Source organism: Hyperolius riggenbachi, chromosome 1 (assembly GCF_040937935.1).
Source record: "Hyperolius riggenbachi isolate aHypRig1 chromosome 1, aHypRig1.pri, whole genome shotgun sequence".
Lineage (NCBI taxonomy): Eukaryota > Metazoa > Chordata > Amphibia > Anura > Hyperoliidae > Hyperolius > Hyperolius riggenbachi.
In genome coordinates, this window is record NC_090646.1 from 454,693,236 (window position 1) to 454,765,324 (window position 72,089).

Sequence of the window (72,089 nt, forward strand, 5' to 3'; positions counted from 1 at the left end):
ATGTCAGGACTCAGGAGCATGTACTCACATGCATGCAGGCCAGGGTCACAGGGACATCGGATTCTCCAGCTTCCTGTTGTTGCCAGTGAAGGCTGCACTGCATCTCCCCATGTTAGCTAAGGTGTCCCATTCAGCTGAGCACTCTCCCCTTCCCCCCTGCTTTGCTGTCTGGAGTCCTCAGAGGGGAGGGGAGAAGGAACTAACAGCTGCCGTGTGATCCTGGTCTCTGCACAGCAGGAAGTTCTCCGAGGCAGGCCACGCTGTTGGCTGAGCTGCAGGCTGTGTGTTAGCTGCCTCTGCCTGCTGGGCTCTTGTGCCAGCGAGTCCAACCCGGCCATTGAACCTGCCCATGCTTTTAGCCTTCTGCAAATGCCCCATCAATGCGCCCGCTGCCCGACCTGCTATGATTTATTCCAACCCCGACTGTACTCTCCTCCACACTTCACACTAGTAGACAAACACTAGCAGCTCTGTTACATGGCATGGGGTAGCCAGACTCAATCTGTCCGCAGCTGCCTGCTACTCTGGTGCAAGGTCGGTGTACGGCTGTGGACAGATCAGGTTTGGCTGCCTCATGCTATGTAAGTTTGTAACAGAGCTGCCCCAGTAGCTTCTACAATGCCTGCGCCATGGATTTTTGTACATGGTACCGCTACCCTCCGACTGAGAGCTAAGCAGTGACTCCCCACAGATCAGCTGTTTCAATCATCAGCCTGTGTGGCCGCCCCGGCTTGTATCCCAGTGCCGCTCCTTCCCGCTCGCTAACCTGCCCGTACAATGTAAACACAGATCCTCCTCCATAAGGTTGCTGTAGCTTGCAGGGCTGCTCAGATTCAAACAAATAGTGGCAGATAAATAGCGGTGTTTCCTTCATCAGATCGATCAGAGAGTTCCCAGACGCGCCATGTAATTCAAATACAGGAAGTGACATCACTCACTTCCTGTACATGGCGCGTCACTGGGAACTCTTTGATCGATCTGATGAAGGAAACACTGCTATTTATCTGCCACTATTTGCTTGAATCCGAGCAGCCCTGCAAGCTACAGCCACCTTATGGAGGAGGATCTGTGTTTACATTGTACGGGCAGGTTAGCGAGCGGGAAGGAGCGGCACTGGGATACAAGCCGGGGCGGCCACACAGGCTGATGATTGAAACATCTGATCTCTGTCAGCTGCAACAGCGCCCCAGCCAGGCTGCCGCCCTAGGCCTTAGCCTTTGTGGCCTGCCCGCAAATCCGGCCCTGCCTGTTGTTTGTCTGCTCCATTGCTATCCTTCCTGTCTCCTGAGTTGTACTGCTGTCAGCACCACAAGGTCTGCAACTCGGCTGAGTCCCAGACTGCTGTGTATGTGTTTTTCTGTCATGTGTACCCCATATTGCGCTCCCGTGACAGGAGTGTTCTGTGCATGCACAGTTCATTAATACTGACACTGCATTTATTCAGAAATGTTCCCAGTAACACAATGAAGGAGGCGTGCGACCAGGAAGAGTGCAAGCCCATCTGGAGTTTGGACTTTATAACGTACTATCGAGGGGACTGGAAGGCTATCAAGGGAGAAAATGGGCTACAAGGGGCTGGAAGAAACCAGAAAAGAATTGAAAAAGAATTGAATGACAAAGGACTAACAATGCAACAATATCATGTTGTAATCGGAAAGAGTATGTTAACCTCTTGAGGACTGCAGTGCTAAACCCCCTTAGTGACCGAGCCATTTTTAGTAAAATAGGCCACTGCAGCTTTAAGGCCAAGCTGCAGGGCCGCACAACACAGCACACAAGTGATCCCCCCCATTTTCTCCCCACCAACAGACCTCTCTGTTGGTGGGGTCTGATCACTCCCCCATGTTTATTTTTATTTATATAAACGTTGTTGTGTTTTTTTTTTTAAAACCTCTGTCACTTTAAATATTTCCCTTCCCTCCCTCTCTCCCTCCCCACAGCCGGCAAATCATTGCGATCGGCTGTCATAGACTTCTGCCTATGAGAGCTGATCACTCTCTGGTCCCCCAGGGGGACAGTAACTGTCCCCAGTACAGCGCTGCTGCTGATAGCAGCACTGTACAATGTAATTAGACGGCGGTTTCGCCATCTAACAGTCTTCCGAATGGCGATTGCCGCTCAGAGACTAAAGGAGGGGCGGAGCTCCATCCCCCGAACAGGAGATGCGTGCGCAGCCTGCACGCGATCTCCTGCACTGCAAGCCCCAAGGACTTTACGCCAATCGGCGTTAGGCGGTCCTGGGGCTGCCGCCGCGGCCACGCCCATTGGCGTGCCGGATTCGGCAAGCAGTTAAAGCAACAGAAGGCAAAAACATAACAGTTTGTCTATTAATGTTCTAACAACTTCTATAATATTACTTACTTTGTTTTACTTATTTAAACAGCAATACCATACTGGTGTAATGATCTGCTCAGCTGCCTGTGCAGGCAGGCAGCTTTTTGACCGTTGTTCAGGTCTGCATTCTGCAGGTCTCTGGAAGAGAGACCTTTTGTCAGTTTTTCAGCTTGCTGTTGCTGAGGAATTTGCATACGTTTGTCATGCAAATTGCCTAGCCACATCCTTTGTTGGCTTGCACTATATATACCATGTGATATCACAGACCTTTGCTGGTCATAAGGATTCTTCCTGTGAAACACTCTGGAGAGTGTCAGCCTTGCTCATTGTTTGAATATCAGCTTAGAGTAATCCCTGGAAACTGCACTGGGCAGGTTTCCTTAGTGCAGTTAGGATTGCTTATCTGTTTTGTTTGTCTGTTGCGATTGTCCTGTCCCAGCGGTGGTCGACAGGAAATCGTTCTGTGTGTCTGGGTGCTAACCAGAACAGCGGTTGTTACTGGTAGCCCCTTCTGATCTGTCTTCCTGGATCGCGCTAGCCACTTTTGCTAGTGCTGTGGGTCCTTCTGTTCTGCTACTCTGTACCTGGATCGCACTAGCATCCTAGGCTAGTGCTGTGGATCCTTCTGTTCTGCTACTCTGTACCTGGATCGCACTAGCATCCTGCGCTAGTGCTGTGGATCCTTCTGTTCTGTCTTCCTGGATCGTGCTAGTCACTTTCGCTAGTGCTGTGGATCCTTTCGTTCGCTTATTCATGTTTACGTGTGTCTGTCTTGTCTGCTACGAACGCTTGCTGGAGGCTCGGTGAGGTAACCGTTAAGCAAGCGCTCGCGTTCTCTGTTTCATGTTTGTCTGTCGGTGGTTAGTTCGGCGTGTTTGTCTCTATTGTGCTTATCACATGGAGACCACGCATAAACGCGTGCACTGTTGCGAATGAGTGCGGTGTTCGCGTTTAGCTAGCGTTTGTTATTTTCCGTATCTCCTCATTGTATGATTTGCTGTGCCTTTGCTACTCTCGTGCTCTGTCTTGCTGTAACCTTGTGTCACGTCTGGCGATCGCACCTCTCGCGATCGCGTTCCTACTTCATATCTGCTGTGGTGTGTGCACCGTCGCGGGTTGGCGACTAGTTTGGTGCACACACATACAATCTGTCTCTGGGCTCATTCTCAATCGCCTCTCTTGCGATTACGTTCCGTCCCTTCGAGCAATTCCTGTCTGGCGTGTATGGTAGGGCAGAGGAGCTCCCCCTGTCAACAGGAATTTCCCTCTACAGGTACATTGCACCTTCTGCTGGGTTTCCGCAAATTATACGTTTGTGGAGGATTTCCGCAGTGTCAGCGCACACATCCTGTGCGCTGATCACGGAGAGAATTCCACAATCGTTACTGTATGACCAGCCCAACCGAAATTCCCAGTGTAGAGGGAATTTCTGATTTGTACGATTTGGTCAAAGATGGGTCCTGTATCTTTAAGAGGTTTAAGATATTGGACTCTGAAACCAGAGATGAGTTTATATCCGAATGTTCCAGATTCTTGGCAAATCCTGACTTTCAGGCCACCAATATTTCCACTTGGAGTGCTCAGATTGCTTACAATCTTTTCCAAGAGGATCTGTTTGTATGGGCGGATGAGTGTGCCAAACACGTGAATCTGAGACATAACCCTCGCAGATTTCTGAGTCATGTATTTTCTCGTAATCTTAGAATTCCCCTGCCAGGTAATTTCTATGAGTTTTTTCCTGCAGAGCATGATGCTGATCAGATCAGCTCATGCAACATTTCTGTGTCATTACCATATGTTAATGAATTGGTGCTTGCAGGCCAATCTGCTGATTCGGCTTGTCAGTAGTGTTGGGCGAACAGTGTTCGCCACTGTTCGGGTTCTGCAGAACATCACCCTGTTCGGGTGAAGTTCGAGTTCGGCCGAACACCTGACGGTGCTCGGCCAAACCGTTCGGGCACATGGCCGAACTAAGAGCGCATGGCCGAACGTTCCCCGAACGTTCGGCTAGCGCTGTGATTGGCCGAACGGGTCACGTGGTTCGGGCCCGAATGCGCTCTGATTGGCCGAACGGTCACGTGGTTCGGGTAAATAAATACCCGAACCACGTCATATCTCCGCCATTTCTCTGTGGGTTTAGCTTTGGGTAGGCAGGCAGGGTAGTTCGCTCTCCAGCCACGCTAGCCAGGGTCCCCCCCAGTCATTGTGTGTCGCTGCTGGGAACAGTAGTACACCGCTCGCTCAGCCACACTATATTTATAGCATTGTTTACTGCCACTGTGTACCTCGCTCAGCCACGCTATATATAGCATTGTGTTTTCTGACACTCTGTGTACACGGCTTAGCCTGGCTATATAGCATTGTGTGTACTGCCACTGTGCACCTCGCTCAGCCACGCTATATATAGCATTGTGTTTTCTGACACTCTGTGTTCACGGCTTAGCCTGACTATATAGCATTGTGTGTACTGCCACTGTGCACCTCGCTCAGCCACGCTATATATAGCATTGTGTTTTCTGACACTCTGTGTACACGGCTTAGCCTGACTATATAGCATTGTGTGTACTGCCACTGTGCACCTCGCTCAGCCACGCTATATATAGCATTGTGTTTACTGCCACTCTGTGTACACCGCTCAGCCAGACTATATACCATTGTTTACTGACACTCTGTGTACACCGCTCAGCCAGACTATATACCATTGTTTACTGACACTCTGTGTACACGGCTCAGCCTGACTATATAGCATTGTGTGTACTGCCACTGTGCACCTCGCTCAGCCACGCTATATATAGCATTGTGTTTTCTGACACTCTGTGTACACGGCTTAGCCTGACTATATAGCATTGTGTGTACTGCCACTGTGCACCTCGCTCAGCCACGCTATATATAGCATTGTGTTTACTGCCACTCTGTGTACACCGCTCAGCCAGACTATATACCATTGTTTACTGACACTCTGTGTACACCGCTCAGCCAGACTATATACCATTGTTTACTGACACTCTGTGTACACGGCTCAGCCTGACTATATAGCATTGTGTGTACTGCCACTGTGTACCTCGCTCAGCCACGCTATATATAGCATTGTTTACTGACACTCTGTGTACACGGCTCAGCCAGACTATATAGCATTGTGTGTACTGCCACTCTGTGTACACGGCTCAGCCAGACTATATATCATTGTGTGTACTGCCACTCTGTGTACACCGCTCAGCCAGACTATATAGCATTGTGTGTACTGCCACTCTGTGTACACCGCTCAGCCAGACTATATAGCATTGTGTTTACTTCCACTCTGTGTCTGCTGGGCCTGGGAACAGTAGTACACCGCTCACCCGCCACTGTATAGCATTGTGCTCTGTGTCGCTGCTGGGAATAGTGGTACTGTATAGCATTTCTGTACTGCCACTGTACTGCTGCCAGTCAGCGTGTACTGTAAGGATAAGTGAAATGAGGAAGAAATCCGGTGAAAGAGGAAGGGGCAAGGGAAGAGGTGTTTCCCCTGACGGTTCACGTACAGGCCACAGGGGAGCACCCAAGAAAACCCACTCAATACCGCCCATGTTGTCCAGGACAACAACCCTCACAAATCCAAAAGAACAGGACCAGATAATTACTTGGATGACCTCTCAAGCGTCCAGCAGTGGGTTAAGCAGCACCAGCACATCACGCACGAGGTCCGAGTCCTCAGCCAGTTACAAGGAGCCAGTGGGTACAAAGCTGACACAACCGGCAGCGACACCACGCACACAACTGCCAGATAACCAGTCCGATGAATTACCTCAGGACACAATGGGGTATTCGCAGGAGCTATTCCCAGCCCAACAAACTTCCACCTTTCAAAGGTCAATGGAGGAACAGCCAGAAATGTTGTGCCCGGATTCACAACCATTAACTGTGGGAAATGCACCGCACACTGAAATACAAGGCGAGTCCGAGGAGGACTCGGAAACCCAAATCCCAGAGCAAGTTGGGCAGGAGGGGTTGCAATTGCAGGAGGTCGGCCGACAAGATCTGGAAGACGACGTTGGAGTGAGCTGCGCAGAGGTTGTTCTGGGGAGCTCTACTTCACGGCGGCGGCCCCCCACAATGACATATGACGAGTTTGAGGAGATGGAAGAGGAGGGTATGGACAATGTGGACATAGACCCAGATTTTGTTTGTGAACGAGAACATCGCCGTCGTAGCAGCAGCACAGATGAGTCTGTTGAAGAACCCACTGCTGCACGAGTTCGCCTTGTGCCACAAGGTAGGCGGCGCGCAATTTCAGGCACCACAAGCGTGGAAGTTCAAGTGAGAGGCAAAAGAGGAGCAAACAGAAATCGCCAGCAAGGAGGCAGGTGCTCCAAAGTCTGGGCTTTCTTTGAAGACTGCACTGAGGATGTTACCATGGCGATTTGCAAGGTGTGCAAGACCCGCCTGAGCAGGGGGAAAAGTATTAACAACCTCTCCACCACCAGCATGAGCCGCCACATGCTATCCAAACATCCCACTCTGTGGGCAAATGCGGCAGGACAGGGTACCAGCAACACTGCCTCCCTTGGGTTCACCAGACTCACCACCAGACCCGCCTCAGCAGCAGCAGTAGCCCAGCCATTGCGTGATTCACAACATTCACAAACATCAGACGACGCTGACACTGTCACTTTCCGGAGTAGTGCTCTTGAGGTCTCCCAGTGTTCATCAAACACAACAACCAACAGCCCTTCCGTGTGCAGCGCTACGGTTCAGTTGTCTGTGTCGGAGATGTTTGAGCGCAAGAGGAAATTGCCAGCAAATGACCCCCGGGCCGTGGCAGTAACAGCCAGCATAGCCAAGCTTCTGGCCTGCGAAATGCTGCCATATCGAGTGGTGGAGACAAACAGCTTCAAGGGCATGATGTCAGTGGCCATCCCACGTTACGTGGTTCCCAGCCGCTACCACTTTGCGCGCTCTGCAGTGCCTGAGTTGCATGAGCACGTGGTCAGCAAAATAACCCGAAGCTTGAAGAATGCCGTTGCCTGCAAGGTTCACCTCACCACTGACACTTGGACGAGTGCGTTCGGACAGGGTCGATACATCTCCCTTACCGCGCACTGGGTGAACCTTGTGGAGCCTGGCAGCGATTCCTCACCTGCTACGGCGCGGGTGTTGCCCACGCCGCAAACAGCTGCACCGCCATCCCTCCCACTGGATAACAACAGCAGCACCTACCTCTCTGACTCCTTCTCCTCCAACGCATCTCAAAGCTGTACCTCATCCGGAAACGCTAACCCAGCAGCAGTAGGATCGTGGAAGCAGTGCAGCACAGCTGTTGGCATGCGTCAGCAAGCGTTGCTGAAGCTGATCAGCCTTGGGGATAAGCAGCACACAGGGGAGGAAATTTGGAAGGGAATAAAGGAACAGACGGATTTGTGGCTGGCACCGCTGGACCTGAAACCGGGCATGGTTGTGTGTGATAATGGGAGTAATCTCATTCGCGCTTTAAGGTTGGCTAAGCTGACACACATCCCTTGCCTGGCACACGTGATGAACCTAGTAGTTCAGCGGTTCCTGAGGACATACCCAGGCGTGGCCGATCTTCTGTTGAAGGTGCGTCGAGTGGCCAAACATTGTAGAAATTCCAGTACTGCTTCGGGGGCACTCGCCAAGATGCAGGAGCGCTTCAATCTCCCCCACCATCGCTTGCTGTGTGATGTCCCTACGCGCTGGAATTCTACGCTGCACATGCTAGCACGCTTTTGTGAGCAGAAGAGTGCAGTGGTCCAGTACATGACGGCGCAGTACCGAGGCGCATCCGGACAGCTGCCAAGCTTCTGTGGATCCGATTGGGCCAACATGTTGGACCTCTGCCAAGTCCTGTAAAAATTTTGAGCAATCCACGTTGCTTGTGAGCAGTGACAACTCTTCAGTCAGCATTACCATACCACTGCTGTGTTTACTGAAGAGGTCAATGTTGAAAATCAAGGAAACAGCTGTCATGATGCAACTGGGGGAATCTGAAGGAGAAAACGATCAGCGTGATGGTACCAACATCAGGCCATCCGCCTCAGGGAACGCTGGCCCCAGCAGCTATGACGAAGAAGAGGAGGAGGAACAGCTGGAGTTGGAGCAGGAATTTCATGCCACCACTGACGAGGGCCAGAGCGGTGCACGTTGGACTTCCACAATTCAGCACGAATGGTCAGCAGAAGCAGACCAGGAGGAAGGTGACGACTATGATGCATCACAACAACTATCACAACGCTCACAAGAGGATGATGAGGATTCTGGTAGGACTCTGGCACACATGGCTCAATTCATGCTAGACTGCATTGAACGCGACCCACGCATTGTGCGCATTCTGGACAACACCAATTACTGGGTTTATACCCTTCTGGATCCACGGTACAAACACAATGTTCCAAAACTGCTTGAAGAAAGAGTCAGACAGGTCAAAATGGAAGAATACCAGCAGGCCCTTGTGGAGACTTTAGAGAGGAGATTGACATCCTCCCCCTCTAGCCAGTTGTACGCCAACAGACTGACTTCCGCAAACCCAGGACGACCAGGAGGGCAGCAAACAACGCATAGTGCCCAAAAGGGAATGGTATCGGCAGTGTCCTTGGAGTGGGAAAATTTTCTGACACCCATGCAGCAGCAGCCCACTGAACAGCAAGCGTGCAGATCCACCTCCAACACCGATCGCCTGGAGAAGATGGTCAAGGACTACATGTCAGATGACGTAGCTGTGTCGAACAATCCATCTGCACCCTTCAACTATTGGGTATCGAAGCTAGACACCTGGCACGAACTGGCAATGTACGCAATAGAGGTGCTGGCTTGCCCGGCAGCCAGCGTTATGTCGGAACGCTGTTTCAGTGCTGCCGGAGGCATCGTCACAGATCGGCGTATCCGCCTCTCCACAGAAAATGCAGACCGTCTGACTCAAATTAAAATGAATCAATCCTGGATTGCAAATGACTACGCAACACTCCAGGACCCCAACCAAGTAACATGACCAATGAACATCTGGGATGGTGTAGCGTTTCCGGTCCCTGTTTATTGAACCTCTCATCTGTATTACATTTATGACTGCATGGCGGCAAAAAGCATTGCTGCTATATCCGCACGCTTTTTGTCCTCATGCAAGGCCTGGGTTGTTGTGTCTCAAAAAGCATGGCCTTCTCCTCCTGCGCCTCCTCCTGTTCCATCACGTCTGCTGCTGCTGGGTTAGCGTTGCCGCGTGGTCCCTGTTTATTGAACCACTTATCTTTATTACATTTATGACTGCATGGCGGTACAAAGCATGCTATCCGCACGCTTTTTGTCCTCATGCAAGGCCTGGGTTGTTGTGTCTCAAAAAGCATGGCCTTCTCCTCCTGCGCCTGCTCCTGTTCCATCACGTGTGCTGCTGCTGCTGCTGGGTTAGCGTTGCCGGTCCCTGTTTATGGAACCTCTTATCTTTATTACATTTATGACTGCATGGCGGTACAAAGCATGCTATCCGCACGCTTCTTGTCCTCATGCAAGGCCTGGGTTGTTGTGTCTCACAAAGCGTGGCCTTCTCCTCCTGCGCCTCCTCCTGTTCCATCACGTCTGCTGCTGCTGGGTTAGCGTTGCCGCGTGGTCCCTGTTTATTGAACCACTTATCTTTATTACATTTATGACTGCATGGCGGTACCTCATGCAAGGCCTGGGTTGTTGTGTCTCACAAAGCGTGGCCTTCTCCTCCTGCGCCTCCTCCTGTTCCATCACGTCTGCTGCTGCTGGGTTAGCGTTGCCGCGTGGTCCCTGTTTATTGAACCACTTATCTTTATTACATTTATGACTGCATGGCGGTACAAAGCATGCTATCCGCACGCTTCTTGTCCTCATGCAAGGCCTGGGTTGTTGTGTCTCACAAAGCGTGGCCTTCTCCTCCTGCGCCTCCTCCTGTTCCATCACGTCTGCTGCTGCTGGGTTAGCGTTGCCGCGTGGTCCCTGTTTATTGAACTACTTATCTTTATTACATTTATGACTGCATGGCGGTACAAAGCATGCTATCCGCACGCTTCTTGTCCTCATGCAAGGCCTGGGTTGTTGTGTCTCACAAAGCGTGGCCTTCTCCTCCTGCGCCACCCTCCTCCTGTTCCATCACGTGTGCTGCTGCTGGGTTAGCGTTACCGGTCCCTTTTCCTGGAACCTCTTATATGTATTACATTTATGACTGCATGCCGACAAAATGCATGTTACCTGTGCAAAGAAAACAGACATTTCCCGCATTTAAAAGACAGTTTTCCCTTTGAAACTTTAAAATCGATTTTCTCAAAAACTATAAGCTCTTTTTGCTAAATTGTTTTTTCCTCTTGTACCCACTCCCAAGGTGCACATACCCTGTAAATTTGGGGTATGTAGCATGTAAGGAGGCTTTACAAAGCACAAAAGTTCGGGTCCCCATTGACTTCCATTATGTTCGGAGTTCGGGTCGAACACCCGAACATCGCGGCCATGTTCGGCCTGTTCGGCCCGAACACGAACATCTAGATGTTCGCCCAACACTACTTGTCAGCCAAAAGATTCGTTGCCCATAGCAACCACAAATAGGGAGGTTATTTCTGTCAAGTCTGAAATGTGCAAAACCATTCAGTATGATAATCAGTTTAATGTTTCTCTTGCCACTTCAGCCTCTAAGCAGATGCAAGAGAACTGTCTGGAAACGTTTCTTGCATTTAAACAGACATGCAAAGTGGCTAAAAAGAGAAAAACTAAAAAACGCAAGCATCGGAATAAAACACTCCCTATTGATGTTTACAATGATGTTGTTCCGTCTCCGGCTTTTTTGCGCCAATCCAAAGCTTTTGTGGATCCTTTAATAGGCAGAATCATTTTTTATATTAAAGGAGTAAGAAAGTCTATGCATGTACCTGACCCCAACCCATATGAAAGCTACTTAAATACTGGCTTGTTTGAACCTCCATTTGCCTCATGGGAAATCGGGGCCTTGATGGAGGAATTTGATTTTGATTGGAAAGCCTTTTGCGATTTTCACATCGCAAAAAGTGAAGATGTCTTGAATGAATGTCTCGATTCTGTGTACCTTTTGATTGATTTCGATGAGTGTGACAGGTGTTTTGTGGATCCAGTGATGTGTGTGTGGCAGACAATTTTGGATGAGTTGCACACACACCAATCAATTGATTCCAATAAAGAGACATCATTGTCGGATGATTGTTCCTGCCTTTCTGGGGTAAAGCATGTGAGTCGTGACATTGTGCGATCTGAAATGAGTAGGTGTGCCACAGTGGTTGATTCCTGTGCGAATCCTGGAGGATTCGCTCCTGACTGCGTGCAGTTTGAATCTGTGCGATCTGATGCCTGTTTCTCTGATGTTCCTGCAGATTGTGATCAGCATGAATGTGCCAGTTTTTCCAAGGATGTGTAGGACCCCTTGTCATTTAGAGACAGATCCTTAAGATCTTCCGTCTGTGACCCTGCTATGGGGAAAATTCCTAAATTATGCAGCATCAAAAGTAAAATTAATATGTCTAATAAAATTTTTCCTGATGTTGTCGCTATTTCTACTGCAAATGCGTCTTTGTCTCACCCTGTTCACACCTGTAAGAGCCCCTTGCCTGGTGACAGTTGCTCCAGTGTTTCTGTCCTGAACACCTTACAGTCTGCCCCGCAGATCGCGGAGGTTTGTGCTATGGAAGCGTCAGTTTCACAACCTAAAGCGATTTTTGATTCGCAGGTTTTGCGTTCTGGCTCCTCGGATTTGACATTGTTAGCCGAATCTAAGAGTGAGACAGCGCTTCGGATTTTGCGAATTTGACTCTGAAACATCTTTGCTGGGTGCAGAGAAAGTTTCTCTGAGCCTGCCCTGTACCATGAATAACAATATGATGTCCAATCACACTGACATTTGTGAGTCCCTTTCTTGTTCTGAGGAAAATGCTGATTCTGCACCCTGTACTCTGGATAAGTTAAGATGGCCTTGTTTAGAGTCTCCTGCAGTGTCCCTAGAGGCTCGTCTAGGTATTGCCACTATACTCACCTGTTTTTCTGCAGTTTTGGAGTTGCAAGCTAGTTTGACTGCTACGCAGAATTCTGGGTGCAGCGATATTAAAGTTAGGGAGTCAGTGTGTGTTCCAGTAAATATTCCTGTACGTTCTGCTCATGATGATGAAATTCAGTCTCAGTTTATGGTGGAACCTTCCCTGGGACATCTGCCCTGTTCACAAAATAAAGTTCCAGTTTTGCCCTGTAACATGGATAGTTCAGAATCCTTCTCAGAAAACTTGAAAAATGATTTTCCTGAGGTCTTGTCTGATGTCCTGGAGACCTCCGAGTTCCTCCCAGAGGGTGCAGAACTTGTAGGAGATGTCTCCTGCCCCCCAAGTCCTTCTGAGGTGTTGCCCACTTCAGTAGGCATTGCTGTTGTGCTGACTACCTTTGCAGCTCTGACGGAGCTTCACGCCTGTGTAGTCAATGATGATTTTGCAGTCACAGAAATTTCTGAATTTGAGTCCGAGTCTTCTTTTGAAAGACCAGTGCCTGTGGCCCCTACTCGTGATGAATTTATGCCCGGTCCTGGTTTTGGTTTCCTCGTATTGGACCTTGAGGTTGGCAGTTCCCCAACATGTCCTGAGGTTTCTCCTGTGCTGGTGTACCCCAGTGTGCTCTGTGACCCAGAAAGCCCAAGTGTGCCTCGGTTACCAGCATACTCAGATGCTTCCTCAGTGGAGACATGCTCTGATATGGCCTGCCTGGTCGCATGCCCAGAAGTGGTCCCGGAAAGTCCTGATCTTGATGGGTGTCTGGGTAATTCTGAATCCAGAATAATCATTGGTTCCATAGGGGTTCTTGGCGGTTCTCCATGTGAGTCTGGTGAGCGTTCTGGCCTCTTGGGATCTCTGCAGGGCTCCAAAGGGTTTTGGGAGATTCCGGGAGAAATTTTGCTTGGTACCCTGGATAAGATCAACAGTGGCTTTTGTTTTGAAAGAGACACTTCGAACAGGTATTGTGGCAGGTATGGTGTCTTTGGACGCTCCTTGGAAGGTGGTGGGTATGGTCTGGAGGGTGTCGATGGCTTCTTCTCTGGCATTCACAGTCCTGATGGGTGTTACACTGAGACTTGTAGTACTGATGGGCATGTTTCGGTGGCTTCTGCTTCTGATGAGGTCGGTTTCGGGTGGACTGACTCTGGAATTGGACCTTGTCGGGCTGTCCCGACCTTCATGAGTCTTCGGTTGGAGTCTTTTGCTAATAGCAGTTTTGAGGGTCATCTGGAATTCGACCCTGGAGGGGGGGGGGGGAACTGTAATGATCTGCTCAGCTGCCTGTGCAGGCAGGCAGCTTTTTGACCATTGTTCAGGTCTGCATTCTGCAGGTCTCTGGAAGAGAGACCTTTTGTCAGTTTTTCAGCTTGCTGTTGCTGAGGAATTTGCATATGGTTGTCATGCAAATTGCCTAGCCACATCCTTTGTAGGCTTGCACTATATATACCACGTGATATCACAGACCTTTGCTGGTCATAAGGATTCTTCCTGTGAAACACTCTGGAGAGTGTCAGCCTTGCTCATTGTTTGAATATCAGCTTAGAGTAATCCCTGGAAACTGCACTGGGCAGGTTTCCTTAGTGCAGTTAGGATTGCTTATCTGTTTTGTTTGTCTGTTGCGATTGTCCTGTCCCAGCGGTGGTCGACAGGAAATCGTTCTGTGTGTCTGGGTGCTAACCAGAACAGCGGTTGTTACTGGTAGCCCCTTCTGATCTGTCTTCCTGGATCGCGCTAGCCACTTTCGTTAGTGCTGTGGATCCTTCTGTTCTGCTACTCTGTACCTGGATCACACTAGCATCCTGCGCTAGTGCTGTGGATCCTTCTGTTCTGCTACTCTGTACCTGGATCGCACTAGCATCCTGCGCTCGTGCTGTGGATCCTTCTGTTCTGCTACTCTGTACCTGGATCGCACTAGCATCCTGCGCTAGTGCTGTGGATCCTTCTGTTCTGTCTTCCTGGATCGCGCTAGCCACTTTCGCTAGTGCTGTGGATCCTATCGTTCGCTTATTCATGTTTTCGTGTGTCTGTCTTGTCTGCTACGAACGCTTGCTGGAGGCTCGGTGAGGTAACCGTTAAGCAAGCGCTCGCATCCTCTGTTTCATGTTTGTCTGTCGGTGGTTAGTTAGGCGTGTTTGTCTCTATTGTGCTTATCACGTGGAGACCGTGCATAAATGCGTGCACTGTTGCGAATGAGTGCGGTGTTCGCGTTTAGCTAGCATTTGTTATTTTCCGTATCTCCTCATCCACCTCCACTGTATGATTTGCTGTGCCTTTGCTACTCTCGTGCTCTGTCTTGCTGTAACCTTGTGTCACATCTGGCGATCGCACCTCTCGCGATCGCGTTCCTACTTCATATCTGCTGTGGTGTGTGCACCGTCGCGGGTTGGCGACTAGTTTGGTGCACATACAATCTGTCTCTGTGCTCATTCTCAATCGCCTCTCTTGCGATTGCGTTCCGTCCCTTCGAGCAATTCCTGTCTGGCGTGTGTGGTAGGGCAGAGGAGCTGTTCCTCTGCACTCCACAGCTCCCCCTGTCGACAGGAATTTCCCTCTACAGGTGCATTGCACCTTCTGCTGGGTTTTCCGCAAATTATACATTTGTGGAGGATTTCCGCATTGTCAGCGCACACATCCTGTGCGCTGATCACGGAGAGAATTCCACAATCGTTACAACTGGACAGTGTTCCCCAACCCTATCCTCAAGGCCCACCAACAGTGCATGTTTTGTGGAAATCCAAAGAGGTAGATAATCAGCTTGGCTGAGACACTAATTACCTCACCTGTGCATGTTTGTGGTTTTCTGCAAAACATGTACTGTTGGTGGGCCTTGAGGACAGGGTTGGGGAACTCTGCATAACAGACTGGTACAAAAAAAAAAAAAAAAAAACAACTTTCATTATCTATTTCTCCAAGTTTGGTGTGAATAAGCACCACACATCAGTAAAATGGTTACAGTGGGCATTCAATAAATCAATATAAAGCAGGAACAGCCAATACCTCCCTGCCTTGTGTGTTGTGATAAAAACACAGAGATGCAGTTGAATAATCACCATAAAGTATTGACAAGTGGACTGTAAACAATACACATTTGCAGCTGTCAGACTCGCCTTATCTGGACTGATATCACCTAAATGCAGTGACATGGTGAAAATGGATGATGAAAAAAAAATCACAAAAAACTGTAGTAGCTAGTACATCCCTGCCTTTACTAATATAGTGTTGTAAATGCAGTTGCTTAAAGCAGGGATGAGCAGAAACTATGCCAGTGTGAATTTACGCATCGTAGTTCGCATCTACACATCGTAGTTCATAGGTGAAGTTTCAAAACTACGCTTATGAATTTACGCGTAGCAAAGTACCACTACGCGTAGCTTACGCCCACTATTTTACGCATTGGAAAGGGGAATGTATGCATAGAAGAGTTACCGGTATAAGGATTTAATGATGAATTAATGCGTAAAATGTTCTGCATACGGGCATATGCATCCGCATACACTACGCTTTGTACTATGTGTAATTGCGTATTTTAACGCGTAGTCTACGAAATGCATACTAAGCGAATATTTGATTTCGAAGCCGTAGTTCCAGCGTAACGAAGTTGGCTGACTACGACCATCCCTGGCTTAAAGTGAACCTCCAGACTAAAAATCTACTCTGCAGCACTGAAAAGGCTTGGTGTTTCTTTAACAGTTTCACAGCATCATAACTTTGTTTTTCTTACCCAAGCCTCATTTTTAGCTGCACATTTTTCACCTGATGCTGTACAAAGCATGATGGGATTTCTGATGTTGTTGTTCTCATTCTGCTGTTTTGGCGCAGTTTTTTTTTTTTTTTTATTTGAGATTTGATGCCCAGCACATGCAGCTGGGAGTGGTGATCAGGACACAGTACAGTTGGAACATAGTGTCTCATGCTCCATCACCTCCTTTCAACCAAAAAGATGTCTGCCCCCATGAAATCACAAACATGTGCTTGTTCTTTTAAAACAGGGCGTGTAAGAGATTATATTACCTATCTATTTTAATTAACATAACTAATGTAACTTAATGGCAGTATGTTTGTTTAGGCTGAAGTTCCTCTTTAAGTATCACATGCTAGTGATAAAACATGGTGATAGCAAACTTTAAAAAGCCCACATCTTACAATGTACTGGGGCCTTAAAGAGGAACTGTAGTGAAAATAACATAATGGAAAAAATAGCATTTTTTTTTTTACAATAATCACTTATAAATTATTTAGGTAGTGTTTGCCCATTGTAAAATCTTTCCTCATCCTTATTTACATTTTGAAATATATCATTGGTGGTGGTGACATCTGTAGTTCTGCCAGGTGATCTGTACAGAATGTTTGTTACTGAGAGTTCTATGCACAGAGGGAGATACTGCTTGCTTGGAAATTGGAAACAGCTGTTATTTCCCACAATGAAATGAGGTTGACTGACAGCAAACTGTCAGGACCATAGTCACTCGTGACATCACATTTTGGGAGGGGCTTCACCAAATATCAGCCACACAGACCCCCCTGATGATCTTTTCATAAAAGATCAAGATTTCTCATGGGAAAATGGGTATCAGGTATGCACTGTAATAGCCCTGCTCAATTTGTATGTAGTTTCTGAGCTTGTTTCACCGCAGTGAATGGGACAAAACAATATAGTTGCCTATGACCAGACTTTACAATAGAACATGTGTTTAGTAAGGGAGATGCCCAACCAAAGTGTGATATATTGTTGTGTCCAGCAATGCAGTAAATTGGTCTTTAACCTGTTTAATAAAATGGCATTGAATTGATGTCTGTAGTTAGCAGGCTACATCTGTACATGAATAATGAGTTAAAGTGCAAATTTAAAATGCAAGCAACATCTTAATATATGCACTATCCTGATGACAGAAGTTTAAACTTTTTATCTTAACTTGTGACATAAATTATATTAAATTATTTTGACCTTTGATGCTAATTAAGTCTAAATTAGCTGACCAAATTTGCAATAGATCAGCACTCACTTTGGCAGAGTACTTTAACAAAATGATTTCTTACATTACTTTGTTAATCACTTTTAGTTTGATTACATTTATGCTGGCATAACTATTCTAATTTACAATCAAATGACTGATAGGCAAACATAGTCACACACATTTTAATCAAGTAACAGCACCTCCCATAGGCTGAAAGCTTCTTAAACAATCTCAAAGTACATATGGATAGACACACACAAAATATTTCACAAATACACATCACTAGCTTGAATCATCTAATGTTGAGCATCTGAGACTTTGACAATAATATACCTGGGAGCTTATGTATGAAAGTGGCAGATTACGAAAAAAAAATGCATTGATTTTTTTACAGAACATTTGTAAAAGTGTTGATCAGCAGCTCCTTCGTGGTGGATTATCTTTGTCTTCGTCATAAAGCAGTTTAGACTGATCACTACTTAATAGATTGCCAGTATTGCTGTCCACTTTCATGATGTTGAAGAGCATTGGCATCATTGAAAAGCTTTATTTATTATTATTATTATTTATTTATTTATTTGCTTTTTACATGAAAAGAAAAATACATTTGTATGGCAAATCTCCCTCCCTTTTCTAAACATTCAACTCCTTATTCTTCATGTCAAAGCCCCAGACTCATGGGCTAAGTAGTTCTGACACCACCAGCCTGGTGGTGTCAGAACCACTTAACCCATGAGTCTGGGGCTCTGACAATTCAACAATGCCAGCTTATTTTATCCTTGACATCAACGGGTCTCTGCAAAATGGAGTGGACATTTGTCGCCTTTTTGCAAAGCTCCCCGTCCAGTATGAATGACTTGGGATTCATCCCCAGCATTGGTGCCAGGGAGGATGTGGTGGTATGTACACCCATGCACATGGTGGTAGTTTCTGGTGGTGACCTATGGTTCAATTAGGAAGCCCCCTTTAATAAGAGACTCCCCACCTCCCCGTCTTACCAGGGCAAGAAGTATAGGAGTACAATAGTATTATCCCTTGCCCACTCCAAATGTATATTACTTGTTATGCCCCACTTTTTATTTATCTAGAGCCAAGGCAGATCTCCTGCATTGCCTCAACACACTTTCTGCATATCATGAGGTTTATTGTTCTATCCTGTTGCATCAGTTATGATCACATGGTAAATATAGACAAACCCAAAACATTATACCACTTACATGGGGCAGTGCTGTAATTCTAATGATCTCATTCTGACTAATCCCTGTTTCAATGTTCTGCCACTCATTCCCACAGTGCCATGCTGTTTATCTACCATGCCTACTTCACTACATATACATCTTTGCCCTGTTAAAACATAATTATTACCTGGCGCTGCTAGTCATAAATGGCATACACATTTTATTTTTTTTTCCAAAAAACAGCAGACAATTGACAGCACTCCTAGGCTGCAAATGAAATGAAACCAACAGAGGTGTGCCGGTCCTCAAGGGGCTAAAATACACCCCTTGAATACAAATGAGCAGCATAGAGAGAGCTACTAACTTATGCCAGCTCCAGTCATCCCGCCTGATCCCTGGCAGGTCCAGTAACTTAAAAGGACGTGATCCCCGCACTTTGATTGGCCCAATAGGCTGCCTGTCAAGTGCCTATTGGGCCAATCAAAGTGGGGGTATCATGTTCTTTAACCACTTGCCGACCGCGCACTCATACCGCGCGTCGGCAAAGTGGCAGCTGCAGGACCAGCGACGCAGTTCTGCGTCGCCGGCTGCAGGCTAATTAATCAGGAAGCAGCCGCTCGCGCGAGCGGCTGCTTACTGTCAGTTCACGGCGGGGGGCTCCGTGAATAGCCTGCGGGCCGCCGATCGCGGCTCGCAGGCTAAATGTAAACACAAGCGGAAATAATCCGCTATGTTTACATTGTACGGCGCTGCTGCGCAGCAGCGCCATAAGGCAGATCGGCGATCCCCAGCCAATCAGCGGCCGGGGATCGCCGCCATGTGACAGGGGACAGCTTGTCACTGGCTGCACAGGACGGATAGCGTCCTGTGCAGCCCAGATTGCCAGGGGGGACAGGGATGAGAGGGAGGGGAGGGGGATTTTGCCGCGGAGGGGGGCTTTGAGGTGCCCCCCCGCAACACCCAGGCAGGCAGGAGCGATCAGACCCCCCCAGCACATCATCCCCCTAGTGGGGAAAAAAGGGGGGCGATCTGGTCGCTCTGCCTGCACCCTGATCTGTGCTGGGGGCTGCACAGCCCACCCAGCACAGATCAGCTAAAACAACACTGGTCCTTAAGGGGGGGGTAAAGGGTGGGTCCTAAAGTGGTTAAAGTTACTGGACCCACCGGGGCTCAGGTGGGACAAGTGGAGCTGGTGTAAATTATAAGCGTTAGCTATGCGGTGCATAGTGAACGCTGCTCTGACTAAATTTAATAAGGCATGCTACCTGCCATTGGCGCAGGTGGCGTGCATTAAGATTAAACAGCGTGCATAACAGGAGGTTACGCACGCTATGTGTGTTAGTGAATCACCCCCTTTGTAACTTGTTTTTGTTCATCTCCCATATTGCTTGCATTCATCTGTTCTTTTGTCTTTGTTGCTAACCTCACCCTGTTATCTGAAAAATCCTTGTCTGCTGCCTGCCTCAAACTTTTATCCTGTTAACCAACTAATCCTTTTGTACTGTGTATCATAACCTTTGCCTATTAACTTCTAAATTATTTTCTTCCTCCTGACTTGAACTCGGCCTATAATTATCCTTGTCTTCCAGCTGGCTTAATCTCATTCTGTTAAGCAACCACCCTTGTCTGCCACTTGCCTCACCCTAACCCAATCTTTGTTTGCTATCTGCCTTGATCTCTGCTATCTGCTTTTCCTCATTATTGACTGGCCAGATCTTATTTTTCACCTTTAGGACAATACCAAGAACTGTCCCCTTTTGGTTTCTGCAGCAAAGGTAAGCCATTCTATATTGGTGGTCCATAATCCTTTTCATGGAAGGGAGGTGCTGATGAAGACCAGGGTTACAGTTAGACTTTACATCTTGGAAGAGTTTAAGCTTTATTGCTATTATCATTATTATTAATTTATAATGCGCTAACATATTGTGGGGCACTGCACAAAGTAGGAAAACAAACAAGGGGTACATAATGATACAGACAACCATATACATCAAATATGGACACTGGTACAAAATACAAAACTGGTGATTACAAGGACAGATGTAACATGAAGAATAAAATGTATAACAGAGTGCAAGCTGTGAAATAAATACCAAATTCCAAGACACAAAAGGGTGAGAGAGCCCTACCCTTGCAAGCTTACAGTCTAAAGTAATGGTGGAAACAAGTGGTTCAGAAGTGTGCAGTTTACATACAGGCAGTGCGTGTTTAGGTTACCTAGTAAGGAGTAAAAATTGATGAGAGTTCGAAGGGGGAATAGCCTAAGTTAGAGCATATGCTTGTCAGAAAAAAAAGTGAGGTTTGAGGGAGCTTGTAAAGATTTCAAAGGTTGGAGAGTGACGGATGTGCTGTGGGCTGTGGGATTCTCATTATATGGCATATAGGGGCCAAGCAGATGGTTAACTGCAATTGTCTCTACCCAAATAGACTATAGTATACAGAGATCAGGGGCATAACTACAGGGGAGCAGTCCCTGAAACTGCAGGGGGGCCCGGAGGTGTAAGAGGTGGTCCAACTATTTCTTAACTCCCTCCCATAAAGAGGCCCATCCTTCATATCAGGTGTTTTGTGTCTACACTTGTTATGAGTGTGCAGATTATTGTCCACACTTTTTTTTATGATTCTTGAAAGTTGGGCCCCCAGGTTGTGACTGTCACCAAGGGTAGGCAAATGAAAGGGTGTGAATATCGGGGGCCCCATCAAAGTCTTGCTGGGGGAAGTATAATTTCTAGTTATGCCCTTGACACTAACTTTGAATACACTGAAGGTGCTCTTTAATCACTTAAAGCCATTCCTGTGCATTTGGGATGACTGAGGCATTTCACACCAAAACTGAGCAGGATTGTTTGTGAAAATATACGTTTATTGGTTGAGTACAACTTTCTGGATCTTCGGGAGACTTCAGGAGCACTTTTGCCCCCAAATGTTTCACACAAAGGGTGGTTCCTCAAGGCGCATGTGCAAGTACACACTCATGGGCACTTATGCATGTGCAGTATGGAGCCAATTGGTAATAATAAGAGTGCTTCCAAAGTCTTCCGTGAGCTCCCAGGGGCAGAAAATTTGAATGGATGACAGCACTGAAATGAAGACACTGAGAGAGGACCAGGAAAGCTTTATGAGATCCAAAGCCTTCTATCACCATAAGTGAGTATCTGCCTTTTTCTTCCCACAATTGCTTCAGTATTACTATAATAATAAGCGTAATCATTGTATACTAAATGCATAACAGCATTGACTTTGAGGTTCAGAGGCACTTGGCATAGTACCAGACCTGTTTTCGTATATGCTCCATCTTATTGCCTGCGAAACGCATTGTATTTTATTGGAGTTTGTAAATAAACTGTTTTGCTGAAAATTGATTGGCATTTTCTTGTGTCTGCCCGGAAGAGGTAAGTCCACCACCAGCTCCTCATTTTAAATGATTTAGATCTTTTTACCCTTCTGGCGTCTCTGTATCCATACTACGTTGACTTTGAGGTTGATGCTTTTCATATTATCCAGGAGTTCAACTTTAAGACACATTGGGCTTGATTCACAAAGCGGTGCTAACTGTTAGCACGCCTGTGAAAACCCCCTTAGCACGTCTAAACAAGCTTTTCGCGCATAAAACTTTACGCACACAAAACTTTATGCGCGTAAAACTTTACGCGCGTACTGCACAGAGCACAGGGCGCACCGCGCTAAGTGCCCATTAAAGCCTATGGGACTAAGCGCGCGTAAAAACTTTGCGCAAAGTTAGCGCACGATCTGATTGAGAAATCCGGTGCTAACCTACTTAGCACCCTGGTTAGCGCGTCTAAAGACTTTAGACGTGCTAAGTAGGTTAGCACCGCTTTGTGAATCAAGCCCTGAAATGGTAAAATTGAGTGCAGGTTGAAAATATTTGATCTGGCAAGAAGTTAGGTATTTGGTATTCACCATAATGACTAATGTTATTTTTTTAAATAACTAATATCCCACTATTACAATTAAAAAGTCTACATTGCTATAATATAACAGACACATCTTAGTAAAATAATATGTGTGACATTTTACAAGGAGAAAACAAAAGTTTTTGCTTCAGCAAGATCATAAAAATAGGTTTATTTATGAACTGAGAATATTGCAGATGAATAATTGGAATCTAGTGCTTATTTTTTACGCTATGCTGTAATTTAATTTTTTAAAGCTGTTCCTATGTCATGATTTAAAATAATATAACAAAAAGAAATAAATTTATTTTCACAGCTGTACTAGCAGTAGTCACCCAAGGGAAACATTGCTTTGCCCTTGACGTAAACCCAGGGGGAATTTTCAGAGAAGTATTGCAATTCAGATTTGTATTATTTAATAATGCCTCTCTAATACTAAAATACTTTTATTTAAACAGTAAACATAAATACATAATTGCTTCTTATGCCAACATTTGTATAATCTTGGAAGTTTTGTATACTGGCATTACTATTATAATTATTGTTGGTCATTTATGGAGAACTTTATGATACCAGAAACTAGTGCAAAAAATGTACAACATGGAGCCAGCGACATTCAAACAACTTTGATAAAATTCCATTTTTTTATAGAATAAGCAGTATTGCAAAGGCTCATTTCCAATTACATTATATTACATACTATAGTAATAGATTGCAGTAATTTTGCAGTCTTAGTTGATAGAATTGATTGAATCTATCTTTAATTAGTTCAAAGGTAATTTGGGTGAGCTGGTTCAAAAATTAGGGATCTAGTAGGTCCCTGTTTTGAACAACACTGAAGTTAGAAAGCATCTAAAGCAGACAAAGACCACTCCCCAATTCCTGTTCCCTTTGCCGCAGTTTGCCATTCAACCTCAGAGCCTGAGGGAATCCTGAAGGAATTCAGCACTGAAAGCAAAGTAACCTTTTGGATTGGTTTGTGAGTCCACACACAGTACAATTTTGATTGTATGTACAGTCGATACAATCTGTGATTTCATAATTCGCAGTAAGCGTGCAAATACGCAATCTAACTCTTGCTAAATATAATAGGAAAAAATAGTTAATTCAACATCAACAACCTTTCCAGATATTTATTTATTTAAGTATTTATATAGCGCCGACATATTACGCAGCGCTGTACCTAGTATATTGTCTTGTCACTAACTGTCCCTCAGAGGGGCTCACAATCTAGTCCCTACCATAGTCATATGTCTATGTATGTATCATGTAGTGTATGTAGCGTAGTCTAGGGCCAATTCAGGGGGAAGCCAATTAACTTATCTGTATGTTTTTGGGATGTGGGAGGAAACCGGAGTGCCCAGAGGAACCCCACACAGACACGGGAATAACATACAAACTCCATGCAGATAGTGCCCTGGCTGGGATTCAAACCGGGGACCCAGTGCTGCAAGGCGAGAGTGCTAACCACTACGCCACCGTGCTGCCCCAGGAGATATAGCAAAATATAACAAGATTAATAAAAACGGTTATGGTAACTTTTCCTTAGGAAATGGGGAACTCTTTGCAGAGCTTTCAGAACGAGCACTAAGACAAAATATTTTTAATCATTTGTTTTATAATAAAAGAATGCATAAACTATATACAGCAATTAGACATATTGTTATTGTTAAAAATAAAGGGAACAAAAATGAAGTGGAGATGGTAACAAGAGTTGATTCCCCCACCCCTAGCAATCTGACCTAAGGCTGAGATCTGACCCCTTGCCTAGGGGAAGAGTTTGGGATTTCCTCCAATTATGTCATAACTCAGTGGATATCCGACATATGATATAAAAAAACAATTATTTAACACTCATCATGTGTTGAACCCTTAGATATTAAACATGCTTGTTTTAACACCTTCCCTCAGGTTATGAACAAGCTAGAAGCATCATTTGCCTCTGCAAAGATGTATTGCTTTTGGTGTATTAGACATTGTGAATTGTAAATGACTGCCTCAAAAGTGGATCCAGAATATTCATTAAATTATGACACCATGTGGAATTATGTATCTCAAAGTTTAATTAAGGGTCACTGGCTTCTAGAGGACAGGCCGTGCAAATATCTCTTTGAATGTCTCTTTGGCATTTATTGTTTTACAATGGGTGTGCTGTTCTGTCTTAGCTATTAGTGTTCCTTTTGAAGTAGGTACAAGAAATGTAAAGGGAATCTGCTGTCATGGTTTATTGGTGGCTAACACAGTACAAAACTCTAAGCAGCACTTTATTCCACAAATGTAGGAATGTAATGTAATTTCTGCCCTTTAGGTAATGAAACGCGGCTCTGCGTCGTTGAATGTGGAACAGAGGCGCCAGCAGGATAAAACTTCATTAAAACCTTTAAAAATGCTTGGAGGAAGTGGTGGGCTTGCCTCCCAAAAGCAGACAAGAGGTCCTATTTTTCATATAAATTAACACATTTCTTATACGGTACCCCAAGCAAAAATGCAACGTGTTTCGCAGGTCAAGCCCGCTTCATCAGGCAAAATTGGGGACAACTGTGGACAGAGACAAAAACAATAATGGCTACAATGAAGAGGGCTATACAGTTACTGCAGAGTGACAGTTGTTGACTAGAACAGTACAAATGACAATCGAAAACAGGAAATACATGAATAAAAAGTCATTTCGGAAAAGTTCACTTATTTGGAGAATATATGTGCATAGATTGGGCACGGGTGGGGGGGGGGGGGGAGGAAAGAAAAGAGGGCAATTTGGGTACAGGGGAGAGGGAAGGAAAGAGCCATCCAGTGACTATTCTAGTAGACTAATCTAATTCAAGACTGTGAAGCAAGCTAACAGCAAGTTTCAAGACCCTGGGGCCTGCTCAGACCTCTACCAAGTTCCCCAGTGGCCCCTGGAAATTAGCTCAATAGAGGTTCTAATCAAACATCCTGAATATAAAAAGGCCATTATTGGGGTGTCATACTTCCACCGTCTCAGGTTCTATTGTTCTTAGATCATTCAGGCAGAAAAGTGTTTGTCATCGGTTTACACCTTTCCATTATTGCATCACATTTGAGCCCCCTGGGGGGACACTGAAGTGCTGAACATAGCCAACAGGATCGTGCGTAGCATTTACACAAACAACGGGATAAGCTGGCACCATTGTTAAAAAAGGGACTCATGCTGCAAGTTATTGCCCATGTAAACCGGTCCTTACTCGGGTTTATGCCAAATTTAAATTAGTAATACTTTTACTATTTGTTGACTATATATATATATATATATATATATATATATATATATATATATATATATATATACATATATATATATATAAAACCAAATGCTAGCTTTGAACACCTTTATCTTTTATATGTTAACGTATCCTCTATAATACATACACCAAAAAGCTATTCTCAAGATACAAACAAACCTAGTTAATCTTATATTCTGCAACAGAATGGAGATGATTGAACAACCCTTGCGATATTGCATAATTAACTGAAAATGCCAATAAAACTGTATCCATGCAGTGGCAGAACATCTGGTGCTAACTGTGTCAAAGGTAAAATCTAAGGACAAAACCCAGCAAGCGCTCAGAGTTGAACTTATTCATCAGTCACTGCTAGCCACCAGCAGTTGTGCTTCCTTAAATTTAAATATAGATTTTTAAATTACTTTAATTACCAGTCTAACGTGCAAAATGCTACCAAGAGAAAATAAAGCTTAAGCACAACTTAAAGAAGCAAACTTAATTCACAGCATGACTAGTTAAAGTTCCAAAAGAAAGAGAACAGGATTTCTGGAATACTTTACAATCTAAAATCGTTTATGTATTTTTTCACATAGATTATAAAAATGTTGCTAAAATGGCCATACAGGGATGCAATACATAGTCTTGAAAAAGAGGAACACAAGAAGAGGTCAGAGTTCAGTTATCTAAAAAATACTACCACTTTGGGCTCATTTCCACTATACACGTTGTGCGCTCAGCACAACTCTGTATTGCTCGTGACTCCCGGGGAGCGGTGCTTGTGATCCCATTTATTATACCTAATGAGATTGCAGGCACAATTGCCCCGAAATGCAAGCAACCATGCACTGTGATTCAGTGGTGAATCACAGTGCATGTATGGAAACAGCAGATAGTGCAGCCTATGCACTGTCTGCTGTCCCTCCTATCGCGTTTCCATAAGCACGGCAGAAAATGCGATATATGGTAACGAGCCCTGAGTCTCCAGAAGTTTTTTTTTGTTTGTTTTTTTCATAGAAAAGGTAATTGTAATGCTTGAGGGTTATACTTTTACCACCCAGAGCAACAAGGCTGGTAGCTTGAATAATGGAAGAGGCTACACAGGCTGCCCAGAGCAACTGCAACTCTGGGCTTCCGATATCGCTACAAATAAAACACAATGGCAGCACAGTGCAATGTTGCGCTGCCTTAGCTATAACAATAGACAGGTACAAGACAGGACTATAGATTGGAGCGTAACTAGTAGCAACCGCAGCTCACAATCACGTCCACAGAAGCAGAGCAAGCAGGCTAACAACAGTCACCAGCAAGCATCCACCCAGCCAAGACTACAGGATAGAATGTAACTAATAGCAACCGCAGCCTATAGTCACGTGTTAACTCTGTTCCTCCTGTCTCTCTTGTTCCCCCCTCCCCTTTACCGCTATTCTCCCGGTCTTTTTTGTCCTGCTCTGTTTTCACCTCATTTCCCCTGTGCCATTTTTGTCCCCTGTGTCACCTCTGTTACCCCATGCCTTATTTGCCCCCTCTGTTCTCCCTGTGCCTCTTTTGTCTCTCTATATATCACTGCTGTTTCCCCTGAGCCTCTTTTGTTCCCCATGTGTCACCCCATGTCCCCTGTGCCTTTTTTGTCCCCATGTGTCACCTCTATTCCCACTGTGCCTCTTTTGTCCCCATCTGTGTCCCCCTGTGCCTTTTTGTCCCCTTCTGTGCTCCCCTCTGTTCCCTGTGTCAACACTTGTCCACCTGTGTTGCCTCTTGATCCCCTTATGTCACCTCTTGGTCCCCTATTTAAACACTTGCCCCCATGTGTATCCTCTGGTCTCCCAGTGTTGCACCTGGTCCCCCTGTGTCACCACTTGGTCCCCCTGTATCACCTCTTGGTCCCCCTGTGTCACCTCTGGTCCCCTGTGTCACCTCTTGGTCCCCCTGTGTCACATCTTGGTCCCCTTCCGTGTGCTGTGCTTTGAGTCCCCCATCTGCCGTAATGCACATGGCCCCAAGCCAGCACCAAATCTCACCACTTTCCTGCAGGCTGCTTAGCTCCAGTCACCATGGTTACTTCCAGCCGGCACCTCTGACATCATGAGAGGCTAGAAGTAAGCATGGTGACCAGGCACTGACATGATGTGGGCAAAGCCAACTGCATGATGCTATATATATATATATATATATATATATATAGAGAGAGAGAGAGAGAGAGAGAGAGAGAGAGAGAGAGAGAGAGAGACCAAAAATCTGTGAAGAATGCCATGAAGAATTTAAGCACTTCTGATGGCAAAAAGTGTCATACTCAGGACTAGCAAGATGCACCTAATAAAGTGACTAGTGAAAGTGGCCAGAGAGCAGTGAAGTGGCTGGAGAGCAGTAAGATTTGGTGCTGTATCAGGACCATGTGAATTAGGGCAGAAGGGGGCCAAGGAGCACAGGCCAGCGTAGCTCAAGGCCCCTTCAGATTTCAGAAAAATAATAAGTATTTACACAATAAAAAAATAAATGTTTTAACAGTTCACTTTTGAAGGCCAAAAAAAAGGCAATGATTAATTTACAAATGCAATATAGCCTCTTATTTTTCTTTTTGTTGTTTCCACTAACTTACTGCATGGTATTTGCCAAGACAAATTCCAGGTACAACCCCCCTCCTTACCCCTCACCCCCCCCCACCCCCCTTTGTACTTGGGGAATAAAAACTGATTCTGATATAATCCATCTCCAACGGCAGATTTTGGGAGTTGAATTTTATAAGAAAGTTTACTTCTTGGTACCGTGTGTTAAAATTAAACTTTAATATGCACTATTTTGTGCAATATTAATACATATTTAAAACATTGGCAATTTCCAGTACATGGATGCCATACTTATAGTGAACTTTCTTTCTCTATTCTGTTGCTAGCAGAACATAATAATGCCATAAGAATTTGGCATACGTTATTCTTCACTTTTCTCAGAGACAGTCTGTATCTAATTTTAGTTGTCCAAACTGGTTTTGACCTTAGGCTATGCCCAAAGCTACACAGAGATGGAATTCAAAGGATAACCTGTTTCCTTTAAAGTAGTTAGCAGCACTGAAATGTAACACCGTTACTTAATGTTCCAAAATTAAGAAAACTCTCACTATTGCCAATGTTCTAAATGAAAAATTAATATTTAAGTAATAGTTGGGTAGAAATAGACATTACTTTTAAAATATATGGATGGTCACTCTAGCACCAGCTGCAATGTAATAATTAAAATATTGGTTTAAATGTATAAAGACATCTTCAATTGTATCTACTATTACTAATTGTGCAGTGGTTCAGCTAGAATGTATCCGGTTAAATTAGATGTCTTCAGCCCCTGGCTTTACCTAAGGCTATGTCAAGTTATAGGAATTATAATCATTAGTAGGGTCCACAGCATCTCTGTACAAGTGTTTCAGAGTCAATGGTCTTCTAAGTTCAGGATCTTTTTTATTTTCAAAGCTAGAAGTAAATGCATTTCGCGTTGCAAAGTTAAAAATAAGGTTTACAACTGTTAATTAAATTATGCAATTATTTAACGCAAAAGACTTGGTCTTTATCATATCTCTTCCATTATGCACTATTGTATTTTAATATACAGCTTGATATCAATGAAAAGTAACTGCAAAATTAGTATAGGCAAATGTTCTATGTCATAAGTCTTTTAAATTCAATTACATTTGTGTTATATTAAGAGATTCTTTTTCGTGAATGCTTCCTGATCTTGAGTTAAAAGACCATGAAATTGACATAGAGAAAAGAGAAATAATTGTTATAATCTGTTATCACTACATTTCAATGCAGATATCTGTAGAAAATCGCCCACACAATATAGTGTGAAAACCTAGAATGGCTTCCTGAAGTGATATGTGGGCTTATTTTTGATACTGTGTTATAATTTCTATAACTGTGGGCTCATTGTTGAAGCATAACTTGTCTCTTGTATGTCCTTACAGCTTGCAGCAGATAGACATATGGCTTTCAACGCTCGGAGTGTATAGGAAGTTTATTGGCATCAATTCAGCATGGACTACATCTTGATTGCATAAATGAAGCATCTCGATTTCATAAATGAAGCAAAGCTAAGCTTAGAATACATACTAGCACAATCATTCTTATAGACTAACAATCTTTGATACACAACAATAATTAGATGCATCCCATTGTAGGTGAAGTATGGGTGGATTATAAGCATTACCTAAACTACACATTGATCATTAGACCATACAATTGAAATCTCAACCTCTAGTTAACTGGCTTTTGCTCACTCTGACATGTACTAACTAGGCATCAGATTAATTATTTTTGGGTAGAAGTAGGTTCTAATCTGAGTGGAAAATCCTGATACACAGTTTGGATGGAACCATACTGAAACTAGTTACAGTCAGATAACTTTGAGTGAGAGCTTAACTTACTTCTCAAAATACTATTTAATTAGACTCAATTTCTCTGGAATATTTCTTAAAGAACTTTGTCTATAGACTTCTTGCTGAAATAGTGGCTCTAAATGAATGAGGATTTTATATTGCAAGAACCTCACAGATTTTTACAATGTTTATTGATAACAGTGAATAGTCATAGTTCCTGTCTATGATTCTGCCCAAAATTGCCTTCTGTGCTCCACTTGGTGTTGTCTGGTCAACAAGTGATGTGGTCAACAAATAAGTGATGTAATATTATAAAGGTCACCAAGTTAGAAAATAGGATCCTTACCTTGCAGCACACAAAATGGGCACTTGAACAGAAAATGTACAAACATGCTCTACCCTGCCTCTAAGGCCACCCCTTCGTAAGAAGCCACAGGCCACACATTTACTGCGCATGGTTCTGCCCCACCAGACTGAATGGTTCAAGCACCAGGCTGGCATATGCCCCCTACCCAACCTCCTCAAGTGTTGTCTACTGTGTCCCTCAAGTTTTCCACAATGCCAGAGGTGACTGAGCTGCAGGACACATGTGCACACACTGTTCCACCTGACATCCTTTGGGTGCCACAAAGCCTCACTGTTGCCTTGGCAACACTATGCTACATACAGCATCTGGCTTCCATGTTCTGTTGCCACACGTACAATGACGCCTGGTGGCACCCAGCACCACAGAGATGACGGAGCAGCTGCAGGTGACAGTGTATGTATGAACTGAGGTGCAGGGCAACATTAAGGGTAGTGGCATGTTTCAAGGAGGCTGGGGGAGGAACAATGGCAGCAGAGGTGACAGACACAGGGAATATGACAGCAGCAGAACAGGGAAGACTTTACCATGCTTGGCTGCAGCTACTCTGCATGGAGGGAGAGGAAAGTTTTCATATCATCCATCTCTCCCCTCCATGCAGAGTAGCTGCAGCAAAGCACGGTAAACTTTTCCCTGTGTCTGTCACATGTGCTGCCTCTTTGTCTGTCACTGTTCCCACTGCATGGGGGGGGGGGCTCTGAATGTTTTCTTGCCTGGGGTGACAGAAGGGATAGAAACAGCCCTGATATGAGCTGCAGCAAGGAGGCACAAAAAAGAAGCAGTAGCACCCCAGCAACAGTCAGGAGCTGTGTGCCTGGAAAGGGTATTCACAGGAATGCAAAGTAGCTGGAATGGATGCCTAGGAATACTCTGACAATGCTCTATAAGCACAGCACATCATTCAGAGTATTGGCTATACAGTATACAGTGCTTCCCCAGGCATCCATTGCAGCTACTGTGCATTCCTGTTTATGCCCTTTCCTACAGTCAGCCAGTCACACACACACAGAACAATTCACCTCATGTTTCCATATGCAGCTTTTCTCTCTCCCCTCTCCCTGTTTGCAGGAGATACATTTCCAGTTTTACACGTGCATGGGGTGGAACCTGAATGGAGAAAGAAAATTACTGGGGACATCATTAGCCAAGGGGAGGGAAAAAGGCTGAGGCTGGGCTGCAGTGGTTGGTTGAGCTGAGCTGAGGGGCGGGACTTTCTCCAGTCTCTCTCTGTCAGTCATTTTCAGCAGGGAACATGTAATTATTTATGGGCACTGCTGTGACTCTTATGAAACTTACGGGCACAAGAAAGTTACATATTATTTATGGAAAGTCCGTAAATTAATGGATGGCTGGCAACACTGGGCTAGTCCTCGGTTAACAAAAAAATGTTGTGATATCATGAGAACTTGAAGGACAAAGTTCCTTAAATAAGTAAAGCTTCATGATGTTTTTTCTTTGTTTCCTTTTGTTTCCATGTAACAGGATGGAGTGATGCCTCCAACCCCTATCCTAAACACCTTTTTAAAATCCACAATTTGGAAAGGGGGCAAGACCGGGAAGGCCAAACTTTTCTGTAGAAGTCTTATCACCAGCCTGGTTTCCAACTATCTAGATGTTGCCTATTTTCTCTAGGTTATGACTCCCTTCCATCAAGAAAAGTGTAGTTTTACAGGCAAGATGGCCCTGACCACTTTTACATTGCTATGCAGCCCACTCTCACCATCCCACATTGTAGCTCCTTCCACAAAACTGAATGGAACAACAGGCAAGCCATTCACATAAACTTGCACCTTTTGATCATAGATAACAACAGGAAAGTAAGCAAGCTTCCCTACAAAAAGGCACTGCAGGGGGCCAGGCTAATGCCATGGTGTGGTTGTGAATGATTACTCTGTAACATCAGTGCTCTTATGCAAAACCTATTTGGATGCTGCTGCTTAATTTACACTTTGCACGGATAATTTTGTACAGATCATTTTTAATACAGCAATAATGTGGTTGATAGGTTAGCTGTTCATGCACAATAGGACAGTGACTGGTTAATGTTATGGTTGGGATGTGGTAAATAATCAATGTAAAAGATGTGATAGGTCATTGTTCACTGTTGAGGAAGGGTCATTTAGTAAAAGACACGATGCATAAAAAAACACACAAAGATGTGAAATTTTAAGAAAATATTCGAATAATAGAACCATGATCAAAACAATTTACTACAATGCTTGTTAAAGGTTCTCTGAAATTTCTGTACAGGTTTTCTGTACATAGGCATAGGATATGACATCTAAAAAAAAAAATATAGAATATTAATCGAACAGCCTAAAATTTGCTTGCCTTTGTTAAAAAAAAAGCACAAAAAATTATGCTTAGTATTTAACGACTTGAAAGCTATTTGTCAAAGAATGTAGAAATTCTTAACTTGGAACGTTTATTTGATGATTGCCCATCTGGGATCTATGATGGCAATGAAATCATGAAATACACAGTATTGCCTTATCTGTGACTTCTAATGAAGGGCATGTAAAGTTATCTTGCTCTGCAGCTTCACAGTCATAATCAAACTATTGTGGTTCATTGTGCCATAATATGCAATGTGACATTATAACAGTGATAAAACAGGTAATCCTACTATCCTAGTCATGTAGATGAAGTGTTATAAAAGTGATGAAATATTTCATAACACTGTTCAGGGCAAGATGAAGATAAATAATATCAATTATTAACACTAACTCAATCAATCAATCAATCAATCAATCAATCAATCAATCAATCAATAATTAATGTTTATTTTATCATCCCATTAGCAAAACCTGTGTCCAATACATATATAGTATATCATTGAATATAATTTGACCTCCTTTAACCCCAATATTTGACCCTCTTAAGTTGGAATTTTTAAATTACTCAAATATAAGCCTATCTAGAAAACTCTTCACCTCATTATGCAGCCTAAATAACCCTACTGAGAGATTTTCTCCACAGGCAGAGGAGACAAGTTGTGAAAAATAGAACAAAGCAAGCTGACACAACAAAGTATATGTTGTCCGGTGCAACCAGACTCTTCTATCCATTACGTAGTGTGGTTCATTTATAATTATAATTTAATGGAGCTTGCTGCAGTGCACCACCACTATCACCTTTGAAAAAATATGATGTGCAATGTCTTTCTCTCCTCTCTGTAGCCCAAAGCTGTGACCTACTCAGACCCCCTTCCTACCCACCACAATCTAAAGGGGGGCCACTCTCTCCACTCCTCCCTGTGATGCAATGCAAAGCCCACATGGCCTCATCCCACACCATTCCTCACCCTTACTGGTCTGCCTGCATGCATACTTCCAGCGCCCAATGTCACCATAGTTACATTACACAGACCAGTGTGAGTGAGAGAGAGCACAGGCTCTGTATTGTATCACAGGGAAGGGGGTAGACAGTGAGGAGTGCCGCCCCCGTTAGATTGTGATGGATGGGAAGGGGGACAGAGTAGGTTACAGCTTCAGCACTGTGAAAGGGGGAAAGAGAGAAGTAGCATCCCTTCCTTCCTGGCTATAAGTGGAGAGATTTAGGATAGACATGCAGATAAGATGACCCCTACACTTTTACACTGTGAGTCAGTCCTAAATTTCTTGACTTATAGCTGAGTATATACAGTATACAGCAGAACCTTGGTTTGCGAGCATAATTCATTGTGGAAACATGCTTGTAACCCAAAGCACTCTAAAATCAAAGCAAATTTCCCCATAGGGATAAATGGAAATTCAGATGATTTATTCCACAATCCAAAAACATTTATAGAAAAATATTTAAAACAGCATACTGTATACTGTATAAAGTAAAATGTGAAAAAGATTTTCACTACAACAGAATCACTGTTGTCTGTTGGCTCGCTTATTTAAAGGATTTCATGGAAATGTGACATTGTAAAGTCCCTATATTCAGATGAACCACCTTAGCGGTATGGACGAGCTCAGCTCGTCCATTACCACCAGAGGGTGCCGCTCAGGCCCTGCTGGGCCGATTTTGATGAAATAAAGTGCAGCACACGCAGCCGGCACTTTGCCAGCCGCGTGTGCTGCCTGATCGCCACCGCTCTGCGGCGATCCGCCGCGAGCAGCGGCGAAAGAGGGTCCCCCCAGCCGCCTGAGCCCTGCGCAGCCGGAACAAATAGTTCCGGCCAGCGCTAAGGGCTGGATCGGAGGCGGCTGACGTCAGGACGTCGGCTGACGTCACTCCGCTCGTCGCCATGGTGACAAAGTAAGCAAACCACGGAAGGCCGCTCATTGCGGCCTTCCGTGTTACTTTTGGCCGCCGGAGGCGATCAGAAGAACACCTCCGGAGCGCCCTCTAGTGGGCTTTCATGCAGCCAACTTTCAGTTGGCTGCATGAAATAGTTTTTTTTTTATTTAAAAAAAACCCTCCCGCAGCCGCCCTGGCGATCTTAATAGAACGCCAGGGTGGTTTTAAGCACAATCCTGCAGTGTCAATGGGAGAAGAAGAAGTTATGGTAGGGAATAAATTCTGAGTTCCTCTCAGGGGCAATTACTGAATATGCACTCTGGAAAGTTTGGTGGGGGATGTCAGGACTATAGAAATGTATACTAATAATATTAGTAATAATAGTAGTAAAAAAAAAATCTGACCATTTAGACTTCATTTAATTGTTAGATTCAGGTTAGGTACTGCCGATCCTTTCCATTAACCCCCTCGCCGTTCCAATTGTCTCGGCAAGGGGGCGGTGCAGCACTTTAAAAAAAAAATTTAAATCATGTAGCGATCCCAGGGCTTGCTACATGATAGCCGCTGACAAGCGGCATCCCCCTATCTACTTCGATCGCCGCCGGCGTTCTGCGGAAGCAGGAAATCCCATTGAGAATGGGATTTCTTGCAGGGCTTCCCCCGTCGCCATGGCCATGGTGCGGGATGACGTCACCCCTCAGTGCTGTCTGGCACTGATTGGCCAGGCTGCGCAAGGGGTCTGGAGGGGGGGGGGGCACAGCGGGTAGCGGCGAATCGGCGGCGAGTGGTGGTGATCGAAATATGCACGCAGCTAGCAAAGTGCTAGCTGCGTGCAATTAAAAAAATGTTGAAAATCGGCCCAGCGGGGCCTGAGAAATCCTCCTGCGCAGGTTACCCCGAGCTGAGCTCGGGATAACCGGCAAGGAGGTTAACTAAGGAATACCAAGGCAGTTCAAGGTGACCCAGCCAGGATCACCTCCTGTTTTAAGAATGCAAAATTACATTCAGTTTACTGATATTTGCAAAATGGGTGGAATACAGGGAAGGCACTCCAAGGGGCATTATCTTCTTTTTACATGCTTCCTCTAAGAAAGGACATAAAGGGAACTTAACCACTTGCCGACCGCACGCTCATACCGTGCGGCGGCAAAGTGGCAGCTGGAAGACCAGCGACGCAGATGTGCGTCGCCGGGTTTTCTGTGATTAATCAGCGATCTGTCACGTGGTGCCGCCCCCTTGTGACTACAACCCGCCGGCCAATCGGCAGCGCCGGCGGGTTGTAACTTTTCAAACGAGCCACTTAGAAACGTATAATACAGTTTGTTTACCTAACAAACTGTATTATACTGCCTGCCTCCCCGCTGGTGGTCACACTTAGCGATCGACCACCGACGAGGAGAGCAGGCATAGTGAGTCACACACCGCACATGTTAGGAGCCCAACAGACCCCCCCGATCACCCGCAGCACCCATCAGACCCCCCCCCTGTACACCGTTGCAGACCATAGTTTGCAGCCAACCACCCCCCATATCACCCATCAATCAATCAATCCCTGTCACCACCTGTCACTCCTATCAATCAGCTCAGACTCCCAACTACCCCTCAGGGTTATCTGATCACCCCCACCCCTTCAGATCTCCCCCCCTCCTGTATACTGCATCTATCTATCTCCCTGTAATTGCCCACTGATCACCTGTCAATCACCTATCAGTCACCTGTCAATCATCCCTTGTCACCACCTGCCACTGCCCCCCATCAGATCAGACCTCCAACTGCCCCTTAGGGGCTTCTGATCACCCACCCATCCTTTCAGATCCCCCCGAGACCCCCTCCCTTCCCCTGATCTCATCAGCAGTCCATTGTTTACATCTGTTTTCCCCTGTAAACACCCACTTATCACCCGTCAATAACCCATCTATCACCCCCTGTCACCACCTGTCACTCCTATCCATCAGATCAGACCCCCAACTACCCCTTAGGGGCTTCTGATCACCCACCCCCTCAGATCCTCCCCACACCTTCCAAGTGCATTGCTTGTGTATATTCTCCCCCCTGCCATTGTGAATCTTATCTCCTGTCTGTAAGGCTTGATTGTGCTTTGTTTGGCTACAATTGTCTCAATTGCACTGTGATTGGCATCGATTGTCGTGTGATTGGCTTCAATTGTCACGTAATTGGTTTTCAATTGTCGCATTATTGGCTTCAATTGCCTGTGATTGGTTTTGATTGTGCCAATTGCCCTCTGATTGGCTGTTTTGCCCTGTGTCTCGATTGTCTCAATTGCCCTGTGATTAGCATTGATTGTCGTGTGATTGGCTTCAATTGTCACATAATTGGTTTTTGATTGTCGCGTTATTGGATTCAATTGCTCCGTGATTGGCTTTGATTGCGCCGATTGCTGTAATTGTGTTGCAATTGCCTCGTGATTGTTTTTGATTATTTATGATTGCTCTCTGATCCCCAACCCCCTCCCGCCCCTCACCATCACTATCCTAGTGATCTAAAAACTTTTTTAGTATCACTAGTGGTAACAGTTAGGTCAGTTAGCTAAGCAAAAGGGTTGTTAATGTCAGTTAGTGCTCAGCCCACTGCACCACAGTCACTAATTAGCGCCATCACTGTCGCTAATCAGCATTGGTACTATATAGTATCTGTAAGTGATCATTAGTGATCACAGTCAGATCTATATTAGGGTCACTAGGATCCACAAAAAAACGCAGTGTTTGCCCGATCAGACCTGATCATTCACCTGCCCTGCGTTCAGCCCGCCCCACCGCAGTGAAAGAAATTTTCTTTTCTGATCACTGCAAAAAACACTGTACACTAGCTGTGGCACTGTAAACATCAGTTTTGATTTTTTTTTAATCAAAACTCAGTGACCACAGCTTTTTACCTCTCAAGTACTTCCTTTCGCTAGGTAGGTGCTCTTTTTCCTGGGTAGTCTCAGAGGAATACCTCCTAAACTTAGCAGGCCACCATGGCAAAAAAGAGGTTTTCCAATGAAGACATCTACAGGTACATGGACCAGTCGGATGAGGATGATTGGGTCAACTTATTCGATGAATCTTCTGGTTCAGAGTACGATCCTGTAGACAGCAGTGGCTCTCTGACCGATAGTTCCGATGACGAGGTTGAGGTCCCGGCTAGAGCCAGGCGTACCACACCCCATGTCACTGGACTGCAGGTGGCGGAAGATCAGTCTCAAGGGCAGCAGAGTGGTGCTGGCGCTGATCTGATTTTTCTTGGTGAGGCATGCACCAGCAGCGCAGCATCTCCTGGACCTATCAACACTAGTACTACCGTAGAAGACCCTGGTAAAGTGGCGAACACCAGCCTGGAAGTAGAAACTGGTTCGGTGGTACGTGAATTAAGACCCGATTCGCATCCACCAAGTAGACGGGCCCGTACTCCCATTTACTTTTTCCAGAGGTGCTGGCAAACCCTGATTGGCATTCCCCTGATCCTGCCGCACCCGTACTGCCCCCTTTCACCACCCAGTCTGGAGTCCAGGTGGAGACAGTTGAACTTGGATCGGCCTTAGACTTTTTTGAACTGTTCCTCACCCAGGATCTCCTTGACTTAATTGTGGATGAGACCAACCATTATGCCACACAATTTATAACCGCCAATCCGAAAAGCTGCCACGCCCAGCCTTTTCGGTGGAAACCACTCCAAGTTTCCGAACTTAAAATTTTTTTGGGCCTTCTCCTCAACATGGGTATTACCAAAAAAAAATGTATTGCGCTCTTATTGGTCTACACGCTCTTATTGGTCTATACATAACATGCCCATGTTCTCTGCTGCCATGTCCAGCACGCGATTTATCATCCTGCGCTTCCTGCATTTCAATGACAACAACACCTGTCATGCAAGAGACCACCCAGCTTATGACCGGCTCCACAAAATTCGGCCCCTCATAGACCACCTGTCATCCACATTTGCAGATGCTTATACCCCTGAACAGAACATCTGTGTAGACGAGTCCCTCGTACATTTTACCAGGCGCCTTGGTATCAAACAGTACATCCCAAGCAAGCGCGCCCGGTATGGGGTAAAACTGTATAAGCTCTGTGATAGGGCCACAGGCTATACATCTCGTTTTCAGGTCTATGAGGGAAAAGACTCAAAATTGGAGCCGGTCGGATGTCCTGACTACCTGGGGAGCAGTGGAAAGATTGTGTGGGACTTGGTGTCACCCTTGTTCCACATGGGGTATCATCTTTATGTGGACAACTTTTACACAAGTGTGCCTCTCTATCAGCACTTAAAGTTAGAAGGAATCCGATGTTTTGGCACCGTGCGGCCTAATCGCCGGGGCTTCCCCCAATGGCTCGTTAACACCAGACTTCAACGGAGGGAGAGGGCCACCTTGTGTACCGATGACTTGCTCTCGGTGAAATGGAAGGACAAGAGGGACGTTTACCTTCTGTCTACCATTCACACAGACACGACAGTACACATTACATGGACAACAGAGGTCATTGAAAAGTCCCTCGCCGTCCATGACTATAATGCCAACATGGGAGGGGTGGACTTCAATGACCAGATGTTAGGGCCCTATTTAATTTCCCGGAAAACCAGACGCTGGTATAAGAAAGTGTCTGTGTATTTAATTCAATTGACGATGTACAACAGCTTTGTTCTCTACAGTAAGGCTGGGAGAACTGGATCTTTCCTTCAATTCCAGGAAGAGATCATTTCGGCACTCCTGTATCCAGAAGGTGCCAGAGCCCAACCACCAAATGCAACTAGCCGGCTGCATGGAAGGCATTACGCCTACCTGATTCCCAGTACCCCAACTCAACGCAATCCCAGAAAAAGATGTCGTGTCTGCAGCAAGGCTGGAATACGGCGTGACACCCCCGTTTACTGTCCCTCCTGTCCTGACCAGCCTGGCCTATGCCTAAGGGAGTGTTATGAGAGGTACCATGAGAAGGCACACTTTTAGAACCTAGGGAACTACAGACACAGCAGTAGGCACACAAGGGTCTCTTAGTGCTATGTCACACTGGCGCGATGCGTTAGGACAAATTGCCTAGCAAAAGTCACACTTTGCGTTCCCCCCCTATGCCGGAAGTGCTTGACTTAACGCTAGTGCATGCCTACGTTACTGCGTGGCTTCTGCGGCAATTTGGGTCGGCCCAGAAGTCATGTTAGTCTACGGCGATGCAGTTAATTACTAGGCAGAATGCTACTCTTGTGGTATTCCCTGAAGGTCTGTTTTGGGCAAGACGGTGCGGCGGGCTTGACCGACCGGATAGGCCAGTATGCAGTGTGAACCCAAACATCAGGTTTTGAGAGATCCAAATACACTGGCCTGCCAGAAACCTCTCCTTTCACTTGGGACAGCATGCATAATGTACTTCGCCACATATCTGTGCGATCTGCACTTTGCACATTGACCCATGGGGGAGGAGAAGTTTATCCTCAGATCTCAAGTAAAAAGAAAACAAACAAAAAAAAACCAGGTAAGCAAAAAAGTTAATATTTGGTTACCAATGTTATTGTTTGGTTTGAACATATTTAATAAAGTTTAAAAAGTTTATGTTATTGAAGTGCTTTGCTGCTTGCTTTTTTTTTTTTTTTTTTTTTCTTCTCTCTTTTTTCCAACCGACCAATCAGCTGCAGCACTGATGGTACATCCTGACAGAAGCATTGCACTTCTGTCAGGTTACACAAAATCGGTGCATGCAGCGCTGTAGGACGAGATTTCTCCTCCACAGTAAAAAAGATACGTTTGCCGAGGCATATGGGCCGAGGAGTGATGTTAGGGTTCATATACTTTGGCAAGCACTTTGTATCAAAAAAGAACTCAAGCAATGATTTCTCCATTCACATCGATCGATCGATGTGGATGAATAAATCAGGTTTGCCTGGGCATACGAGCTGGTGGGTTTGGATTTTTGGGGTGGCAGCTCCTATGTCCAGGCGAACGCCTTCCCCTCTTTCTTTTCTTTTTGTTTTTTCGTTTTTCTTCTCTCTTTTTTTCTATCCAGACCGACCGACTGACCAATCAGCTGCAGCACTGATGGTGCATCCTGACAGAAGCATTGCGCTTCTGTCAGGTTACACAAAATTGGTGCATGCAGCACTGTAGGATGAGATTTCTCCTCCACAGTAAAAAAGATACGTTTGCCGAGGCATATGGGCCCAGGAGTGGTGTTGGGGTTTATATGCTTTGGCAAGCACTTTGTATCAAAAAAGAACTCAAGCAATGATTTCTCCATTCACATCGATCGATCGATGTGGATGAATAAATCAGGTTTGCCTGGGCATACGAGCTGGTGGGTTTGGATTTTTGGGGTGGCAGCTCCTATGTTCAGGCGGACGCCTTCCCTTCTTTCTTTTCTTTTTTTCCACATTTTTTGGCAGATATTTGTTCATCCACATTGATCGATGCAAATGAAGGGATGTTTGCCATTCATTTTTCCTTTTAGCCCAGAATGCACTACCTGTATGCCCAATATAAGGAGTATAGCAGAAATACTGGCCATACATTTAATGATAGCAGAGACCCTAAAATGCCAGGACAGACCCCACAAATGACCCCATTTTGGAAAGAGGACACCCCAAAGTATTCCGTGAGGTGCATGGTGAGTTCATAGAAGATTTTGTTTTTTGTCACAAGTTAGCATAAATTGTTGTTTTTTATTTTTTTTTCACAAAGTATCCCTTTCTTCTAACTTGTGACAAAAAATATATTTTTTTATAAACTCACCATGCCCCTCATGGAATACTTTGTGGTGTCCTATTTCCAAAATGGGGTCATTTGTGGGGTTTGTTAACTGTCCTGTCATGTGTGGGGGGGGGGGGTAAATTGTGAGCACCCCTGTAAAGCCCAAAGGTAGTCATTGCACGTTGGGCCCCTTAGCGCAGTTAGGCTGCAAAAAAGTGCCACACGTGCTATCGCCGTACCCGGGAGAAGTAGACCAATGTGTTTTAGGGTGTATTTTTACACATACCCATGCTGGGTAGAAGAAATCACTCTGTAAATGACAATTTTTTGATTTCTTTACACACAATTGTCCATTTACAGAGATATTTCTCCCACCCAATATGTGTATGTGTAAAAATACACCCCAAAACACATTGTACTACTTCTCCTGAGTACGGCGATACCACATGTGTGGCATTTTTTTGCACCCTAACTGCGCTAAGGGGTCCAAAGTCCAATGAGTACCTTTAGCATTTCACAGTTCATTTTGAAACATTTGGGTTCAAGACTACTCCTCACGGTTTAGGGCCCCTAAAATGCCAGAGCAGTATAGGAACCCCACAAATTACCCCATTTTAGAAAGAAGACACCCCAAGGTACTCCATTAGGAGTATAGTGAGTTCATAGAAGATTTTACTTTTTGTCACAAGTTAGCGGAAAATGATTTTTATTGTGTTTTTTTACCAAGTGTCATTTTCCGCTAACTTGTGACAAAAAGTAAAATCTTCTATGAACTCACCATACAAAAATAAACCCCAAAACGCATTGTACTACTTCTCTCGAGTATGGCGATACCATATGTGTGACACTTTTTTGCAGCCAAACTGCGCTAAGGGGCCCACAGTGCAATGACTACCTTTAGGATTTACAGGGGTGCTTACAATTCAGCACCCCCAAAATGCCAGGACAGTAAACACACCCCACAAATGACCCCATTTTGAAAAATAGACATATCAAGTTATTCATTGAGGGGCATGTTGAGTCCATGGCAGATTTCATTTTTTTTTGTTACAAGTTAGCAGAAATGGAAACCTTTTTTTTAACTTTTAACAAAAAATAAAATCTTCTATGAACTCACCAAGCCTCTCAGTGAATACTTTGGGATGTCTTCTTTCCAAAATGGGGTTATTTGTGGAGTATTTATACTATCCTGGAATTTTAGCCACTCATGAAACATGACAGGTAGTCAGAAAAATCAGAGATGCTTCAAAATGGGAAAATTCACTTTTGGCACCATAGTTTGTAAACGCTATAACTTTTACCCAATCCAATAAATATACACTGAATGGGGTTTTTTTTATCAAAGACATGTAGCAGAATAACTTCCGCGCTCAAATGTATAGGGAATTTTACTTTATTTGAAAAATGTCAGCACAGAAAATTTTCAGGGATTTTATCTGATTGCCATCTGGAGTCGGGAAGGAATTTTTCCCTTTTGGGGCTAATTGGACCATGCCTTGTAATGGTTTTTTAGCCTTCCTCTGGATCAACAGGGATATGTGAGGGAGCAGGCTGGTGTTGTACTTTATATTGGTTGAACTCGATGAATGTATGTTTTTTTTCAACCAAAATAACTATGTAACTATGTTACCGGATCTTCCTGACTGGTTTAAGTACTGGGAAAATAGATTTGATAAATGTCATTTTACAGTCACTGAATATACCATACTTTCTGATTTACCATGCTTTCTGGTTAAACTCGATGGATGGATGCCTCTTTTCAACCTATCTATATAATTGTAACAAAGGTTTGCCCTCTTAAAACAGAAGAAATTTGCAATAATTCAGATTGGAGTGAGCATATGATGTCTCCCACGATGCATCACTGCTGAGTATGCAATTTATCCCTTCTTGTCCCTGTAAGCTAGCCACACCGCCAGAACCGCTGGAATGCAGTGATGTTTCAGCTTGTTAATTGTACAACAGTTCTGGAGGGGTGGTTAGCTTACAGGAACAAAAAGGGATAATTTGCATATTCAGCAGTGATGCATTGTGGGAGACATCATATGCTCACTCCAGTTTAATTATCACAAATTCCTTCTGTTTAAGAAGGCAAACTTTTGTTTTGCTTTAACATTTTAGTAAGAGGGCTTTTTGGCCCATTGTAGCCCCTTACATGCTCCAATGAGTTCTGGTTGCTGGGTAGTATGGAACTCTATATAATGATATAAAACAGTGGCGGCTCCAGGATTTTTTTAAGGGGGTGCTATGCAGGTGCTGGACCAACTTATGGGGTAGCTGATGGGTGTGGCTATAACCTGCAGCGCGCTTTGCGTGCCACTGAAAAATGGGCGTGGCCATGACCGGATGTGGGAGGAGCTAACTGTAATTTAAAGTGAACCCAAGGTGAGAGTGATATGGAGGCTGCCATATTTATTTCCTTTTGAACAATACTAGTTGTCTGGCAGCCCTGCTGGTCTATTTGGCTGCAGTAGTGAACTGAATTACACAAGAAATAAGCATGCAGCTAATCTTGTCAGTTCTGACAATATTGTCAGAAACCCTTGACCTGCTGCATGCTTGTTCAGGGTCTATGGTTGAAAGAATTAGAGGCAGAGGACCAGCACGGCAGTCAGGCAACTGGTATTGCTTAAAAGGAAATAAATATGGCAGCCTCAATATTATTCTCACCTCGGGTTCCCTTTAAAAGTGCAATGCAAAGACAGTGGGACCAAGTTTTGGTGACCCTTTCCCCAGAAAATTCACATAATTGTGCAGGTTTTCTTAAGAAAATACACGTAATGTGAGCAGATTTGCCCAGAAAATACCTTCAATCATGTCGGCAGATTTGACCAAAAAACACGTTCAATCATGTGGCAGATTTGACCAGAAAATATGTGCAATCATGTGGCAGATTTGACCAGAAAATACATTCAATCATGTGGCAGATTTGACCAGAAAACACAATCATGTGGCAGACTTGACCAGAAAACACTTCAATCATGTGGTAGACTTGCCCAGAAATTACTTCAATCATGTGACAGACTTGCCCAGAAAACACTTCAATCATGTGGCAGACTTGACCAGAAAACACTTCAATCATGTGGTAGACTTGCCCAGAATTTACTTCAATCATGTGACAGACTTGCCCAGAAAACACTTTGATCGTGTGGCAGACTTGCTCAGAAAGCACTTCAATCATGTGGCAGACTTGCCCAGAAAATACACCTGTTAATAAAAAAAAAAAAAAAACATTTACTCACCTGCTGAGGAACTCCTGTCCTGGCCTCCGTCCGGCGTGCAGCTCCCACGATCCTCTGCCAGCCAGCAACTGAAACTCCCACGCTGAGAGCAGGGCTACGAAAAAATGGTGCCCGAAGCCCTGCACTGCAGACTCTAAGTCTCCAGAGCAGGGCTTCGGACACCATTTTACCATAGCCCTGCTCTGCCACTGCCAAAGCTGCGGGCTGCTGCTGCCGGTGAACTGATGCAGCGTCTAATAGATGCCGAAAGTCAGTTCAGGCTGGGGGTGCTAATAGGTTGCTTGGAGAAATTTAGGGGGTGCTTCAGCACCCCAAAACACCCCCCTGGCGCCGCCACTGAATAAAGACATGAAATTATTTTTATAAAGGTGATTATTGTATGAAAGTATTGATGAGCAGGCCATATAAATACACTGTTGAATGTTTGTAAAAATTCTTATTTATCCTGGTTGTGATATATCCAAAGTAAAAACAAGTAATTTAGGTTGAACACATAGGCTCATATTCAACTAACTTTTTCCTTCAGTTTTCTTCTATGTTACATTTACATCTTGTCAACAAAATGCCTAAAGCAAGAACATTTTCAAAATGATTTTTAAGGTACTTTGTTGTCTACATTTTGGCACTTTTTCAGTTGCAAAGCGCTGAAAAGTTATTTTAAAAAGAAGTTGAAAAAATCTCCTAGGATTCAATTTCTCCTAGGAGAAAACTCAGGAGAAAAAAGTTAGTTATATATGGTCCATGGGCTCATATTCAATTCCCTTTTTTCCTAAGTTTTCTCCTAGATGATTTTTAACACCTTAGCAATAAAATGCTTTTGAACTACTTAAAGACCGCCTCACGCTAATGGGCGTGAATGCGGCGGCAGCCCCAGGACCGCCTATTGGCGTCAAGTCCTGGGGCTGAAATTTCCCAGGGAACGGCTGCGCGCATGCGCGATCCTTCCCTGCCACTTCACGGAACGGGGTTCCATGAATAGCCTGCTAGCCGCCGATCGCGGCTAGCAGGCTGCTTGTAAACGTAAGGGGAAAGAAATCCCCCTCGTTTACAAGCATACAGCGCTGCCGGGGGCTGCAGCGCTGTACGAGATTGGCGATCCCCGGCCTCTGATTGGCCGGGGAGCGCCCTCCTCTCATAGGCTGATGCATATGAGAGGCGGAACAGGACGGATGGCCGTCCTGTTCCAATGCAGACATCGGAGGGGAGGAGGGAAGGGGAGGGAGGAGGGAGGGAGGGAGAGAGAGCCTCGATGAGGCTAGAAAAAAACAAAAACAAAGTGGCAGCAGCGATCGGACCCCTCCGGCGGCATGTCCCCTAAGGGACAAAAAAAGGAGGTGAGTCCGATCGCTGCGCTCCAAAGCTGGGCTGTGCAGGAGGCTGAAAAGCCTGCACAGCCCAGTGCACCAACAAAGAGCCTGGTCTTTAGGGGGGTTACCACTGCGGTCGTCAAGTGGTTAAATAACTAGCACGCAAGAACATACATAATTTTGACTGCACATTTTCACCTACTTTTGGTATTTTTTTTCAATTGCAGAGTGCTGAAAAATACTTTAAACAGAAGAGGAAACATTATCTCAAAGGAAAAAACTTAGGAGAAAAAGTGAATTGAATAAAGGAAACCCAAGGTGAGAGGGATATTTCATTTCTTTTTTCATTCCTTTTAAGCCATACCAGATTCCTGGCAGTCCTCCAGATTCTGTGTCTCTAATACTTTTAGCCATAGACCCTGAGCAAGCATGCAGCAGATCAGGTACTCTGAGGTTTTCCAGGATTATCCATATACTTGTTCCAGGGTTTGAATCAGATACTTCTTATACCAAAAGATCAGCAGGGCTGCCACGCAACTGGCATTGTTTACAAGGAAATAAATATGGCAGCCTCCATATCCCTCTCACCTTGGGTATCCTTTAAAGGTTATTGGGCCTGATGCAGTAACTTGCCTATTGCGCTAATAGCATAACTCATATTACTTGCTGTGGTAGTAAGTGTGATATTGCTGTCTGTGCATGGCAGTATTACCGCAAGTTACTGCATCAGGCCCACTGAGTTCTATGGGATGTTTTACAACAACAAGTAACTTATCAAGATTCAAATGAAGTGAAAATACCCAAACATTTATGCTTATGGATATTTCCCTAACTCCTGGCCTACTGAATGTCAGTTAGTTTAGAAACTAAATTACCTGGAGTAAGGTGGCTAACTATACATATAAATGATTGGACATTCTTTCATCCTATTTATACTGAAATGAAGTATAAAGTAACTTGAACTAGCTATGAAAACATTTTCTAGATGTTGAGTTGAAAGTACCATTATTTTCATTGCATACACTGCTGAACTCCATATTTGATACTAAAAATATGGTATATGGCTTTTCTTTTTGTAATTTGTTTCTTTTTTTTTTCTTTTTACAGTTTTGTCCTAAGACTGGCTCTGAAATGTGTCCGTATTACATGAAATATCACATACACAAATGTCTCCTGTATTATACCCAGATAGTAGTGCATGAAATAGATTTGTGTGTCAATTCAATCAAATGTCTAATATTATGCTTAGGTTCACTATCATTATATCAGGTAGGAAAAAATTATAACATTATTAGATGTATTTTACTAAAATCTGTCATTTCAACCTCAGACATTTAGTTTAATTTGTTTTTGTAGCAGGAGGGTGTAATATCACCAGGCCCAGTTGGAAGTGTTCTTTGGAAACCTTTATATTAAAAAGGCTTTAGCTTTATAAGAATCTGATAAGGAATTCAGCGAATTAACCAAAACATTTTTTATTACCAGTAATCATTGTCTGAGTTTTATATGTAGATTTCTTGCCCTGCCTGCAAAGCCGTGCAATTTGAACGTATCGTGTTGGACATTTTTAGCTGAATGCAAATTGAAGCAGAATAATAATGTTTAAGGTTGAATTTGAAGAAAAAAGTGTGGCCATTTTACATATAAAGTGGAATTGCCAATCTTAACCAGAAAAAAAAAATCTCCCTTGCAGGGCAGGTACGCCTCCTACCCATGTTTTATATACAGAGTACTACTGTGTGCAGCCTGTACATCCTCATGAGTGACCATCTACATAGGTTTTAAGCTAGAGCCCAGCCAAAACTTTGAAAAGGAATCAAATCCTAACTTCAACAAATCAGCACCTGTAAAAATAGCAGAACATACATTCAACTACAATATAGAAAACACATCAAGGAGTGCTAAGCAATGCATGGCAAGTTGTGCAGTTTAGTGTTGTGCAGTTCAGTTTTTTTCTTCAATCTTTTGGGTATAGCTACACCTTAAATAAATATTACAAAAGGTTCATAAAGTACCTATGTTTACTTATCCAGTAATGTTTTCATGCATTCAGCTTCACTCATCAACTATATTGTAATGACTGCATGCAAATGTGATTGGTTTTCAAATGCGACTCATGTGTAGTCAATTCATAATATTTCTTTATTATTATTATTATTATTATTATTATTATTATTATTAGCAGTATATTTGAATAAAAACACCAAATATCACATATCTGTGACTGGTACTTTATCACCATGACCTTTTTTAATGTTCTGCTATGTTGAATTCTGTCAGAGGCTTTTGAATTCAACTGAAAGGATATGTGATGTTTTATTTTCATCATTTACTATTAGATGGCACTATGCTAGGTCAAAAAGGGCACAAGTGGTCGATACTCCTTTTAAATTGCTCAAGCTTGTCTGATTGATTTTATTCTGTACACACTTCTGTTTTCTTGTACACACGGTGTCAGTGAGGCTCTTCAGATGATCATGGGGGGCAACATAGGTTTTAAATCAAAGATAAAGCAGTCAATGTTGTGTGTTTGAACAGCAGGAGTGAATGATGTGAAAGATAGCATGTGACCCTATCCTAGGGTTGAGATATAGCTATATGCAATGGTCATTTAAACTCATAACATCTTTGTACCTATTGAACTGAAGACTGGTAAATGTAATGCTGCCTAAAAATTAATTGGCATATGTTATTTGTGAACCTAACCAACTTAGTCAATAAATTAATATAATTAGTACAACATTAAGTGCAAAATACAGTATTTATAATGATCTGGAACAATCCATAATCTACTAATCTGATTTCAGTAAAATGATGTGTGATTTGTTGAAATGGTTTACACAGCTTCTATTTTGGTCCATGTATTTTTTAAAAAAAATTTATTGAGTACAAAATAATCCTGGTGTTTTATCGTGATTAATTTTGTTTTTAGTTCTAGAATAAAATATTATTAAGAGGAAGTTGAAAAAATATATTGATTGGGCACATTAGTAAAGGAATTACAGCACAAATCTACAAACATTTTATAAATATCCCTATCATATTCCCATGCTTTCCTCTTTGACACTAAAAAGTTGGTATATTGTGGACCTACTTGGTCTAAATCCTGCCTGGAATTCTCTGATGATGCTTTCTGTTTTCTCCAGTAGTCTTTGGTTAAAGCTATATGTAAATATTTTATAAGTTGTACATAAGAGAGATATTCCCTGATAGTTTTTACACTATAGTTTGTCTCCCTTTTTGTAAACTGGACATATGCTACATTTCTTCCAGTCTTCTGGCATAATCTTGTTTATCCACAGCTTAACTGTTAACTCAAAATCAGGGCCGGGCCGAGGCATAGGCTGGAGAGGCTCCAGCCTCAGGGCGCAGTGTAGGAGGGGGCGCACAATTCATTCAGCTGTCATTCCTAATTGTGTTTGAAGCAGAAATAAATAAGAAAAGAGGATACATAGCAGTGACTGCAAGCCAGATAACTAGATATTAAGGTGTTGGGGAGGTTGTGGGCCCTGTGGCCCTCTTAGTCTAATAGCAATCAGTGTGTGACAGCTCGGGTGGGAGGGATGGAGGGGCGCACTTTGGTGTCTCAGCCTTGGGTGCTGGAGGACCTTGTCCCAGCTCTGCTCAAAATATTTATATATTTTCATTCCGGCACCTCCTTGTTTATAAAGCTCAGATGGAATATCCAGATGGAATATCATCAAAACCAGGTTCAGTCGCGATCAGCCCCGGTAATTGGCTTAGTCGCATCAGTCAGTCTGGGCTACTGCGCATGCCCAGACTGATCCCGACTGAGCCTATTACCAGGGCTGATCGCGGCTGAATGGCAGACCATGGGAGGACAGCGAGGAACTCATACGTGCTTATGGAACTGGAGGAAGCTCCGGGTAAGTATAAACACTTTTAGCCATAGACCCTGAACAAGCATGCAGCAGATCAGGAGCTCTGACTTAGCTGACTCAGATTTTACTGGATTAGCAATATGCTTATTCAAGGATTTTGACTCAGACACTACTTATGCCAGAAGATCAGCAAGGGTGCCAGGCAATTGGCATTGTTTACAAGGGAATACATATAGCAGCCTCTATATTCCTCTCACCTCGGGTTCCCTTTAACTTCAGGAACATTACAAGGAATGGAGATAGTACTATGCCACAACAGATAACCCAATTTCAAAATTTGCCAGCACTCCAAAGTTATAAATGTAATTTTTATTTGCCCCTTGGTGCATGCAGCACAGCCTCAGTATCTTGTGTTTTCTGCACCAAGGTGTAAGCAAAACAGAATAATTATATATGTGGCACTATTTGCAGCAACATACCTTTTCCTTCATGCCTGTGGTAAAGAAGCCTTTTCTCATATTATTATTAGAGATGGCCCGAACCTCCGATTTTAGGTTCGCGAACCTCCCACAAAAGTTTGGTTCGCGCGAACTTTTGCGAACCGCAATAGACTTCAATTGGGGAGGCGAACTTTGAAAACTAGAAAAATGTATGGTGGCCACAAAAGTGATGGAAAAGATGTTTCAATGGGTCTAACACCAGGAGAAGGGCATGGCAGAGTCGGAAAGACGCCAAAAGTCCCGGGGAAAAATTTGGATTGGCCTCAAAGTGGTGTTTTAAGGGCAGAAATCACATTGAGTGCTAAATTGCAGGCCTTAAGTGCTTTAAAACATCTTGCATGTGTATACATCAATCAGGGAGTGTAATTAGAGTACTGCTTCACACTGACACACCAACCTCACTGTGTAACACACCGCAAACAGCTGTTTGCATTGTGATGGCCGTGCTGGACTGGTGCGCACCATGGCGAGATTGCTCTTCCTCACTCAGTGATGTCAGGTAGTGTCTGACTGCCTTATCAACTTTTGATGGTTCTTTCTCTACCATTGTTAAAGCTTACGTCTATTTTTTTAAATACTTGTTCTGCTTGCTGTTCAGTACCTGCATCGAGAATCTTTTATGGAGGGCAAGTCTGCCATTGCGAGTTACCACAGGTAATGGCCAGAGAATCCTGGTTCGATTCCGGTCTGGAGTGGGAGCCTAAGAAACGGCTACAACCACCACACATCCAAGGAGGGCAGCAGGCACGCTGTGGGCAAAGGAGCAGGAACGGCTACCACATCAGTCTGAAGCATACACTTCTCTACTTGTCAGTCTCCGTAGCTGTTATGACACAGGGAATGCAAGATGGAGTGAAAATAACCCTCCTGCCACACCGGCAAAACTTTGATGAGCCCCCCCAATGTTCACAGCCTTTCCCTTGGCTACCCTTGGGGGCCCTCACAGTCTAAAGTCCAATCTTGCAATGGCATAGATGAAGTTTTTAGTATAGTAACAGTATATAAGGATTTAAAGAAGAAAAAAATCTATATTATACAGTACTTGCAACAAACATAAACACATTGTGACACCAATATCACATATAATATAAGCCAAGGAATTACACATTATGGTCTCTCATAGCAATTAGCTAACATTTTGCACTTGCATAATTTTGCATTGTAATTTGTGGTTATGATGCACAATCATAATTAATAATTTTCCATTGAATTTTAATCTTGTGTGTACATTTTCATGTTATTCACAATCTCATATTTTCTCATATTTTTCACAATTACAAAAGCATTAGAAAAAATGAAAAGCTGTACAAAAATCATACATTTTGTAAATAAGCAAAAATTATCATAATTACAAAAAATATTTGAATTACAAAAATTACATGAAACGTGTATTTTTTCGCTAATACAATTTTCTTTGGCTATTATAATCACACAAATTATGTTAAATATTGCAAAATCATAATTTGCATATTAGGATCATTACTAGGACTCTCTTGGCTTAGTGTTGCCTCAATCACCTAAAGAACATGAAAGTGGCAGTGATAAATAGAAAGTGCAAGCTATCACACACTTTTGTGCATACCTGGAGACATACACTGCTTCTGTATCCGGTATGACGTTGTTGTAATGAATAAGGAAACAATGCGTGCAAGTCACAGTGCACTTAATATAGTGCCAACCATCACCGTGCTAATATGATGCCCTACACACTAATTTCAAATAAATGTGCAGTGGCCATGCAGTGCAATAACCAAGCCATATACCTGTATCACTTTTCTGGCTATGCACGCATGCACAAAGGTCGGACTTAGGTAATATTTTTAGCATTAAACCTTTTAGCATTGTACTCTGAAAATGGAGGATGGCAAAGCCTCCCGAGTCCCCACACTTTGCAAAATACCCTTGTATTAATGTTATGGGAGAGGAATATTTCTCTACCTCTTCCTTTGCTTTCAGCCAGCTGCCATTTTTTCCTACAATAGCATTTTATTATTTTTTTAAAACAGCAACAGTGGTGAGATTCAAGGACGGTGTCTACAATGTTCTCGAAGATCACCAGAGACATTGCTGGAATTCTAGGGAATTCTAGAAGTGTGAGTGTGACAGACTGACAGGATATGATGGAAAAGAAATTGCAGGTGAGAGTGCATTTTTAACATTGGTCAAAATGTTTTTGAAAGACTGGGAGTCCTTAAATAGTGTTATTTTTGTATCAGCTAGTCTAGAGCACATTTTCAGGAGTTTAGTTACTTTCATCAGCAAGGGTTGGTGACTGACATAACGAACATAGATTTGCTAAGAGGTGCAAAAGTGTCCATGATTGAAATGACAGTTGCAGTGTCAGAGTAAATAAAAAAAAAAAAGATGTGAGAAGAGATATCAGGGAGAGAGTTTGCAGGTCTAGATTGTGATAGTGGGCAGGAAGAGAGGAGGACAAGGTGATTTTAGTATGAATCGGTCAGAAAGAGGAAATAGACTAAAACCAGTAACAAAACAAAGATCTGTAATTATGAGATTGAGCTTCTACCCATCAGTGTGAGTTGGGCAATGGAACATTGATATAGGTCATAGTATGATATAAATAGGAAAAGTAAGAGACGTAAGGTGGTGTCAAAATTGTTAGTGTCAGTAGAAATGTTAAAGTCACCCATCAACAGAAATTTTAAAGGCAGCCACGATGATACTATGGATTTCAGTACACAGGAACTAGCAAACCCTTGGAGAGAAGTAAAATAAGGAAACTGAAACAGGGCCTGAAGTTGATAGACTTTTGTGATTTCGAGGAAAGAAGGGGGAATATAGGCAGACTGTATGTATGGACTTCACAAGATAGACACAAAAAGAGTAGGAGTGTGTTGCTATGACTGCTATGATAATGGCTACACCACTGTTTTGTATCCTCATTCCTCACCCCAAATTCCCTAACCAACATAAAGTATCTAGCAATATTGGATACTATTCCAGGCTACCTACACTGGGGCAACTATTCCAAGATATCTATGCTGGGGACAACTATTCCAGGGTATCTATGCTGGGGGCAACTATTTCAGGCGGCCTATACTATTCCAGGCTACCTATACTGGAGGCAACTATGCCAGGATATCTATGCCGGAGGCAACTATTCCAGGCTATCTGTTCTCGGGGCAACTATTCCAGGCTACTTATACTATTCCAGGATACCTAAACTGGGGGCAACTATTCCAGGCTACCTATATTGCGGGCAACTATTCCAGGCTAAAAATACTGTGGGCAACTATTCCAGGCTACCTACACTGGGGCAAATAATTCCAGGCTACCTATACTGCAGGCAACTAATCCAGGCCACCTATACTGGGGGAAACTGTTCCAGGCTACCTATATGGGTGGCAAATATTTTAGGCAAACAACATTGTAGGCAATTATTCCAGGCTACCTACATGATGGAAAGGGGGGGGGGGGCAACTATTACAAGCTACCTATACTGGGGGCAGCTATTCCAGGCTTACTATACTGGGTGCAACTATTTCAGGCTACCTATACTGGGGGCAACTATTCCAGGCTACCTTTACTGGGAGGGGGAAAATATTCCAGGCTACCTATACTTGGGGCAACTATTCCAGGCAACCTATACTGGCAGCAACTATTCCAGGTTACCTATACTGGGGGGCAAATATTCCAGGCTACCTATACTGAGGGCAAATATTCCAGGCTACCTATATTGTGGACAACTATTCCAGGCTACCTATACTGGGGTCAACTATTCCAGGCAACCTATACTGGCAGCAACTATTCCAGTTTACCTATACTGGGGGGTAAATATTCCAGGCTACCTATACTGAGGGCAAATATTCCAGGCTACCTATACTGCGGACAACTATTCCAGGCTACCTATACTGGGGGCAACTATTCCAGGCAACCTATACTGGCAGCAACTATTCCAGGTTACCTATACTGGGAGGGGGAAAATATTCCAGGCTACCTATACTTGGGGCAACTATTCCAGGCAACCTATACTGGCAGCAACTATTCCAGGCTACCTATATTGAGGGCAAATATTCCAGGCTACCTATACTGTGGACAACTATTCCAGGCTACCTATATTGGGGTCAACTATTCCAGGCAACCTATACTGGCAGCAACTATTCCAGTTTACCTATACTGGGGGTAAATATTCCAGGCTACCTATACTGAGGGCAAATATTCCAGGCTACCTATACTGCGGACAACTATTCCAGGCTACCTATACTGGGGGCAACTATTCCAGGCAACCTATACTGGCAGCAACTATTCCAGGTTACCTATACTGGGGGCAAATATTCCAGGCTACCTATACTGAGGGCAAATATTCCAGGCTACCTATACTGCGGACAACTATTCCAGGCTACCTATACTGTGGGCAACTATTCCAGGCTACCTATACTGCGGGCAACTATTCCAGGCTACCTATACTGGGGGAAAGTATTCCAGGCTATTCTGTGATTGCTGGAGAGTCAGACACCACCATACACAGTTTTGGGGAGTTGCTAGGCCTGAGCTTCCATCACACTATGCAAGTAATAGTAGTAACAATTTGGTTTATCAACACTATTGCTTTCAGTCCTTGACTTCTTGCAAAAGTCCAGAATTCAGGCTGTCCAGCAAAAGCCTCCTCCAATAATGGGAGAGTGTAGGAGGCACCCAAGGCATAACAATTTAATATCTTACCTTAAAGCTGTCAAATTCAAGAATGATATAAAGCATAATAAAACTTTTTGCTTTAACCGAAAACATTTCATTCTTGAAGCTTTAAGGTAAGATCCTCTTACCTTCTTCATATTAGATTGTTATACCTTGGGCGCCTCCTACACCCTCCCAGTACTTATACTAACCTCCTGAAGAGGAGTGTACTTTTTTTGACCTCGCATGTTGCAAAGTCAAAACCCCCTTTTTTTGGAGCAGCGTACCTACTTCTTTGCAAAGGCCGAGTGGGGACGATACTTCCCCACATGCTTGTGTGAGCATTACCCACTTGCTTTGTGAGTATACTTGAACGTTGTGCACATTATACCCTCTGTATCTACGGTATCACACGATATTGGGCTCCCGGTATATCTGTTTTTTTTTGTTTCTACAAGATCATCCTCCTACATTAATGTTCTTTATAGAACGGTATTATTAATATTTAATGAAGCATTCCATTTTCAGCAAAACAAACAACCTGCCAGCAGGATGCAATGAGGAATCATGAAACCACTGTTCTCAAAGCTTAAAGTAGAACTGAACTCTTCACAGGACAGAAGGAAAAAATAGGGAAATGCACCTTGTATGCATTTAGAGAGTTTAGCCTGTTTAACCCCCCCTTATTTGTGTCTAATCACAAGTTGTAATTTGCTCTCTCCTCTGTGTCACATGACTGCCAAGGCAGAGATAGCAGTTAAGCTCATGTGAAATCACAGGATGTTAACAATATGTCTGTTTCCATGGATCAGGAAGTAGAAACACTGGATATTTATTTTAGCATTTGTATCAGCTGTAACAAATACATGTTTTTTTTTTGTTTAACCACTTCAGGATTCTGCGTACGCTTAAGTATGCCCCTGAATCCTGAAGTGGATTGCATGGACGTTCCATGTCAGTTCACGGAGGGAGTCTCCGTGAACACCCTGCGAGCCGCCAATCGCGGCTCGTAGGGTAATTGTAAACACGCGGGGAAGATCTTCCCCAGTGTTTACATCTATACGGCGCTGCTGCGCAGCAGCGCCGTAGAGGAGATCGGCGATCCCCGGCCTCTGATTGGCCAGGGATCGCCAGCATCTGATAGGCTAAAGCCTATCCCATCAGGCGCAGGACATAAATCCGTCCAGCGCCGCTCACAGGGGGAGGGAGAGGGAGGGAAGGGGAAGGAGGCCAGGAAGCGCTGCGGAGGGGGGCTTTGAAGAGCCCCCCTCCGCAAGCGCAAGCAGCCGGCGGCGAACAGACCCCCCCAGCAGGACATCCCCCTAGTGGGGAAAAAAGGGGGGAAGTCTGATCGCCCTGGCTGCTAGCTGATAGGTGCTGCGGGCTGGAGAGCCCACGCAGCACCGATCAGCAAAATACCCCCCTGGCACAGAAGTGGTTAAAGTTTATTATGCTGTTGTGTATCTTTTAGAGCAGAGAAGCTGTTCTGAGTTCAGGTCCACTTTAAAAGTTAGATTTGGAATTTTTTTCTCTAATAATGCTTTCTTCTGCTACTGTAGAATATGATTGATTGTGCAGTACAAGTTCTAATGAACTACAACCTTTTATACTTCTACCTGGTCTGGTTTGCGGATCCTCCTTTTTTGTTCGCAGTACAAGTTACTGGTGTTGCTTTTTCTGGCTTTTTGCTTATCATATTCAACAAAACTTATATTTTTTGTTAATTTGATCATTTTCTTATATAACGCATCAATTGGACCCTGTAAGACAAAGTAGTGATGTGTTAGTCGCCAGCAATTATGAGGGCCAAAATATATTTTCTCTTATAATAATTCCTGTTGTTCACCAGGGGCGTAGCAATAGGAGTTGCAGAGGTTGCGACCGCATCAGGGCCCTTGGACCAGAGGAGCTCCGAAGGGGCCTCCCTCACCTTCAGTATTAGCTCTCTCTTGGTCCTGTGCTCATAATAATCACTTCTATAGATACTTTGAATAGTGGTAATCATTAATAAAATGTTCCCCATCTCCTTCTTGCACCTCTGACACTGTAGTTGCAATTGGCAGGTTTTGGTGCACCGTATCAATTGTTATGTATAGAATGCTTGGGGGCCCCATTGTAAAACTTGCATCAGGGCCAACAGCTCCTTAGCTATGCCATTGTTGTTCACTCACCATTTTTGACAAATACACAAAGCGCATAGTGTAGCATACATTTATTTGTAGCCACATAGTCCACCCAGTTTTATATAGGGTGTGAAATTTCTTTTTTGCTGTTGTATATTGTTAAAAACATACAATACTTGGTAGCTACCCTTTATTTCTATTTATATTCAGTACATATGAGCTAGAACAGGCATGGGCAAACTCGGCTGTTACGGAACTACAAGTCCCACAATGCATTTACCTTTATGAGTCATGACTGTGGCTGTCAGACTCCTGCAATGCATTGTGGGACTTGTAGTTCCTTAACAGCTGGAGGGCCAAGTTTTCCCATGCCTGAGCTAGAACATGCCTAAAAGACAGTAAGAAAGTATAGAGCAGCAGTGGTTGGCACAGGTTGTTAGGGGTGTAAGAGATTCGCTTCTTGTTCAACTCCAGTACAACCAATCTGTTATAGGGGTTTACAGCAAATAAGAGCCCATGCATGACTGTCATAGATTCTGTTACCTAAGAGTGGAGTTACCTGTCCCATATAGTTTTTAACATCTAGAAGATGTCACACTATGCAAAGTATGGTGTTACTATTAGTTCCATAAGGTCCCATAAATCCTCTTTCAGGATTCTGTAACAGCATGTTATTCCCTAAGGGGCACACCAAATCTATAAACTGAAAGGTTTTGATCTTGCCATGAAAACCATGAAAATGTCTATCATTATTATTGTATACATTTTCCTTATTTTAATAGCAATGTGTTCTTCAGATATGTAGTAGTAGGCTTCCTTTGTTATTGTGTGGCATTGTGTTGCTGTTGTTGCCCTCCAGGGACCTGAAGAAACCCTCAGTTTGACTTTGATGTCAACATTTACACTCTTTAAATAATGGTCTCGATCAGAACTATTCTATAGTTGTGAATGGGAATATTATAACTAACCCACTTTTAAGAGAGAATGGGGCTTCTGGTCACCATTTTATGTGATTTATGGCATTGCAGTTCTCCACTTTTCAAGGGGGATAACCAAAGCCCATTTTCTCTACAAAAAAAAAAGCAAAACAGCGGAGTTAATAAAGTAGCCATCTCAATTTTTAAAAAAAGATGAGATCAAAGAAGGGGAGCATTTTCAACTATTTATACAAATTTGCTGTGTGCATGTGTACTTAAGGGAATACCAAGTTGTGTATTTGTTTATATCAACATGTGGTATGTGTTCCCCAAGGGGTAGTGTTAATGGGTCCAGGGGGTACTCGAGCTTGACATACATAGCAAATATAGCAAATATAGAGTTTTAGAAAATTCTATATAAACAACAACCCAAAATGAGTATTTTAGCTAATTAAAAGCAATAATAAATGCTTGGAAATTATTTAGAAAAATTGCCATGTAACTTTGTCAAAAAGTACTTGAAATAACTTTTGCCATGCCAAGGAGCACTAAAAGGGACTCCGAGCAGTGCCTGTGGGTATGCCTTTAAGAATACCTACAACTAATTAATTATATCCTCACACCTACCTGCATGATTTTTGTAATTATATCCCCCTGGGTTCCTTGTATTTCATTGCATTGCACTGAATGGAGCTGCCGACACTGGGGAAAGTGTCGTCCTGCATAGAGATGAGCGTAATGACTTAATTACGATTTCGCGAAATTTCGCGTAATTAGTGTAATGGCCGTAAGTACATAATCGTAATGAAGAAGGATTTCGCGAAATTCAGCGTAAGCGTAATTTTCGCATTACAGTGGGTATCGCGAAATTACGTTTGCCTTGCATGCAACCGTTTGTAAGCGTAGTTACATAGCGTAATTTCGCGATAGTTCATATTACTGTAAGCGTTAATTTTCGCGTCGTTTTCGCGTTACGGAATGCTATTTCGCATATAAAATTCGCCATGTAGTGATATTTCGCATCAAATTTCGCCATGCAGACGAAAATGCCTTTGGCGAAAATTCGCGAGCAACCCTGCTAACAAGTAATTACGAAATTCGCAAAATTACGAAGAAATGCGAAATTACGTTATGGTTTAACGCAAAATTACGTTATGGTTTAACGCGAAATTACGTTGTGAACGAAACGCGAAATTACGCGTTGAAAATTACGCTTACGGTATTTTCAATTACGTTTTTAATGGCAATTACGCTACCATAATTTCACATCGTAATAGCAAATTTCGCATGCGTAATTATAGTAACGCGAAATTTCGAAAATTTCGGCTCAACACTAGTCCTGCATAATACAATGCTGAATAAGGAATCCAAGATAGCGAAATCCAAGAAAATTACGAAAACTAAAAGACATAGGTTGGTGCTTAACATATCATTGGAAAGAGGAGAAAGAGAGCTTCAAAATGGTATACATCTTTCCATAGTTACTGCACTTCTCGATGTCCCTTTAACCACTTAAGGACCAGGGGTGTTTTGCAGGATCTGTGCTGCGTGGGCTCTCCAGCCCGCAGCACAGATCAGGATTTAGCCAGGGCGATCAGACTTACCCCCTTTTATCCCCACTAGGGGGCATCCCGTCCTGCCGGGGGGGTCTGATCACCGCCGGCTTGCTGCGCTTTGCGGGGGGGGGCTCTTCAAAGCCCCCCTCCACAGCGTTTTCCGAGCTCCCTCCCTCTCCCTCCATGGGCTGCGCAGGACGGATATCCGTCCTGCGCATTGAAGGATAGACTTTAGCCTATCATATGCTGGCAATCCCCGGCCAATCAGAGGCCGGGGATCGTCGATCTGCCTTACGGCGCTGCTGCATCATACGGCACTGCTACAGCAGCGACGTATGATGTAAACAGCGGGGATTTCTTCCCCGCGTGTTTACATTTTGCTGGCGAGACGCGATCGGCGGCTCTCCGGCTGTTCACAGAGACACCCTCCGTGAACTGACATGGAAAAGCCGCTCGCTCGAGCGGACGTTTCCATGGGAAACTCCTAAGACCTGCCGATGCCTATGGGCGTTATTAAAGAGCACAGGCTGCCAAAAGGCATTAATATCAATAACATGTTGAGAAATATTGGTTTATATCATAAAGTGTCTGATGCACTATACAACAATAGAGTTCCTGTACACACGTAGTGCATGGATATTTTACTTTCACTAACACTTGCGGGGCACAGCCCATTAACCCATAAGTGTCACGCAAGTTACCAGGTAAACATGTGCGTTGGCTAATGTGCATGGCACTAAGGCACTAGTGGGTTAACAGACAGTGCTTAGTAAATGCCTGCACATGGAAACTTTACTGTTGCATAGTGCATCAGGCCCATAACCTCATAGAAATATATTGTACAGCAGTGTTCATGACATTTCAATGTCATAAACACCATGTCTAGCAGTACATATTGTTCTGCTGTCCGGTCAGTTGGGCGCAGGGTCAGCTGATGAATGACGGCTCACCCTACTTCCTCTGAAATTCCAGGCAGTGTTAAAGGGATGCTTAAGCCTGAAATAAAAAATCAGTTTTACTCACCTGGGGCTTCTACCAGCCCCCTGCAGCTGTCCCGTGCCCTTGCAGTCACTTGTGGATCCTCCTGTCCCCCGCTGCCAGCTAGTTCCATTATTGGCTGACAGGCGCACTGCGACTGCTCAGGCCTGGCCACGCATCTGCTTCTTTGCGTTCCCATCAGCAATAGCATCTTGCACAGGCGCAGGACACTTTTGTGGACTGGAATGCGAAGAAGCAGATGCATGGCCAGGACTGTCGGGCCTGTCGCCGAGAACAAAACTAGCTGGCAGCGGGGGACTGGAGGACCCGTGAATGACTGCGAGGGCACGGGACAGCTGCAGGGGGCTGGTAGAAGCCCAGGTGAGTAAAACTGATTTTTTATTTCAGGCTTACGTGTCACTTTAACTACTTAAGACCGCAGTGATTGAAATCCACACCTTGTTATGGTGGGCTCCTGGCTGGCAGGGCATAGATTTCAATCACTATCCGCAGCGCGCATCTGTCGTTTCCGTCACTTTCCGCCGATCGCGCCGCTCAAACCCGACGTCTCTCACCGCAGCTCACTGGCTCTGCCTGTCTCTATGATGGCAGAGACATGTGAGCCGGTCAGGAGCCAATTTCATTGGCTCCAGGCCATGTCTATCAATGTAAGCCGCTCCCATTGGCTTACATTGATAGACACGGTCAGGAATCAATGAAAGCAGCTCCTGACCAGCTCACATGACTCTGCCAACATAGAGACAGCAGAGTCTATGTCAGGAGGATCCTGGCGTGCGGCGGTGATGGTGGTTGCGGCGGGTAACTATGCGCAGCAGTTTGTCGGGATTCTGTCGGTATTGTACCAGCGGTCACTGGTCCTTAAGGGGGCAGAGACCGCAGATACTTAAGTGGTTAAATACTATTCCCACTCCAAGTTGGAGGGAGAAGCACCTGAATTACACTGAGAATCTTGCTGCCCTATTATACTTGATAGACTTAGACTTGATAACATTACGTGTATGGTGGCACCAAGGTCCAGCACAGCGTGGCAGTTACCGCACACCCAAAATACCTACTTTGCATGACTAGTGTTAATCATTCATTATATGGTGACATAAATTATGATTGCATATTATTATTGTGCTGTAATTAGCCCATTCTTAATGTTGCCACTCACGTTTTTATTTGTAATTGCCTTTTGTATACACTGGTCTATAAAAATAAACATTTTTACTTATTTTATTGGCGTTCATTGGACATATAAGTTAAAAAATGGCTTCCAAAGGTACAATTTGTTAAAAAGGAATCTATACATTTCAAGAGAATGAGACTAAATGAACAGTAATTGAATTGCAATTAAGGGGACTGAAAAAGCGCTCAAGAAAATATTGATCTAGAATCAGGTTCAAGGTAAAAGAAAGTAAAATCAGATTTAAAATCTATACATTTACATTCATTGATTGTTTAATTGCATAGCAGCTTATTAAATGTATTTCACAGTGAAATAAATGGAAGAAAATGGAAGCAGGTGGCGTCGCTTTTCTTACAGTAAGATTAACTAACCCACAAAATTAGGAGTTTTGATTTAAATAGCTAGTAATACAGGAAACCAAGCTTTTTGCGTACAATTCAGGACATTACAAACCATTTTTAAATGGTGTTAGAGTACACAGTATTAGCTATGCAGTGACTATTCTTCACAGCAAAATCAATATACAACCTAAACAAGTGTCATAATGCCCAGGCCTGGATTTACATCGCAGGAACCTAAAGGCATAGATGTTCTGGCAACCAAGACTTTGCTGCTCACAAATCCACAAACCCACAACAAACTGCACTGCAAGAGAGCTAGCTGGCCCAGCTTTCACCTCCCCTCTACTTCCCCTGTCAAGCGTAGGTAGCCACAGGTGCCCCTTAGTATTAGGTAACAAGAAGTACCCTCAGTATTAATTAGCTAGAGGTGCCCCCAAGTATTAGGTAGCTAGAGATGCCCATGGTTGAAGGGGGAATGCAGAGAGTTGGGTGAGTAACCTCTCATTTATACTCTGTTTGTGACTCTGTATAGGGAAGGAGGGAGGGAGGCACTAGGGGAGGGAAGTGAGCTGCCTTTCCATCATCAGGCGCCTGTAGGCATGTGTCTACAGTGCCCTATGGTAAATAAGGCCCTGATAATGCCCTAGTCATGCCATGTGAAGCTAAATATATTGCCTAGCACGTGCTGTCATGGGCAGTGCAATGCAGTATTTTGTGATGCTATTCAGATCAATAAAATAAAACCTTGTTCACTATAGCACACTTCAGCTTATTGATGTAAGCAACCAAGCAACTGCCATTAGAATCAACATTTAAAGGTACAGCACCATAAAATGGTATGGGTGCACACAAAAATCTGTGTGTTTGATAATAATAAGACCACTAGAAGCCCAACCCCCAGGTGAAATAGGCATGGGAGTCAGGGGCGTTTCTAGGGTCCTTGGAGATCAGTGGCACCTGTGGACACCAGGCGGGGAGCGCGCGCCGCGGCAAAAAATGGGCGTGGCCATGAGGTGAGTGGGCGTGACCATGGGTGGGGCCAAATGTACATGAACTTAGCAGCGGTGTAAGCTACGGATAACGGGCCTGCCCATCGAAATATTGGACGGAGCCCCCTGTCCTTTATTTAGATCATTTACAATCAGTATAGGCATAGATCAAAGATGTATACGCACATACAATTTTGATTGGTCAATCACTGACCCCCAATTTTCCCACCCCCGTGCAGTAAGTGGGCCAACAGACAATGAATTTTATGAACAGAGCTAAAATTAGCTAATCAAAATTGTATGTGTGTACCAGGCTTTACAGCTAATACTGTACATACTGAAAGTAGCAGGGATCAGCATACAATACAGCTGGTTTACAATCAATAAAGGCACAGAGTAACACCTTACACTGTACACACTGGAGGTAAATCAGCACACAGTGCTGTACATACTGTAGGCAGCAGAATTCAGCACACTGCAGCTAGCGTGCCAAAAATATGACGATCACGTTGTGCGGCGTGCTTATCGCGCCGCACCAAAAAATGGGTGGGCCATGGACCAGAATATAGGTGTGGTAACGGGTGGAGACAAATTTACATGAACCTAGCAATGGTGGGACATCAGATTAGGACAGTGGTGGCGAACCTTTTGGAGGCCGAGTGCCCAAACTGCAACCCAAAAGTCACTTATCTATCGCAAAGTGGCAACAGCAATTTAAACTAAATACTGTACAAACGTTTTAACTCATACATGAACATTATGGAAAATCCAAGTTGAAAATAAACTGTGAAGATAAACAATTTCATCCATCCTACTCCTGAAAAATGTATTCAATTTTTTAGAACCTCCCAGTTTTATTTTCTGTTTTAAAACGCTAAAAAAGTAGGTTTAATGCTATTGTCTCATATGATAAGGATTCAGCTTTTCCCATAGTCTCGCAGTTAGCAATCATGTGACCCCCAACAAGACATATTCAGCAATCATGAGGCCCCCAACAAATCATGAGGCCCCCAACAAGACAAATTCAGCAATCATGAGGCCCCCAACAAATCATGAGGCCCCCAACAAGACAAATTCAGCAATCATGAGGCCTCCAACAAATCATGAGGCCCCCAACAAGACAAATTCAGCAATCATGAGGCCCCCAACAAATCATGAGGCCCCCAACAAGACAAATTCAGCAATCATGAGGCCCCCAACAAATCATGAGGCCCCCAACAAGACAAATTCAGCAATCATGAGGCCCCCAACAAATCATGAGGCCCCCAACAAGACAAATTCAGCAATCATGAGGCCCCCAACAAATCATGAGGCCCCCAACAAGACAAATTCAGCAATCATGAGGCCCCCAACAAGACAAATTCAGCAGTCATGAGGCACATAAATAGACAGCATTTCACATAAATAGGCAGAATGCCCCCTTAATATGGTAGCCCCCCAAGTTAGGTAGTGAGTGACAGGGACCCCCAGGTTAGCTAGTGAGTGACAGGCGCCTCCAGTTAGGTAGTGAGTGACAGGGACCCCGATAGTGAGTGACAGGGAGCCCCTTTAGGTAGTGAGTGAGTGACAGGGAGCCCCTTTAGGCAGTGAGTGAGTGACAGGGAGGCCCTTTAGGGAGTGAGTGAGTGACAGGGAGGCCCTTTAGGGAGTGAGTGAATGACAGGGAGCCCCTTTAGGAAGTGAGTGAGTGCCAGGGAGCCCCTTTAGTGAGTGAGTGCGTGCCAGGGAGCCCCTTTAGGGAGTGAGTGAGTGACAGAGAGGCCCTTTAGGGAGTGAGTGCGTGCCAGGGAGCCCCTTTAGGGAGTGATTGAGTGACAGGGAGGCCCTTTAGGGAGTGAGTGACAGGGAGCCCCTTTAGGCAGTGAGTGAGTGACAGGGAGCCCCTTTAGGCAGTGAGTGAGTGACAGGGAGCCCCTTTAGGCAGTGAGTGAGTGACAGGGAGCCCCTTTAGGGAGTGAGTGCGTGCCAGGGAGCCCCTTTAGGGAGTGAGTGCGTGCCAGGGAGCCCCTTTAGGGAGTGAGTGAGTGACAGGGAGCCCCTTTAGGGAGTGAGTGAGTGACAGGGAGCCCCTTTAGGGAGTGAGTGAGTGACAGGGAGCCCCTTTAGGGAGTGAGTGAGTGACAGGGAGCCCCTTTAGGGAGTGAATGAGTGCCAGGGAGCCCCTTTAGGGAGTGAATGAGTGCCAGGGAGCCCCTTTAGGGAGTGAGTGCGTGCCAGGGAGCCCCTTTAGGGAGTGAGTGAGTGCCAGGAAGCCCCTTTAGGGAGTGAGTGAGTGCCAGGGGAGCCCCTTTAGGGAGTGAGTGAGTGACAGGGAGCCCCTTTAGGGAGTGAGTGAGTGACAGGGAGCCCCTTTAGGGAGTGAGTGCGTGCCAGGGAGCCCCTTTAGGGAGTGAGTGCGTGCCAGGGAGCCCCTTTAGGGAGTGAGTGAGTGAGTGCCAGGGAGCCCCTTTAGGGAGTGAGTGAGTGCCAGGGAGCCCCTTTAGGGAGTGAGTGAGTGCCAGGGAGCCCCTTTAGGGAGTGAGTGAGTGACAGGGAGCCCCTTTAGGGAGTGAGTGAGTGACAGGGAGCACCTTTAGGGAGTGAGTGAGTGCCAGGGAGTCCCTTTAGGGAGTGAGTGAGTGACAGGGAGCCCCTTTAGGGAGTGAGTGAGTGCCAGGGGGAGCCCCTTTAGGGAGTGAGTGAGTGCCAGGGGGAGCCCCTTTAGGGAGTGAGTGAGTGAGTGCCAGGGAGCCCCTTTAGGGAGTGAGTGAGTGCCAGGGAGCCCCTTTAGGGAGTGAGTGAGTGCCAGGGAGCCCCTTTAGGGAGTGAGTGAGTGACAGGGAGCCCCTTTAGGGAGTGAGTGAGTGCCAGGGAGCCCCTTTAGGGAGTGAGTGCCAAGGAGCCCCTTTAGGGAGTGAGTGAGTGACAGGGAGCCCCTTTAGGGAGTGAGTGAGTGACAGGGAGCACCTTTAGGGAGTGAGTGAGTGCCAGGGAGCCCCTTTAGGGAGTGAGTGAGTGACAGGGAGCCCCTTTAGGGAGTGAGTGAGTGCCAGGGGGAGCCCCTTTAGGGAGTGAGTGAGTGACAGGGAGCCCCTTTAGGGAGTGAGTGAGTGAGTGCCAGGGAGCCCCTTTAGGGAGTGAGTGAGTGCCAGGGAGCCCCTTTAGGTAGTGAGTGAGTGCCAGGGAGCCCCTTTAGGGAGTGAGTGAGTGCCAGGGAGCCCCTTTAGGGAGTGAGTGAGTGACAGGGAGCACCTTTAGGGAGTGAGTGAGTGCCAGGGAGTCCCTTTAGGGAGTGAGTGAGTGACAGGGAGCCCCTTTAGGGAGTGAGTGAGTGCCAGGGGGAGCCCCTTTAGGGAGTGAGTGAGTGCCAGGGGGAGCCCCTTTAGGGAGTGAGTGAGTGAGTGCCAGGGAGCCCCTTTAGGGAGTGAGTGAGTGCCAGGGAGCCCCTTTAGGGAGTGAGTGAGTGCCAGGGAGCCCCTTTAGGGAGTGAGTGAGTGACAGGGAGCCCCTTTAGGGAGTGAGTGAGTGCCAGGGAGCCCCTTTAGGGAGTGAGTGCCAGGGAGCCCCTTTAGGGAGTGAGTGAGTGACAGGGAGCCCCTTTAGGGAGTGAGTGAGTGACAGGGAGCACCTTTAGGGAGTGAGTGAGTGCCAGGGAGCCCCTTTAGGGAGTGAGTGAGTGACAGGGAGCCCCTTTAGGGAGTGAGTGAGTGCCAGGGGGAGCCCCTTTAGGGAGTGAGTGAGTGCCAAGGGGAGCCCCTTTAGGGAGTGAGTGCGTGCCAGGGAGCCCCTTTAGGGAGTGAGTGAGTGAGTGACAGGGAGGCCCCCCTCTAGCCGCCGCCGCTCCCCCCCCCTACCTCTCAGCAGACCTCAGGATCAGCGGCGACCCGACCAGATGTACGAGCGGGCGCTGGACGCACCCGCTCGATATGCGGAAGTAATGTCACTTCCGCATATCAGTGCGGGCGCTGGGTCCTAGCGCCCGCACGATTGGTCGCCGGCTCGCCGCCTGATCCTGAGGTCTGAGACTGTCAGTGACGCGGCGGCTGGAGGGAGCCGCTGAGTCTTGACAGAGGGGGCGGCCGGGCGGAGATCCGTGGCACCCCAGGACAGATTGGGGGCACGTGCCCCCCTAAAACAGGGCTAGCGACGCCCCTGATGGGAGTACATAAGTACCCTTTACCCATTTTCACAAAGAGTTAAATGTTAAATAAAAACATAATGATGAGGGCCATCTGGGGGTGGGGCTAGTAGCCCCCATCCTCCTCCTGGGCACAGAAGATGGAGATGAGCCCCTTGACAAGGACTCTGTGGGAGAGGGACTTTGCTGCCTCTCTCTCCTGGAGCTCCCCTACATGCATGGACCATGTGGGCTGGTATAGCCCCCACACAGTCAAAACTCCACGTTCTGGCTATACCAGCCTGTATGGGTGAAAAGGGGTTAAAGAGGCTTCGAAAGGGGGAGACTCCATGTCATTTTTTAAAAAGGTTACTTCTAATAGTGCAAACAATAGGCATTTTTGCCAGGGATCCCTATACAGCAGTAGTGCACCTGTGCAGTGATCCCTGATCAAAGCGTTACATACTGCATACTTACCAAATGGAAACCCAAACATTTACTGTACTTTTGCTTGATATAGATACATTTTTTACTAACTCACCATACCTCACCATGGTGGAAGAGTCTTGGAAGGAACACTTTGTGTGCAAACTGTTTTTGGAAGCCAACATCCTTCATTTTGTTGCATCTGTTTTGAATGCAAGTTGTGTAACCTACCTATATTTAGGCTCTGCACATCCATAACCTGCCTATATTTAGGCTCTGCAGTTGGTCTTTCGAATGAAGCCTGCCCTGTGAAGCATTGCCACTAGAGATGGCCCGATCTGTTTGCCGGCGAACGGGAACTGGAGACCTTCCATGGTTCGCTAATGCGTATGACCGCGAACTTTTCGGAAGTTCGATTCACCCCACAGTGCATCATTAGGGTCAACTTTGACCCTCTACATCACAGTCAGCAGGCACATTGTAGCCAATCAGGCTACACTCCCTCCTGGAGCCCCCCCCCTTATAAAAGCCAGGCAGCGTCAGGTATTGGACTCACTCCTGTCCTGTGCCTGCAGTAATTAGAGAAGGGAGAGGTTGCTGCAGAGACATTAGGGAAAGCTAGGCTTAGGCTAGGCTTAGTTAGGCTCTTGTAGGCTTGTTAGTTTGATCCTTGCTGATTCTTATTGCTAAAAAGCACCCCTCAACAGCTCTTTTGAGAGCTAATCTTGTTCTTGTGATCTATGTTTTTTTTTTGTGTGTGGCCCACTTGCATTATATACAGCCCTGTCAGTCAGTCGCAGCTGGCCTTTGGCACCTTAATTCCTACCGTGCCACTGCCAGGCCCAGCACATTCAGTGGGTACCTGTGTGTGTGACAGGCAGCTGCACATTTGTAATCCCAATCACTGCACCTGTTTACTGTTCAGTGCAACTACCTGCCTATACCTACATGAGCACAGGCATTGTTAATACCACCAGTCATTGCACCTGTCATTGCAGTCCATGTGTGTGTGTGTGACAGGCAGCTGCACATTTGTAATCCCAATCACTGCACCTGTTCACTGTTTAGTGCACCTACCTACCTATATCTACGTGAGCGCAGGCATTGTTAATACCACCAGTCATTGCACCTGTTCAGGGTACCTGTGTGTGTGTGTGTGACAGGCAGCTGCAGATTTGTAATACCAGTCACTAAAACCTATTCACTGCACCTGTTTAACCGCACATTGTTGTACCAGCAGTCACTGCATACCTGTTCACTGCACCTGTGTAACTGTAACATTGTATTAGTCAAGTCAGTGCATACCTTTCACTTCATCCCCCCAATATGGAAAAAAAAGAAGGCAGAGCCAGAGGCAGGCCACCTGGCAGGTCTGTTCGAGGTCATGCTGTCATGATTTTGTGCGGCCCTCGACCAAAGTACAGTGTTCAGAAGAAGGCACGTGCCATCAACCCCCAATATTGTCAGGACGTAGTTGACTATTTAACACAGAACACCTCATCTTTCTCAGCTTCCGCATGGAAGCGTGACATATCTTCCTCCTCCTGCTCTGATTCTGGCACCCCACTTAACACTCAGTCGGCCACCACCACCACCACAGTGCCATCACCCCAGGGCTCAGCGGTGTGGACATTTTTTTGTTTGTCTGCCACAGATGAGAGCAATGCCATCCGTACTCTCTGCCACCGAAAATTGAGCCGTGGAAAGACCAAGACACGCGTAGGGACAACTACCTTACGAAGGCACATGATTACAAAGCACAAACTGCAATGGGATGACCACCTGAGGAAAAGCAGCACACAAAAGCAAAGCCACAAACTGCAGTGGAAGATACCAGGCTGCAATTTTTTCTCAAAAAAGGCAATACCTAAACTGTACCGTGATGTTGAAAGGCAAGGGGTGACATCTCTGGCACACAGCATTGGGTCAAGGGTACATCTGACCCTGGATGCCTGGTCTGCAAAGCACGCTCAGGCCTACCCGAAGATTAAGTCAGTCCCCACACACAGCATCTCTGCCTGCACACCGTGTGACTGCCTGCCTCAAGACTAAGTCGCTCCCCACACAGCATCTCTGCTTGCAGGCTGCTTGACTGCCACCACCAACAGTGTCCACTAGGACTTCAGACGGATTCCTGAATGGCATAATTTTTCTGGTGGGTGTACATGCCTACCTAATTTTTCTGGCTGCACTGCAGCTGCAACAGCAAAACAAAAGGCATGTACATGTATCAATTCCCCTTCGTGATCATTACCTTGCCGCCGTGAATGGGGCTTGCGCACCAAAATGAAGCAATGACTGCCGGCTATATGAGTGTCTCAGGGGGGGCACACCCAAGATAATAAGGTCATTGCTTCAAGGTGAACAGACCAAATTCGATCAGCTGGACAGTCACTGTTCTGTCATTGAGCTACCTCAGCCCGGCAACCATATGGGCTTGAAAACCGCAATGGCCTGCACTCTGGCCATGGTGCGTACCAGTCTAGCATGGCCGTCACTACACAAACAGCTGTTTGTGGTGCGTTACACAGTGAGTTTGGTCTGTTAGTGTGAAGCAGTACACTAATTACACTGCCTGATTGATGTATACACATGCAAGATGTTTCAAAGCACTTTAGGCCTCCAATTTAACATGCAATGTGATTTCTGCCCTTAAAACGCTGCTTTGCGTGAAATCCAGATTTTTCCCCTGGGACTTTTGGTGTCTATCTCACTCATCCATGCATAAAATCAGATGTTAGACCCCTTGAAACATCTTTTACATCACTTTTGTGGCCAGCATAAATGTTTCTAGTTTTCAAAGTTCGGATCCCCATTGAAGTCTATTGCGGTTCACGGAAGTTTACAAGTTCGCAAACGTTTGCGAAGGTTCGTGAACGCTGTTGGCGAACATTAAATTGGAGGTTCGGGCCATCTCTAATTGCCACCACCTCCTGCTGTGTAGAAACAAATCTTATATGTATGTATAAAAACAGCATTATACATTTCCATATTGTTTTCAATGCCCCTTGTCATTTAAATCTCTAATCATACAATGTGCCTGTATACATGATAGACATTTTAGATGACTGTTTTATGCATGTAAAACATTCAAATTAGATACAATATACAAATACAGTCAGACATGGTCAGAAACCCGTGGATATTTCTACTTGAAAATGTGCGTGCGTGCACTTTTGCAGGCATTTTTTAACTGCAATATGGGCTTAAGTGATCTAGCAAGCTTAGATTTCATCATTTAGTGGTTCTCTGTATTCTATAAAACAAGATAACTATTACAAAACTCCAAAGTTTTTCCAAGATTATTATTATTATTCTTAATTAGTATTAGCTAATGGCCTGGTGTTGACCGAGAATGTATTTTGCTGGTGTTGGCTCTGACCACTTTTTCTAACCCTAACACACAATTACTTAATTACTCAATGAACTAGTTTGTGAGCTTTGCGGTCTTTGGCATCAATAATTTGCATTAAAATGAAACAAATCTGATTGGCTGTGGCTCCATCCCCTTTTCTGAATTTGAACTCCCGTCATCCAATGACCTACTATACCAGGTTTGAGGCTTGTGCCATTAACAGTGCAAGAATGGCAGCAATTAAATATTCACCTTGAAAATCAATAAGTGAATTTGGTTGAATTTTGTAGGCTCCACCCACTTTTCTGAATATTAATCCCAGTCACCCACTGATCAATATTAATCCCAGCCACCTAGTGACCAACTGTGCAAAGTTTGAAAACCCTACCATTAAAAGTGTAAGAATGGCTGCAGTTTACATTTTCCCAGTGCAATTTGTATTTATTTCAACCCACTTTTTGGTTATGGGGATAAAAACTATTCTATATGTTATTACAGGTAATGTTCTATGTGTGTGTCAAATTTCATTCAAATCCATTCAGCCATTGTTGCGTGATTGAGTAACAAACATCCAAACATCCAATCGTTTGCATTTATAATATTAGTGAGATTTATATAGCACCAACAGTGCTTTACAGAGTGTATATATATCCCTCATACTGTATGTCCCTCAGAGGAGCTCACAATCTGATCCCTACGAGTGCTGGGCCGAACCTCCGACTTTAGGTTCGCGAACTGGGTTCGCGAACCTACGCGGAAGGTTCGGTTTGCGGAAAAGTTCGCGAACCGCAATAGACTTCAGTGGGGAGGCGAACTTTGAAAAATAGAAAAAATTATGCTGGCCCCAAAAGTGATGGAAAAGATGTTTCAAGGGGTCTAACACCTGGAGGGGGGCATGGCAGAGTGGGATACATGCCAAAAGTCCCGGGGAAAAATCTGGATGTGAAGCAAAACAGCGTTTTAAGGGCAGAAATCACATTGAATGCTAAATTGCAGGCCTAACGTGCTTTCAAACATCTTGCATGTGTATACATCAATCAGGTAGTGTAATTAGAGTACTGCTTCACACTGACGCACCAAACTAACTGTGTAACGCACCGTAAGTTACCAGCTGTTTGTGTAGTGACGGCCATGCTGGACTACTGCGCAACATGGCGAGATTGCTCTTCCTCACTCAGTGATGTCAGGTAATGTGTGACTGCCTTCTCAACTTTCCATGGCATTGTTAAAAAGCTTACGTTTTGTTTTTAAATTACATTTTCTACTTGCTGTGTACTTGTTCAGTACTGCTACAATGAGAATCCTATGGAGGCGGGCAAGTCTGGCATTGAGA